The 71,920-nt window shown below is 38.5% G+C and overlaps 5 protein-coding genes across 6 annotated transcripts; 1 reads left to right on the plus strand and 4 right to left on the minus strand.

Moving 5' to 3' along the window:
• Nucleotides 1-514: 514 nt before the first annotated feature.
• Nucleotides 515-1,493, minus strand: LOC122003212 (germin-like protein 5-1). Its single transcript, XM_042558538.1, has 2 exons — nt 1,333-1,493; nt 515-1,222 (listed from the first exon to the last, which is right to left on the minus strand). The coding sequence occupies exons 1-2, from the start codon at nt 1,448-1,450 to the stop codon at nt 681-683; spliced, it is 660 nt and encodes a 219-aa protein (XP_042414472.1). The 5' UTR covers nt 1,451-1,493; the 3' UTR covers nt 515-680.
• Nucleotides 1,494-9,780: 8,287 nt separating this feature from the next.
• On the minus strand, nt 9,781-10,760 carry LOC122003373 (germin-like protein 5-1). The gene is made up of 2 exons (XM_042558546.1): nt 10,601-10,760; nt 9,781-10,488 (listed from the first exon to the last, which is right to left on the minus strand). The coding sequence occupies exons 1-2, from the start codon at nt 10,716-10,718 to the stop codon at nt 9,947-9,949; spliced, it is 660 nt and encodes a 219-aa protein (XP_042414480.1). The 5' UTR covers nt 10,719-10,760; the 3' UTR covers nt 9,781-9,946.
• A 7,538-nt stretch (nt 10,761-18,298) lies between these two features.
• LOC121982029 (polygalacturonate 4-alpha-galacturonosyltransferase-like) lies at nt 18,299-23,578 on the minus strand. 2 transcript variants are annotated; one of them, XM_042534891.1, is made up of 10 exons: nt 23,287-23,578; nt 22,306-22,331; nt 22,154-22,213; nt 21,660-21,797; nt 21,457-21,565; nt 21,326-21,369; nt 20,707-21,041; nt 20,283-20,640; nt 19,613-20,200; nt 18,299-18,809 (listed from the first exon to the last, which is right to left on the minus strand). In XM_042534891.1, the coding sequence occupies exons 1-10, from the start codon at nt 23,444-23,446 to the stop codon at nt 18,534-18,536; spliced, it is 2,094 nt and encodes a 697-aa protein (XP_042390825.1). In that variant the 5' UTR covers nt 23,447-23,578; the 3' UTR covers nt 18,299-18,533. The 2 variants fall into 2 exon arrangements, with proteins under 2 accessions (XP_042390825.1, XP_042390817.1); XM_042534883.1 differs by having other exon boundaries at nt 21,651-21,797.
• Nucleotides 23,579-39,689: 16,111 nt separating this feature from the next.
• LOC121982042 (cytokinin hydroxylase-like) lies at nt 39,690-41,767 on the plus strand. The gene is made up of 4 exons (XM_042534902.1): nt 39,690-39,984; nt 40,065-40,294; nt 40,519-41,133; nt 41,199-41,767. Exons 1-4 carry the CDS (start codon nt 39,717-39,719, stop codon nt 41,631-41,633), a joined length of 1,548 nt encoding a protein of 515 aa, XP_042390836.1. The 5' UTR covers nt 39,690-39,716; the 3' UTR covers nt 41,634-41,767.
• A 772-nt stretch (nt 41,768-42,539) lies between these two features.
• On the minus strand, nt 42,540-45,174 carry LOC121982051 (tubulin beta chain-like). Its single transcript, XM_042534914.1, has 3 exons — nt 44,660-45,174; nt 43,448-43,717; nt 42,540-43,368 (listed from the first exon to the last, which is right to left on the minus strand). The coding sequence occupies exons 1-3, from the start codon at nt 45,051-45,053 to the stop codon at nt 42,692-42,694; spliced, it is 1,341 nt and encodes a 446-aa protein (XP_042390848.1). The 5' UTR covers nt 45,054-45,174; the 3' UTR covers nt 42,540-42,691.
• Nucleotides 45,175-71,920: the final 26,746 nt, after the last annotated feature.

Below are 71,920 nucleotides of genomic sequence, written 5' to 3' on the forward strand. Positions count from 1 at the left end.
ATAAAATATGTACAGTATTCCACCCCCACCCTTAGGCAGAGGAAGAATCAATTGTGTGTATATGCCAGAATAAGAGAATATTCTATGATAAATAATTGTTATTCTATGAGAAGTTATTACGATTTCCTGATAATATACTGTCTCTTAGAAGAGATCTAGCTGGCTCTAGGTCCGGACGGATGCATGCTGAGAGACTTGCACGAGAGAAGTGGAGGGCTAAGCCTCGTATGCCTGACCGACCATACGGCCGTCCTAGTGTATACTGAGAGACTTGCACAAGAAAAGTGGAGCTGAATCCTGTATGTCGATCAGTTATAGGATCTAACCGACTATATGCTGAGAGACTTATAAGGAAAAATGGAGAGCTAAGTCTTATATATCTGATCGACTTTAAGACCCGATCGACTATATATCAATAAATTTGCGTAGGAAAAATAATTTTGATTATCACCTCAGTGTAATTTTGATCATGATATTATATCGACTATCAATCCTATATTACCTTTAAAGCACCTCACAGTAAATTTGTCGTATCTTAATCATTCAAGTACCAATTGATCGATCATTCACATTCGCTGTCATTATTTGTTTCGCACATCTTTACGTCACTCGAGTAAAGTAAAATATACATTAAATCAAGTTCGATTTTGTGATTAACGACCGAGCAAGCGTCGTTGGTTTCACTTGGGCACTAGCCGGCTCTTGATCTTCTCCACCTCCTTCGTCCCCACCTGGAAGGCCTTGGTGAGCACGTTGTCCGGCACTGTCGGGCTGGCCGCGAAGAGGGCGGCGGCGATCGACTGTGTCCCCGGGAGCTGGCTGCTGAAGGCGGAGATGGCGGCGGCTGGCTCCGCCCCGTTGTTCTTCTGGTAGTGGACCAGCCCCCTCGGGAAGACGAACACCTCGCCCTTGCCGATGGTCTTCGCCACTAACTTGTTGCCGGTGGTGATGAATCCAACGTCGAGGGCGCCGTCGAGGACGAACACGACCTCGGTGGCGCGCGGGTGCGTGTGCGGCGGATTCAGCCCGCCCGGTGCGAAGTCGAGGCGCGACAGGGACACGCCGAGCGTGTTGAGGCCGGGGATCTTCTCCACGTTGGCTCCCGTCACCAGCGACCCCATGGTGTTGTTTGTGGCGCCCGGCGTCGCCAGCCCCGCGAAGAAGAAGTCAGCCGCCGTCACGTTCGCAGGCGCCTTGCACGCAAACCCATTTAACTTCACACCTGCATGAAAACATGCATGCATGAGCTAGCAATTCGTAATTATAATATAATTATCTATCTAACCAATTAAATTAAGAAGCCCAAAAGAATATATTTTTACAAAAAATTACTTGAGTTTAGATCCGCGACGCAAAAATCCTGAAGAAGCTCAGGATCGGCAGCGATGGAGCAAGGAGGAGGGCCGACGAACAAGAGGAGGAAGCAGAAGAGCAGAGCAGATTTGGTCATGCTGCTTCTTGCTGTGCTCGATAACTTTGTATATGTGCGAGAACTTGTGATGGTGGTATTTATAGTGTTTCATTTATGGCTTCAAAGAAATGGCTAGAAGGATTTTTTTTTTTTTTTTTATTGATTGATTGGCCAACCTACTGCGTAGATGTTGATTGATTGGGTGGGAGTTGAAACTTGAAACGAGATCAAGTTCTTGGCTTGCAAGATGGGAGACAGATTATTGTTGCCGGATAAGAAACTTCATCTACTGCTGCTTTTTTTATATATACCCGACGCTAACTAATTGAGCAAGCGACATATAAATGCTCTTTAATTTATTTCTCTCTCTTTTTTTTAATCCTGCATTTACCATTTAATTTGCGAGTGTCTATATATATTAATTGAATACTAGGTCTCTTCAACAAATTATATATGTTTATAAATAATAATAACATTGCATATTGTTTATCAAGCATAGTAATGAAATGACCATAAATTTACCCAAGTAATGGGCGGGCTTTATTTTAATGATTTAAATATCACAATATCAATAGTTTAAAATTAAATATTATGCATACCCATCTTGAATTTCTTCTTTGCAATTTTTAATTTTAGGGTATTATCGTTATGATGGATCATGTTAACCAGCTCCGTCCAAGAAATAGACGACACCAAACGATGCATCTTATTTTGCATACTAAATGAATTAGTAAAGATATCTTTTAAAACTGAGAGAGAGAAAGAGAGAGAGAGAGAGAGAGAGAGAGAGAGAAGACTTCTCATACTCCCTCATTGCTTGCATGAGTTGCCATGTAATGCTCCTTCCGTTTGAAACCATCTCACTACTAATCAAAATAGAGTACGTTTTTTAAGTCCTCTCGGACGGTGGGATGATTAAAAAATGGGATATGTGATTTTTCATTAAATTTTGGGATTAAAATTCAGTTGGTCAAAATATATTTTTTCTTATACCTGTACTAATAATTAATAGTCATTTGTGATTTATCTCCTCCGTGTTAATTTAAGGACGGATTGACAGAGACGCTATGGACAAGTAAATCGCCTTTTTTTGCCACAAAATAGAGTACTTTTAAGTCTGAGATGTTGACATAGTTTGGTATCTATATAGATATTTATTATAATAAATTTTGAAATTAATTCTTAACATATGCAAAAATATCTCATTGGGTGTCCTCCATATAAAAGGTCACTGTGTTAGGATAAAATATCCCTGTATTTTATCCTTTTTCAGAATATATGAAACCTATCTGAAGGGATGTTAAGGTGACTACTTCACCTTTACGGTAAAATAGGGTACTTTTAGCATCCAAAAGTTTTCCAAGTATGATAGGGGACCAACATTTTGATGAGTGGCTTCCTAACTAGGCTTCTCTCTAAATGAGATTTTTTTTGTAATTCAAGCATTTAGTTTTTGACAATCTGATTTATCATAAAAATAATTGATCAGTCATCAAGTTAAATCAAAAAACACATCTGAATCTTTACGAATGGTCCAACATCACAAATCTTTCAAACTCCCTCAGGTATAATATAATGTGCTCCAGGTGAAATTTGAATCTCGTTATCTAAAAATTTCATCCCATTTATTACCATTGCACTATAGCTCCAAGGGCACTGAATGAGAGATCTTGCATCTTAACATGGAGCCTACTATATTTGAGAAAGTTCCTTTGAAGATATAATGTGCCGGGGCATTTGCGAGCAGATGGCTACATTGTTTTAGTGTTATTTTGATTTTGCATAGGAAAGATTGTGGGTAGATGTTCTACAAACATTGTACTTGAAGCTCTGTCTCGATCACACAAAGCAAGGAGGAAACTTGAGGACCTGCCAAGAAGGTGATGAAAAAATTGGACTATAAATAAGTAAATAGATTACTTGTATTATATCCACATTTCAAAGATACTACAACACTTTTAAGGATCACTCACAATGTTAGAGAGAAAGAAAAGGAAAATGAAGAACAATTTTCAATTTGAAGACTACACTTTTATTTTTCGTTGGATAATTGAACATGAATACAGGGAGAGTATTTATAGTACTCACCATGCAAGATATATAGTTATCAGAAAACTAAATTCTATCCATAAAGAAATTTTATCCCTATCTATGGGATGAGAGAAATACTCCCAACCATACATTCTAATTTCTATCTATTAAATTTTATCCTTTAAATGAGAAAATTACTCTCATCCATGTCTTTATTCTTATCCGTTAATGGATTGGTATTGATCTTCAACACACTCTCTCAACACCAACCCTTTGTATTGTCCTGAGTTGATAACGGAACATCTTAAATTTGTTGGCGTTTAATCCTTTTGTGAACACGTCCGCAACTTGATCATCTTGTACTGATTTGTCTTATCTCAATTTCTCCTTGCAGAACTTTTTCTCTGATAAAATGATAATGAACTTCAATATGCTTAGTTCTTGCATGAAAGATCGGATTTTCTGCCAAACAAATTGTTGATTGATAGATTGTCACAATATACTGGTACTGCATAATCTACTGGTTGATGTAGATTATTCATTAGTTGTATTATCCATGTGCTCTCTTGAGCTGCCATTGTTGTTGCTCGATACTCAACTTTAGTGGTTGGCAATGATACAGTTGGTTGTCTCTTGCTGCACCATGAGATCGTTCCAAAACTAAGCTTAAATACATAACCAGTAGTTGATCTTCTGGTGTCATAATCTCCTGCATAGTCAGCATCACAGTAACCAACTAACTTGCAGTCTTCATTTCTTTTGTACAAAAGACCATAATCAATTGTGCTCTTTACATATCTTAGTATTCGTCGATTTGCTTCCAAATGAGGCTTCTTTGGATTTTGCATGCATCGACTTATCACACTACTGTATAAGAAATATTAGGTCGAGTTAAGGTTAAGTAGATGAGGCGCCTACCAATTGTTGATACATAGTTGCATCTTCTAAGCTTTTCCCTTCGTGTGCACATATTCGACATTTGGTTCCATAGGTGTCGAGATCGGCTTATATTCGAGCATTCCAAACTTTTCAACAAGTCTTTGGAATATTTTTTGACAAAGAAATATTCCATTTTGTGTGTGATCAACTCTAAACCAAGAAAATGCTTAAGTTGCCCAAGTTCTTTCATTTGAAATCGAACTAATAAATTCTCCTTCATTTGAAGAATTTATGCTTTACCATCGCCTGTTATAACTAGGTCATCCACATATATTAGCACGATAGCTAATTTTCCTTTATTTGTTTTGATAAATAAGCTGAAATCTGTAGATGTTACTAAATAACTACTTTGAGTTAGAAATTCAGCAATCTTACCATATCATACCCTGAGTGCTTGTTTCAATCTGTAGAGCACTTTCCATAGCTTACACACATATTCAAGATGATGTTGGTTCTGAAAATCTATTGGTTGGATCATATAAATTTTCCGATCCAATTCTCCATGAAGAAAAACATTCTTCACGTCCATTTGCCATAGATTCCAATCTTTGTTGGCTGCAAGTGCAAGTAGGATTCGTACAGTTGTAAGTTTCATCATAGTCTAGTCCATACTGTTAAGAGAAACCACCAGCTATCAATCAAGCCTTGTACCTCTCGATCGACCCATCTGGACGACGCTTTATTTTGAAAACCCACTTGCAAGAAATGAGTTTTACATCTTTTGGTTTTGGTAGGAGATCCCAAGTTTGATTTTGCTACAGTACATCAATCTCTTCTTTCATAGCTATCACCCACTCAGAACTTTGCGACGCTTCTTTAAATGTGTCAGGCTCCGTTGCTTCTTCAACTATGGTTGCATTGGCATATTTTGAATTTGGCCTTTGTGTTCTTATTAACCTTCGGAGTTGAGATTGCAGAGTTAATTTTTCCATTTCACTAGGCCTCTCTTATTCATTTGGTTGTTGATATATGTCGGTTTGCCAAGGACTTTGAGCCACTCTTAGCTTTATTCAATATCATTGTCATTTGGATCTCCTGATTCATCTGAACTTCGTTGAAATTGAACAATATGTTCTCTCATCTTTTGTTGCACTTTGTCTTCAAGGTCTTTAGAATCTGATAACACCTCCTTAATTAGGTTCCACCAAGAAGATGCATACTTCATCGAACACTACATTTCGTGAAGTGTAACATCTTCCACTTGTTGGATTGCAATATTTCCACCCCTTTCTTTGACTATCATATCCCACAAAGATACATCTAATAGCTTTCTTGTCGAACTTGGTTCGTAAGTGATCATAAACAAATACATAGCATACACAACTAAATACTCAAAAGTAGCTAACTGTAGGTTTTATGTTCCATAACTTCTCAAAAGGTGAAATGAATTCTAACCTTGGTTGAGGAAGTTTGTTAATGACAAAAGTTGCAGTCCTCATTGCTTCAGTCCAAAATCGTCCAGGTACATTCTTGTCATGCAGCATACTCCGACAAATTTCTGCAATATGTCGATTCTTTCTTTCCACGACACCATTCTACTGTGGTGTGTTGGCACAAGTGTACTGATGATATTCGACTTTCTCTTAAGTATTGAGAGAACTCTCTTGAACTATATTCTCTCCGTTGTCTGTGCGTAAACAACATATCTTTGTTCCCAATTCTCCTTCGATTGTTGTTTGAACTCTTTAAACTTGGAAAATGTATCAGATTTTTCTTTCATAAATAAGATCCAGACATACCTTGAGAAGTCATCAATGAATGTCACCATGTACCGCATACCACCGATTGATGGTTGCTTAACGGGTCTGAATACATCAGAGTGGACTAACTCTAATAGTTCCTTTGCTTTAAACTTTGACTTTTGATATGGTAATTGGTGTGTTTTACCATATTGACATCCCGCACATACCGTGTCTGTTTGTATGCCTAGTTGAGGAAGCCCCTTAAGCATCAACTTCTTCATCATTATGTTTAACTTGAAATAATTAACATGACCTAATCTCATGTCATATCTCTGATGTTTCACTTTTCTTGTCGTGTCTATATATGCAGACTCTCCGACATCACGTATACCAACTCTAGTCGTTGCCTTCATTGTCGATGTTTCGATATTTTGAGATTTCGATATACCTTTACATTTTGAGGACCAAACAGAACATAATGACCTAATGATGTTAATTAAGCTACAGATAATAAATTTTTCTTCATTCCTGGGACATGATAGACATCTTGAAGTGACACCTTGTTTGAATTATATCGAGACATAATTATTGTCTTACCAATGTGAGCTATTGGCAACCTTGAGTTGTTGGTTGTCACCACCATACGAGCTCCCTTGTATTCGGACAAGTTTTGTAATTTTTCTTTATCACCGTCATGTGATTTGAGCAGCCTGAATCTACGATCCAATCATCTTTATAGTTAATCTTGTCTGGCATTGTTGTGAAAGCTGCTTCATTTTCCTCTGCAGCAAACAAGGCTTCGACATCCCAGTCATCTTCGCTATTCTCCTTAGAATTAGAGGTAGCAGTATTACTCTGAACAAACTTTTTCTTGGCTCAACAATCTTTTGCCATGTGGCCCACCTTCCTATAGTTGTAACACTCGCCAATAAACTTTTTATTATTGACATGATTCTTTGGGACTCTCCTTGGATGATGGACTTCATTTCCTTGATAACTCTTCACTTTGTCATCATCCTTTTTAGATGCATCACCAGCGTGCCGCTTGAAGCTGCCCTTACTTTTATTGGTGTAGAGCGCTTCCTCCTCACCCTTTAGTAAGACTTCTCCCATTTGCTTAGTCATAGCTTCTTGGCTTGCAAGTAAATTTTCAAACTTAAGAAGCGATGGTTGTGTTGGTCATCCTTGTATAGCAGCAACAAATCCTCGATATTCTGGTTGTAAACCATGGATAATTATTCTCTTTATCCTGGTTTCCTAATAGAAGTTGTTGGATCTAATTCTGAAATTTTGCGACATATCGACTTTACCTTGTGGAAGTATTGGGCAATTGTTTTGTCACGTTGTCCCATTGCTAGTAGCTCATTCTCCAAGAGTTGCAATCTTACATCATCCTTCTTTAAAAAAAGTGTAGCAAAGGTATCACATACTTCTTTTGGTGTTTTGGCATCTCAAATGTGCTCCAACATTTCTTCTTCAATTGTGATTTTTAAAGCAAACATTGCTTTACCCACTTTGATCCTCCATTTTCGCAAGATGCCATTGACATCTTCTGTCGGTTGCATGGCTTCACTACCACTAACAACCTCGTAGGTAGGACTCCATATATGTTGTCCACGTGTTGTAGTTTTTGTTGTTAAGCTTCTTGACTCCTACTACTTGAAGGTCGCCCATCGTGTCGGAAAGATTTTGATTATACCAAACAAGTTTGATTAACAACCTTGTACAATATAAACCTCCTCACGATTCAAGATAACTCCACCAAGAACAATCCCTGATCGTTCTGCTCGATATCAATTGATGAAAAATTGGACTATAAACAAGTAAATAAATTACTTGTATTATATTCACACTTCAAAGACACTACAACACTATGAGGAACCGAAAACGACAAGGTTAAAAATCCTGCGTGCTTGGATTGAGTCATTACGTAGGAAGAGGAAAATGATCAAACTTGAGATTGCAGCAATTAAAGTTGCAACATTATTGGATCGACAAAGTTTGGTTGGACCGCTGTCACTTTATTCGATCAAACTTGAATTTATTTGATGCCCTGAGCACAGCTAATTTTTATGCAGAATAAGGGGTGATATCTTCCATCTCTATCGATGAAATCTCATAATATTAGGAGTTTCATTGTCGGTAGGGGGGGAGGGGAGGTGATCACCAATGCCTCACCCTCTCCTCCCCCGCCACTGGATCCACCCTTGCCGCTCTCACTATCATTTCCATGGATAATTTAACTTTGTTTATTTTAACTATAATGAAAATCTAGATGATCATTGATTTAAAATTTATCTATTTACGGGTTGAGCGACTATTTAGAAATATCGATCGCCGAGTGGTCATTAATAGAAGAGTTTCCTATATGATAAGTATAAATTATAAAATTCAAGTATACCGACCGTCGAGTGGCCATTGATGGAAGAGTCTCCTATCGGATAAGTATAAACTCTAAAATTCAAGTTTTAAACTTTTCTGTCAAGATGACTTGAGCGGATAATCTCAAACTGTCAAGTAGAACGAAGAAGCTACTTAGGACGATTGAACTGTCATTTAGAGCTTGGATGAATATGCTCGGGTTTAAATTTAATTATGTCTTTGATAGGGATGGCCGATCAGATCAAATTATACTATGCTATGAAATATTTGTGTCGATTCCCAAATATTGACACCAAGAAATTTCGGTTCACCACTCCTACACTGTAGCGGCGATGCATTTGTCGAAGTCTTCCGGAGTCATGGCAATGTTGATTGTACCAGCTACGTCTATCTTTATGTTACAAAGCAGACAAAGATTTCCATAGATAACATCAAATTTGATCTTGTCTGAAAATTGAGTCAGATGGAGGGACTGGTGAGCTGGTTGGAATGTGGACCAAGTCGTTATGATCCGGAGGGGGGCTTCGAGCTGGGAGTTGCGGACCTGCGCACACCACAGGCAAAGCCAATGGAAACATTAGAACGAGAATAAGAGAGGAGATCTCTGACGCAAACATTCCGATGCTCCCATTTTTATAATGGAAAATAGTAGCCGAGCTAAAATAGAAAAGAAGATAAATAGTAGAATAATGGAATTTGAATGCCTTTGGATCCATTCATGTACCTAGCCAATGGAGAAGACTTCTATTTTTCTATCATCTCTCATAATCTCTGTAATAATGAAGAAGCAGAGAATGTCTGGTGTCAGAATATATCAGATGATAAAATATGTACAGTATTCCACCCCCACCCTTAGGCAGAGGAAGAATCAATTGTGTGTATATGCCAGAATAAGAGAATATTCTATGATAAATAATTGTTATTCTATGAGAAGTTATTACGATTTCCTGATAATATACTGTCTCTTAGAAGAGATCTAGCTGGCTCTAGGTCCGGACGGATGCATGCTGAGAGACTTGCACGAGAGAAGTGGAGGGCTAAGCCTCGTATGCCTGACCGACCATACGGCCGTCCTAGTGTATACTGAGAGACTTGCACAAGAAAAGTGGAGCTGAATCCTGTATGTCGATCAGTTATAGGATCTAACCGACTATATGCTGAGAGACTTATAAGGAAAAATGGAGAGCTAAGTCTTATATATCTGATCGACTTTAAGACCCGATCGACTATATATCAATAAATTTGCGTAGGAAAAATAATTTTGATTATCACCTCAGTGTAATTTTGATCATGATATTATATCGACTATCAATCCTATATTACCTTTAAAGCACCTCACAGTAAATTTGTCGTATCTTAATCATTCAAGTACCAATTGATCGATCATTCACATTCGCTGTCATTATTTGTTTCGCACATCTTTACGTCACTCGAGTAAAGTAAAATATACATTAAATCAAGTTCGATTTTGTGATTAACGACCGAGCAAGCGTCGTTGGTTTCACTTGGGCACTAGCCGGCTCTTGATCTTCTCCACCTCCTTCGTCCCCACCTGGAAGGCCTTGGTGAGCACGTTGTCCGGCACTGTCGGGCTGGCCGCGAAGAGGGCGGCGGCGATCGACTGTGTCCCCGGGAGCTGGCTGCTGAAGGCGGAGATGGCGGCGGCTGGCTCCGCCCCGTTGTTCTTCTGGTAGTGGACCAGCCCCCTCGGGAAGACGAACACCTCGCCCTTGCCGATGGTCTTCGCCACTAACTTGTTGCCGGTGGTGATGAATCCAACGTCGAGGGCGCCGTCGAGGACGAACACGACCTCGGTGGCGCGCGGGTGCGTGTGCGGCGGATTCAGCCCGCCCGGTGCGAAGTCGAGGCGCGACAGGGACACGCCGAGCGTGTTGAGGCCGGGGATCTTCTCCACGTTGGCTCCCGTCACCAGCGACCCCATGGTGTTGTTTGTGGCGCCCGGCGTCGCCAGCCCCGCGAAGAAGAAGTCAGCCGCCGTCACGTTCGCAGGCGCCTTGCACGCAAACCCATTTAACTTCACACCTGCATGAAAACATGCATGCATGAGCTAGCAATTCGTAATTATAATATAATTATCTATCTAACCAATTAAATTAAGAAGCCCAAAAAGAATATATTTTTACAAAAAAATTACTTGAGTTTAGATCCGCGACGCAAAAATCCTGAAGAAGCTCAGGATCGGCAGCGATGGAGCAAGGAGGAGGGCCGACGAACAAGAGGAGGAAGCAGAAGAGCAGAGCAGATTTGGTCATGCTGCTTCTTGCTGTGCTCGATAACTTTGTATATGTGCGAGAACTTGTGATGGTGGTATTTATAGTGTTTCATTTATGGCTTCAAAGAAATGGCTAGAAGGATTTTTTTTTTTTTTTTTATTGATTGATTGGCCAACCTACTGCGTAGATGTTGATTGATTGGGTGGGAGTTGAAACTTGAAACGAGATCAAGTTCTTGGCTTGCAAGATGGGAGACAGATTATTGTTGCCGGATAAGAAACTTCATCTACTGCTGCTTTTTTTATATATACCCGACGCTAACTAATTGAGCAAGCGACATATAAATGCTCTTTAATTTATTTCTCTCTCTTTTTTTTAATCCTGCATTTACCATTTAATTTGCGAGTGTCTATATATATTAATTGAATACTAGGTCTCTTCAACAAATTATATATGTTTATAAATAATAATAACATTGCATATTGTTTATCAAGCATAGTAATGAAATGACCATAAATTTACCCAAGTAATGGGCGGGCTTTATTTTAATGATTTAAATATCACAATATCAATAGTTTAAAATTAAATATTATGCATACCCATCTTGAATTTCTTCTTTGCAATTTTTAATTTTAGGGTATTATCGTTATGATGGATCATGTTAACCAGCTCCGTCCAAGAAATAGACGACACCAAACGATGCATCTTATTTTGCATACTAAATGAATTAGTAAAGATATCTTTTAAAACTGAGAGAGAGAAAGAGAGAGAGAGAGAGAGAGAGAGAGAGAGAAGACTTCTCATACTCCCTCATTGCTTGCATGAGTTGCCATGTAATGCTCCTTCCGTTTGAAACCATCTCACTACTAATCAAAATAGAGTACGTTTTTTAAGTCCTCTCGGACGGTGGGATGATTAAAAAATGGGATATGTGATTTTTCATTAAATTTTGGGATTAAAATTCAGTTGGTCAAAATATATTTTTTCTTATACCTGTACTAATAATTAATAGTCATTTGTGATTTATCTCCTCCGTGTTAATTTAAGGACGGATTGACAGAGACGCTATGGACAAGTAAATCGCCTTTTTTTGCCACAAAATAGAGTACTTTTAAGTCTGAGATGTTGACATAGTTTGGTATCTATATAGATATTTATTATAATAAATTTTGAAATTAATTCTTAACATATGCAAAAATATCTCATTGGGTGTCCTCCATATAAAAGGTCACTGTGTTAGGATAAAATATCCCTGTATTTTATCCTTTTTCAGAATATATGAAACCTATCTGAAGGGATGTTAAGGTGACTACTTCACCTTTACGGTAAAATAGGGTACTTTTAGCATCCAAAAGTTTTCCAAGTATGATAGGGGACCAACATTTTGATGAGTGGCTTCCTAACTAGGCTTCTCTCTAAATGAGATTTTTTTTGTAATTCAAGCATTTAGTTTTTGACAATCTGATTTATCATAAAAATAATTGATCAGTCATCAAGTTAAATCAAAAAACACATCTGAATCTTTACGAATGGTCCAACATCACAAATCTTTCAAACTCCCTCAGGTATAATATAATGTGCTCCAGGTGAAATTTGAATCTCGTTATCTAAAAATTTCATCCCATTTATTACCATTGCACTATAGCTCCAAGGGCACTGAATGAGAGATCTTGCATCTTAACATGGAGCCTACTATATTTGAGAAAGTTCCTTTGAAGATATAATGTGCCGGGGCATTTGCGAGCAGATGGCTACATTGTTTTAGTGTTATTTTGATTTTGCATAGGAAAGATTGTGGGTAGATGTTCTACAAACATTGTACTTGAAGCTCTGTCTCGATCACACAAAGCAAGGAGGAAACTTGAGGACCTGCCAAGAAGGTGATGAAAAAATTGGACTATAAATAAGTAAATAGATTACTTGTATTATATCCACATTTCAAAGATACTACAACACTTTTAAGGATCACTCACAATGTTAGAGAGAAAGAAAAGGAAAATGAAGAACAATTTTCAATTTGAAGACTACACTTTTATTTTTCGTTGGATAATTGAACATGAATACAGGGAGAGTATTTATAGTACTCACCATGCAAGATATATAGTTATCAGAAAACTAAATTCTATCCATAAAGAAATTTTATCCCTATCTATGGGATGAGAGAAATACTCCCAACCATACATTCTAATTTCTATCTATTAAATTTTATCCTTTAAATGAGAAAATTACTCTCATCCATGTCTTTATTCTTATCCGTTAATGGATTGGTATTGATCTTCAACACACTCTCTCAACACCAACCCTTTGTATTGTCCTGAGTTGATAACGGAACATCTTAAATTTGTTGGCGTTTAATCCTTTTGTGAACACGTCCGCAACTTGATCATCTTGTACTGATTTGTCTTATCTCAATTTCTCCTTGCAGAACTTTTTCTCTGATAAAATGATAATGAACTTCAATATGCTTAGTTCTTGCATGAAAGATCGGATTTTCTGCCAAACAAATTGTTGATTGATAGATTGTCACAATATACTGGTACTGCATAATCTACTGGTTGATGTAGATTATTCATTAGTTGTATTATCCATGTGCTCTCTTGAGCTGCCATTGTTGTTGCTCGATACTCAACTTTAGTGGTTGGCAATGATACAGTTGGTTGTCTCTTGCTGCACCATGAGATCGTTCCAAAACTAAGCTTAAATACATAACCAGTAGTTGATCTTCTGGTGTCATAATCTCCTGCATAGTCAGCATCACAGTAACCAACTAACTTGCAGTCTTCATTTCTTTTGTACAAAAGACCATAATCAATTGTGCTCTTTACATATCTTAGTATTCGTCGAGCTGCTTCCAAATGAGGCTTCTTTGGATTTTGCATGCATCGACTTATCACACTGACTGCATAAGAAATATTAGGTCGAGTTAAGGTTAAGTAGATGAGACTGCCTACCAATTGCTGATACATAGTTGCATCTTCTAAGCTTTTCCCTTCGTGTGCACATATTCTGACATTTGGTTCCATAGGTGTCGAGATCGGCTTATATTCGAGCATTCCAAACTTTTTCAACAAGTCTTTGGAATATTTTTTTTGACAAAGAAATATTCCATTTTGTGTGTGATCAACTCTAAACCAAGAAAATGCTTAAGTTGCCCAAGTTCTTTCATTTGAAATCGAACTAATAAATTCTCCTTCATTTGAAGAATTTATGCTTTACCATCGCCTGTTATAACTAGGTCATCCACATATATTAGCACGATAGCTAATTTTCCTTTATTTGTTTTGATAAATAAGCTGAAATCTGTAGATGTTACTAAATAACTACTTTGAGTTAGAAATTCAGCAATCTTACCATATCATACCCTGAGTGCTTGTTTCAATCTGTAGAGCACTTTCCATAGCTTACACACATATTCAAGATGATGTTGGTTCTGAAAATCTATTGGTTGGATCATATAAATTTTCCGATCCAATTCTCCATGAAGAAAAACATTCTTCACGTCCATTTGCCATAGATTCCAATCTTTGTTGGCTGCAAGTGCAAGTAGGATTCGTACAGTTGTAAGTTTCATCATAGTCTAGTCCATACTGTTAAGAGAAACCACCAGCTATCAATCAAGCCTTGTACCTCTCGATCGACCCATCTGGACGACGCTTTATTTTGAAAACCCACTTGCAAGAAATGAGTTTTACATCTTTTGGTTTTGGTAGGAGATCCCAAGTTTGATTTTGCTACAGTACATCAATCTCTTCTTTCATAGCTATCACCCACTCAGAACTTTGCGACGCTTCTTTAAATGTGTCAGGCTCCGTTGCTTCTTCAACTATGGTTGCATTGGCATATTTTGAATTTGGCCTTTGTGTTCTTATTAACCTTCGGAGTTGAGATTGCAGAGTTAATTTTTCCATTTCACTAGGCCTCTCTTATTCATTTGGTTGTTGATATATGTCGGTTTGCCAAGGACTTTGAGCCACTCTTAGCTTTATTCAATATCATTGTCATTTGGATCTCCTGATTCATCTGAACTTCGTTGAAATTGAACAATATGTTCTCTCATCTTTTGTTGCACTTTGTCTTCAAGGTCTTTAGAATCTGATAACACCTCCTTAATTAGGTTCCACCAAGAAGATGCATACTTCATCGAACACTACATTTCGTGAAGTGTAACATCTTCCACTTGTTGGATTGCAATATTTCCACCCCTTTCTTTGACTATCATATCCCACAAAGATACATCTAATAGCTTTCTTGTCGAACTTGGTTCGTAAGTGATCATAAACAAATACATAGCATACACAACTAAATACTCAAAAGTAGCTAACTGTAGGTTTTATGTTCCATAACTTCTCAAAAGGTGAAATGAATTCTAACCTTGGTTGAGGAAGTTTGTTAATGACAAAAGTTGCAGTCCTCATTGCTTCAGTCCAAAATCGTCCAGGTACATTCTTGTCATGCAGCATACTCCGACAAATTTCTGCAATATGTCGATTCTTTCTTTCCACGACACCATTCTACTGTGGTGTGTTGGCACAAGTGTACTGATGATATTCGACTTTCTCTTAAGTATTGAGAGAACTCTCTTGAACTATATTCTCTCCGTTGTCTGTGCGTAAACAACATATCTTTGTTCCCAATTCTCCTTCGATTGACTGTTTGAACTCTTTAAACTTGGAAAATGTATCAGATTTTTCTTTCATAAATAAGATCCAGACATACCTTGAGAAGTCATCAATGAATGTCACCATGTACCGCATACCACCGATTGATGGTTGCTTAACGGGTCTGAATACATCAGAGTGGACTAACTCTAATAGTTCCTTTGCTTTAAACTTTGACTTTTGATATGGTAATTGGTGTGTTTTACCATATTGACATCCCGCACATACCGTGTCTGTTTGTATGCCTAGTTGAGGAAGCCCCTTAAGCATCAACTTCTTCATCATTATGTTTAACTTGAAATAATTAACATGACCTAATCTCATGTCATATCTCTGATGTTTCACTTTTTCTTGTCGTGTCTATATATGCAGACTCTACTGACATCACGTATACCAACTCTAGTCGTTGCCCCTTCATTGTCGATGTTTCTGATATTTTGAGATTTCGATATACCTTTACATTTTGAGGACCAAACAGAACATAATGACCTAATGATGTTAATTAAGCTACAGATAATAAATTTTTCTTCATTCCTGGGACATGATAGACATCTTGAAGTGACACCTTGTTTGAATTATATCGAGACATAATTATTGTCTTACCAATGTGAGCTATTGGCAACCTTGAGTTGTTGGTTGTCACCACCATACGAGCTCCCTTGTATTCGGACAAGTTTTGTAATTTTTCTTTATCACCGTCATGTGATTTGAGCAGCCTGAATCTACGATCCAATCATCTTTATAGTTAATCTTGTCTGGCATTGTTGTGAAAGCTGCTTCATTTTCCTCTGCAGCAAACAAGGCTTCGACATCCCAGTCATCTTCGCTATTCTCCTTAGAATTAGAGGTAGCAGTATTACTCTGAACAAACTTTTTCTTGGCTCAACAATCTTTTGCCATGTGGCCCACCTTCCTATAGTTGTAACACTCGCCAATAAACTTTTTATTATTGACATGATTCTTTGGGACTCTCCTTGGATGATGGACTTCATTTCCTTGATAACTCTTCACTTTGTCATCATCCTTTTTAGATGCATCACCAGCGTGCCGCTTGAAGCTGCCCTTACTTTTATTGGTGTAGAGCGCTTCCTCCTCACCCTTTAGTAAGACTTCTCCCATTTGCTTAGTCATAGCTTCTTGGCTTGCAAGTAAATTTTCAAACTTAAGAAGCGATGGTTGTGTTGGTCATCCTTGTATAGCAGCAACAAATCCTCGATATTCTGGTTGTAAACCATGGATAATTATTCTCTTTATCCTGGTTTCCTAATAGAAGTTGTTGGATCTAATTCTGAAATTTTGCGACATATCGACTTTACCTTGTGGAAGTATTGGGCAATTGTTTTGTCACGTTGTCCCATTGCTAGTAGCTCATTCTCCAAGAGTTGCAATCTTACATCATCCTTCTTTAAAAAAAGTGTAGCAAAGGTATCACATACTTCTTTTGGTGTTTTGGCATCTCAAATGTGCTCCAACATTTCTTCTTCAATTGTGATTTTTAAAGCAAACATTGCTTTACCCACTTTGATCCTCCATTTTCGCAAGATGCCATTGACATCTTCTGTCGGTTGCATGGCTTCACTACCACTAACAACCTCGTAGGTAGGACTCCATATATGTTGTCCACGTGTTGTAGTTTTTGTTGTTAAGCTTCTTGACTCCTACTACTTGAAGGTCGCCCATCGTGTCGGAAAGATTTTGATTATACCAAACAAGTTTGATTAACAACCTTGTACAATATAAACCTCCTCACGATTCAAGATAACTCCACCAAGAACAATCCCTGATCGTTCTGCTCTGATATCAATTGATGAAAAAATTGGACTATAAACAAGTAAATAAATTACTTGTATTATATTCACACTTCAAAGACACTACAACACTTTTGAGGATCACAATGTTAGAGAGAAAAGAGAAAGAAGATGCAGAATAATTTTCAATTTGAAGATTACACTTTTATTTTTCGTTGTATGATTGAACATGAATGCAGGGATAATAGTTATCAGAAAACTAAATTCTATCCATAAAAAATTTTATCCCTATCTATTAGATGAGAGAAATACTCTCAACCATACATTTTAATTTCTGAGAAAATTACTCTCATCCATGTCTTTATTCTTATCGTTAACGGGTTGATATTGATCTTCACTATAAGGTAGCATCAATCCTTAGACAGATGAATAAGTAGCTTCAATTCTCGATTCTCAATTAACCAATTGCCTTCAATAAAGTCCCTTGAGATACTGAGATACTCATACAAAAGACGTCTTTATTTTGAAGAGTTTTGGTTGCCCAAAGAACACTAAACATGGGAGTGTTCTGTTTTCCTTCATCCACGCTGAGAAAGATTGTGCATTGAGGTCGATTTGAACAATATATTTAACAAGCTGTATCATACTTTTTCTTTCATTTTATACAGATTTTAGTTTGAGGTGTTTTGCCCATCTTTGGTAAACATCAGTTTTGGACGTTTTATATTAACCAGGAACGATGCAATTTCGGATGGAAAGAGAGAAGGAAAAAAAAAAATCTCTCTGAAGATCTCTGGACCAAAATAACTGGAGAGGAGGATTTAGCTCAAAGTTTGTAGGTTAATATAATGAAATCAAAAAAATTTGGTGAGATGGAATTATGTTATCCTTGTAAGTAAATCAAAGAGCTAGATTTCCTACGCAGACACGGAGCCCGCTAGGTGAGATTGGCTTGCACCTATGGTGTCTTAAGTAGTGACAAAGGATCAAAACTCAAAAGTACACAATCGCTAATAATTGAAAAATGATTTACTAGGATCAAAGCCCTTATTTTGGTTTGCATCTATGGTGTCTTAGCGCATCCATGGAAAAATGCACTACAACAAACGATCTTGGACTACAAGTGTCATGCAAACATAGCTCAAATTGCAGTCTGCACAATCGCTAATAATCTCCAAGGGAAAGATTATCACACAATCCATTGAAGAAATTCTAGATGAAAAAAGAGAATCAAAGAAATTGTGCTTTTCCTACTGTCAGCGTAGCTATACGTTCTCATACAAAAAAAAAAAAATTTTGAGCACATCAGAATCTCCAAACAGCTAAAAATAACATGCGGGCATTTACATTGGGAGGGGAATGTCACGTCTCGAGAATAAAGGAAAATTTTCATTCTCCAACTTAACATCCTCCCAGGCAAGACAGCATTTTTCATACTAAATTGTATTCTACTCTATCAATTTGCAGCCCTTAATATACGGGTGATCATATTTGATGTACTTGGTCCAGTATAGCCTGTATTTAGTCATTGCCAACTCCAACCAGGGTTTCATGTTCCCATTGTAATGGATAACAGCAGCATTGTGTATATCTGAGGGATCAATACTAGGGTTATAACCCAAGCCAAGTACATGCCATGATTTGTCCAGAGGATGCGTCAGCTTATAGAATGTCAAAAGTCCTGGAGGAAGTGTCCCAAGCTTCCACAAGACCCTGTCTTCATTCTAGACACCAGAAAGGTAGCAAATAAAAAAAGAGTTAAACCATAGTAACAGAGGAAGATTAAGTACAGTTGTCTTCTCGTGAAATAGTCAATGAGAAGACATGAATGTAGTAATCAATGATAGAAATGCAGCTGGAAATTGGGATTGTTTATATCAGCATAGTGGTTCTCATAGCCAGACTATAAAGTACAAGGTTTAAATTGCCAAGCACCATAAATGAACATCAACATTATACAAAATATTGAAAGGCAATAGAAGGTGACAGGACACGACTGAAACAGAATACCTCCTAAGCTCTAAATTTGATACAAATAAAATAATTGGTTCGGTAGGCTTTCTCTATAGGCTCAAAAACTTACATTTCAGTTTCATATTTTACCATTCCATTAGGAAGTAGGAACATGAGTGACCTTCATTGAGGTATGATTGATAAAGAGAACTATACATGTGATTTGAAAGAGAAGTGCATTAGCTATGGAAAATGAATGTAAAAAGAATTTTACAGAAAGACAACTTTTTTCAGCAAACAAAAGAAATCTTGTTGATGAAATCTTCAGAGTAAAAACACACCAAAAAGTTTTCTAAGAGTGCAGGCCTATAGTTGCAGTAATCAAGTAATCAAACACATGAATAATCATAAATACTATGCACAAACAAACTATGTCAGAATTTACATACATTATGATTCGTAGTATACATGTTAAACCAATGCAGAGTAAATTTATATGTAGCAATCATTTATCCTCCTCCATAACATCATATGAAGCTAAAAATAAACAATGAGAAACTTTCCTTTAACTTACCATATTTTGCCACTTGTGATATATACCAGTTATATCTTTCTTCTTCCACTCTTTAAGATCAAACACATTCATCCCATAAGCCCAACCACATGCATTGGGATCAAAGTTGCGAGCAAGATGAGGATTTGAGAAATTGAGATATTTGTCAAAGCGATGGAAACTCTCACCACATGTCTCCACTGCACCATTGACATTTCCTTTAAGGTCAACAGACCATAATGCAGTCAGATCCTTCTGGACAACAATGTCATCATCAAGAAACAGAATTTTATCCAACTTGGGATAAACCTCTGGAAGGTAGAACCGGAGATGGTTCAGCATAGACAGATACTTTGGGTTTCTGTACTTTAAATTGGAAGAACCTGCTGACAGAGTTGTTGGATGATCAGCCTTAAAATAGTACTCTTTCATGGCAGCAGATTCAAGCTGTCGCAAAACTGGACAATATGAAGAGTTCAGCCATTTGAAGTCGTCAACATTTTCTACATGAATAGTCGCATTGCCAGGAGGATTTAACAAAAACCACATGTTCATTGCTCCAAAGTTCAATTTATCAGTCACAAGATGAAATACATGTTTCTCTGGTTCCTGTAATTATAATAACCATATGTGCATGAAAATAGTGGATAATCAATTTAAAACATCAAATCAGGAAAGGAAATGATACTACCTTAGTGTTCATGATTGTTGAGTTTACAACTACAGATGCAGCTAAAACATTATCAGAGAAGAGAGCGTAATGGTAATGGTTTTGACTTTCCAGATTTTCACTCCGTGGAAACACCCTTTTCTCTGGAGGAAGGAGGTAGTAGTCTATAGTCAGGCGCATAGACAAGCAGTGAATGCCATTAGGTATTGTCTTCGCAGCCAACTGGCTAAGGAATGTGCTCTGCTTCTTCAAGCTCCTAACTTGGTCATCTGCAGATTGAAGCATCACTCTAAGCCTTTGAATCACTGCCTTACAGTCATACAATGCTTCTCTAGCTCTTGATAGTACTTGACCCATGGCTTTCATTTTCACAGGAGCACTGAACATTTTGCATGTTAAATTAGAAGAATTGTTATATATGGAAGAAACATGAAAAGCAACTCACCTATGATGGAGGTCAGCATCAGTATTGGCCTCACCAACTGCACGTTGACTTTCCTTAATGCTAGTCAGTAGTTCCTGATAAAGATCAAGCCTGTTCTTTGATTTAGCCAGTACTGTGTAGATTCTAGCCATGATTATTTGGTCACGCATCAACCTAACAGTCGAATCTGAATTTTCATTTTCACTGTCGCGCCTCCATATACTATATTTTCCCAGGATAGCAGAGTCCACTACTTTTGAACGTTCAATAGCAGCATTTTCAAGTCTAACCAATGCCTCATCATCCTGCTTAAGCAACTCTATTGCTCTCTTTTCCCGTCTCTTTTCTCGCATTTGCTAAAGTATAAGAACATAGCAAAAAAGAATAAAAAAGAGCTAAGAGGAATAAGAAAAAGCATTAAGCAATTATTGATCGTCAGAGTCCTAGCAAGTGCAACATTTTCTCCAAGCCAAATCATTTCTCTGTACATGATCAAATCTATAAATGGTCATTGATCTCTAAATTCCATTCCTCCAGGCAAGTGTAATATTGATTTTTAAAATGAATAATATTCCTTAAAAGTTATACAAAAAAATGCCAGAACCTAGCAAAGAAAAGTAGTAATTATCAAACAAGTTACCCTTCTAGCAATTTTCGCAGGTGAGTCAACATGTTCATGTCCATCTGCATTAATGGGAACTCATTTTCTCATTTGATAATGCAGGATATGATAAGAACTTAAGTAAATAGAAACAATGAAGTAATATTTACCCAAAGTATCTTTACTATCTTTATTCTTAGTCCCCATGGGACCAAGCCTGGTATCATCATCCGATTTTGCAGAATTTCGTTTTTCAACAGTTGATGCATTTTGAGGTATCTTCAAGATGAAGATAGAAAAAATCAGAATACACACTTAATAGCAGATTATATAAAACTTGATAATTTGTGAACAGAACCAATACCATATTCACCTCTGTCACAGTTGAATTATCAACATCAGCAATACCAGCTCCATCAATTTGCCATGAAGAAGATATATGGTGTGTTCTGAGATAATCAAGACTCCACTGTCCCATCTCACGCTGGCTTGCAGATATTAAATCCACCACCTGGAACAATGTAAACTTGAGAGTTCATATAGCCAGTGCTGCACTAGAGACTCATCTTTTAGTCAGGAAAACAAACTTGTATGTTGTTTAATCATATATATGGAACCCGAACTAGGTGAGTCAAACAGCCAAAGTTATCAACACTATAAATACAACAGATCCTATAAAAATCATGCACTATAAACTTGAACCAAATTAGAATAATCATAGAACAGAAAACAAAGAAATTTAAAACATTTGATATATCTCTTTACTTTCCAGTAAGAAATGCAATGTGCAGATTCCATAATAGCTAGCAAACTACATAAACGAGGCACCAAGTAAGCTAATTTCACCATCTCTTACAAGAAACTAACCTCTTTTGTCAGAATCGGTTTCAGGTGCTTGATTATCAACTGTTCTTTCCAATCCGGAGTCTGTATAATAGTCGGGGAGTATGGATATATTGAAAAAATAGAGCTGAGTGTCTTGACAAGTAAAACAATAAAAGAAAAAAATATCATTCTACCTTTCTTCCTAAGAATCCTGAAGTCCCTGTATCAAAATTAGAAAAATATAATTTAGAAGGTATCCAGAATTTCTGAGATATCATACTGAAAAGCATAAAAGGTGGGTTTTCTCTCAAGAGTATAATTTAGTAATATCTAGTGCATCTTCTTCATCTACCATTTAGTTTTTACCCTTCTGCATCGTATAATCTGAGTTGAGGTTTCCAACATAACCATAGTTACTGAAAAGGGATAACAAATAGATGACTGTGCTAAGTAATCCAGTGATTATTCATACTTAAGTTACGCGATCCATATATAATTTGACATGATCATTCAATACTTTTACACGAGAATGAACAGATGGCATGTTTATCAATTTAATGTATTTCCTAGTACAAGATGTTTTCTATCAGCTTATTAAATTTAAAGAAAATCATTCATTTGCAGTACAGTTGTCTAGTATTGAGGAACTAATAGCAATACTCTCCATACAGTTCTATTTGCAAGTAACCTATACAACTCAAAACATAAAACTCGAGTGAGCCTCAGTTCACCCCACAGTTAGTTTTTTATTAAAAAAAAAAGTGTACACCAGCTCTTTCTTTGTCTCCTGCTTTAGGTTTCATGTCCTTCGACATAATTGATTCATATTCAACAATACCAAATTAATAATGCCTGGTTTAGGTATACATTATTTGGAATTCTTTGAAAATGCACTAAGCATAAACGTCAGAATGCGGAAGCGACAATAAATAATCGGGGAAAAGGAGTAGACAAGCAATGTAAGCGAGAAAATAGTCGGATCTAAGCGGACAGAGGTCCATCATAATTTCAAGATCTCTAAAAAACAAAACCCTCAAAATAGCAACCGAGCAGACAGGTTCGATTCAGATCTGAGTGTTTCAGGTGTTATGATATTGAACCTCACTGAGGGCTGACTAAAGAAGATGAAAATCTTCAAAACACAAGAAAAATTAGGTGACAACTTGATGACTCACTGGAGGAGATGGGGATGCGAGTACTGCCGCGCGTCGCAAAGAAGAGCAAAGGAGCGAGAAGACAGAGGAAGAGCAACGGCACGACGGGAGGCCGGCAGCCTCCGCCGCTGTTTCGCCTCCCGCCGCCTCCCGCAGAGAGGAGCCGCTTGGACTGCGGCATCGCCAACGAATCCAACCCCCGCGGAGAGGGAAGGTTAGGGAAATGGATATGACGACTTCGTTTAACTGGAACACGATTGCTATTCAACTCCCGGCGAGATTGGGAATTGCTGGTTTTGGGTCTTGTCGAAGAAGCTTCAAGTCAAAGAACAGGCGGCCTGATAAATAGGGCTCCAGAAGTTCTCCGACGGGTCGGGTCGGGTCGGGTCGGGTCCACAACATGGTGGAATCCCGGGTTTGGCTGCTGATTTTTTTTTTTCTTCAAGACTCCCAAAATACGATCCCGGTGAATGAACTGAGTATTTTTGGGCAAAAATATTTTTTATGTTTTTTTATTATTATTTTACTGCTGATCGGTTCCTACGTCATCAGTGCTAACGTGTCAATAAGCTGAGCTGGATTGGCTTTAAAAAAATTGTGATTGGCTTACAAGAATCCGTCCTTCAAAACACCTATTAAGGCCTTCGTATATTATTATAAAGATTAATTGTTAAAAAAAAAAAGATTGGGAATGAGTATGCTAAAGGACAACCGTACACTAATAATAAATTAATAGAAATTTATTTCAAAAAACGTACACTAACAGAGCTAAACAACAACAAAAAAAAATATTAATACATTGTAAAGATAAAATGTAGGATTGCTAAGGTAATTAATATGTTATTGATCTAGCTGAATATGTGGAATTGACTTTTGTTGAAATGGAAGAGTCAAAGCTCATTCAATTGCATTACAAATTAAATTTTATTTTTTAAAAAAAAAATTTATGAGAGCCCTCGTACGCACAATGAGATGGATTTGAAGGTTCAGTTGGATCTAAAACAATAGCCTAACATAATAACTTTCTTTATCCGCTTTCAACATGTTATCGTTATATTTCTGGCGCGCCACGGTTTGTCGTTGAAGAGGACGACGAAATTTCCGCGAGAGCCGGCGGTTTAGAAGAAAGAGTTGCACAGATGGCGTCGATCGGAACCCCATGCAAACTGCTATTTCTTGTAAACCTTGCAGATAAATTCTCTTTTTCCGTTCTCCGAACTGTTGGAAAGCTGGCGAAGGATCCATGGAGTGGTAGGTGAGTAATGTCGACCTCCACCCTATTTAAACGTTTGCTTGTCGGCTTCCTTGTTTGAAGACGCACGATGGAAAACAGCTTCTCCTTCAGCTCGCATCCTCGCTTCCCGCCGACCACCGCGGCGGCTCCGCAGTATCCGACTTCATTCATCGACGAAGCCCTTCCCCAGATCTGCCTCTTGGCGCTCTCTTTCCTCATCGTCGGCGCGCTCCTGAGCGTCACCTTCGGCTCGGGCTTGGAGGAGGAGCAGGAGAATTTGGCGCGAAGGATGATGGAGAAGAAGAAGAAGCAGGGACTCAGCCCCGAGACCGTGACTTCGTTCCTGCTCGTGCCGTTCGGATCCGCGGGATGGGGGCGCGAGGAGGCAGGGGAGTGCGCCGTGTGCTTGGCAGAGTTCGGCGGCGACGACACCTTGAGGGTGCTGCCAAGGTGCGGCCACGGCTACCACGCTGAGTGCATCGACCCGTGGCTCCTCCGACATGCCACGTGCCCGCTGTGTCGGAATGACCTGGCGTCGCTGCCGGCCATCGCACCTGGCCGCCGCCATGTCATCGACGTTCCTCACGATCTGTAGAAATTAAAAAAAAAAAAAAAGGTTTCAGTGGTTTAGGAGACATTCTGATCATCTTATCGCTCGTTAGCTGTTCGAATGTAGCTTTTTTTATTCGTCCCATTCAATCTCATTCAGCAACACGCTGATTTGGATGATTAGAGGCCATGTTTATCGAGTATTTAATATTTACTTGCGCAATGTCGTGCTCTGTAAACTTGTATTTTCCTGTTTTCAGGAAACAACATTGGCAATTAATTAGTTGATCCAGTGTGCATTTGAGAGATTTATGCGAACTGATCCATGCATTGCCTGTACATCGGTTTCAAGTAATTCCTTTAATTTGGCAGTGGGGGTTTCAGAAACTAGTAAACACAAGCTGGAGTTTGCAAAGGATGTGTAGTAACGTCCAAAGGTTTATAACGAGATGTACCGTGAAGCAGAACTGCATTGCCATTGCAGAGATGCCGAACCAGCAACTTCTCCTCCTCTTCCTCCTCCCTCTTCTTCTTCTTCTTCTCCATCCAGGAAACGCCCAAAATCCCAACCCCAAACTCTGCTCGCCCGATGATCAACTTTCCCTCCTCAAATTCAAATCCGGCGTCTCTGACAACACCACCACCAAGGCCCTCTCCACATGGAGACCCGCCCGCGATTGTTGCTTCCACTGGAAGGGCGTTCGCTGTAACCTCACCACCGGCGCCGTCACCAGCTTGAAGCTACATTGTTCCCAGGGCTTGAAACTTCAAGGCGCCCTCTCCCCTGCCCTCGGCTTCCTTCCGTCCCTCCGAGTGCTCGAGCTTGTCGGCTGCAAGCACATCAATGGAACCATCCCCAGGAACCTCCAAAGGCTCACCCAACTCCAGCAGCTCGTCCTCGACGACAACAATCTCGAAGGTGAACTCCCTTCCCTCTTGCACAGACTCTCCTCCCTCAAGAACCTGTCCTTGTCCAACAACAGGCTCGCCGGAGAGATTCCCAGAAGCTTGGGAACGCTTCTCACTTTACAATCCCTCGACCTCAGCCACAACAACTTCTCCGGCTTCATCCCTAAATCCATAGCCAACCTTCCTGCCCTACAAAACCTGGATCTTTCCTTCAACGCGTTCACAGGCCACCTCCCTGTCAGCTTCAAGAAGGGCCTCCCCGCTCTCAATTCCATCGACCTCTCCTACAACAATCTCACCCTTAGAACCATCCCGAGTTGGATACTCCACCGGAAGAACCTGTCCGACGTCAACCTCGCCGGGCTCAACCTGACCGGTAACTTGCCGGAATTCCCGCCCAACTCTACCTTGCGATCGCTGAACGTATCAAACAACGAGATCCGCGGCGAGATCCCGCGCAACATCTCGAACCTGCAGGAGCTGGAGACGCTGGATCTGTCAAAGAACAAGATCGCCAGCAGGATCCCGTCGACTCTTCGCCTCGTGGAGGGGTTGCAGGTGCTGGACGTGTCCTACAACAGGCTGGTGGGGCCGATCCCGCGCAGGTTGGAGATGCTCAAGAGCTTGGCCCGCGTCAACTTCAGGAACAACAGGCTCTGCGGAAGAATTCCGCACGGAGAGTTCTTCAGCAAACGTTCCGCCAGGGTTTACGCCAACAATCTGTGCCTATGCGGTCTGCCTCTGAAACCTTGCAGCAATATCATTCCTTGATAACATCGATTAGGAAGTTGGATTTCTCGGCTCGATTGAAATAACTGATGTCGTGAATCGGAATACGTACGTCCCTTAAGCTTCTAGTTAGAGTTAAATTTGATAAATACAGTCGCCTCTGGTTTTTGTTTAAAGAACATAGAGAATTTATATTATATATATCTATATGATAATTATCGAGAATAAAATATATTCTGTTCGTCAGATTACATTGGAAGGTGTAGAACAAAACTAGTATATTTGGTAGTATTAAGAATAAGATTATGGCACTATTTGCTTAATTTGGTGTCGATATTAATCTTGCAATGGAGTGATAGTGGGTTAAATTTCATGTATACTATTAATATGAAATATGAAATGAGTTTCATTTAAAACACTGCAAAATATATAAATGAGAAATGATACGTAGAGGAAAAGAAAGGTATAAAATTGGTATGTTTGGTTGAGGATGTCTTTTATTATTCATTTAAAGTTATCAATAAAAATTTTGTTTGATTTAGTTAATTAATAATTCTTAAGTAATATTTCACGTCAGTAAAATGGACATGCAATCCGGAATCAAAAAACCTAAAAAAACTGAGGTTTTATTAATTCCGAAGTTAACGATTTTTTTTTTTCCAAAATACCTTCGAATAATAGAAAAATGAGATTAAAAAAAAGGAAAATGTAAAGAAAAAAATATAAAAAATAAAACAAAAAATTTTAAAAAAATGTAAAAAAAATTTAAAAATAGAAAAACCATAAAAATAAATAAAAAATGGGAAAACAGAAAAAAAAAAAAAAAAAAAAAAAAGTAAAAAAAAATAAAAAAAAAGCAAAAAAAAAAAAAATATATATATATAAAAATATAGAAAAAACATAAAAAAATTTTAAAACAAAAAAATAGAAAAAATAATAAAAAAAGTAAAAAAATGAAAAATACATAAAAAAAAAAAAATAAAGAAAAACGTGAAAAAGAAAAAAATAAGAAAAACATAGAGTTAAAAATAATAATAATATATGATTGATTTTGTAATTAAGGGTAATATAGTAAAATATTAAACTAGGTTATTTATTAAAATCTTCAAATAAATAAGTTTTTGTTTCATTACCTAATTTGAACCAAACAACATTTGGTTATGTTTTATTCCCTATAACTTTGGTTATGTGATTACCAATTAATCACATAACCAAGGTTATACATGATATCTTGAACCAAACGCATCGGGTACATTTGGTTGAGGGTTATCTTTGATAACCTTGGTTATCCATCCAAGGTTATCAACGAAAATCCTGTTTTGTTTAGGTAATCGATGATTCCCGAGTAATGTTCCATGCCCGATATATCAGCAAAAGGGCATGCAACCTAAAATCGGAAACATCGGAAAACTGAGGTTTTTCTTGATTCCGGGGTAACAAAAAATTTTTATCCAAAATACCCTCGAATAAAAGAAAAATGTGATAAAAAAAATGTAAAGAAAAAAAATAAAAACTTAAAAAAATAAAAAAAACATAAAAAAAAATTAAAAATAGAAAAAAAAACGTACAAATAATATAAAATAATAAAAAATGAGAAAAAAATAAAAAATAGAAAAATAGAAAAAACGTAAAAAATAGAAAAATAGAAAAAAAAACATAAAAAATAGAAAAAAACATAAAAAAAATTAAAACACATAAAAAAAATAAAAAAACGTAAAAAAAAAAGTAAAAAAGTAAAAAATTTAAAAAAAATAAAAAATAAAAAGATGAAAAAAATTTAAAAAAAATAAAAGCAATAAAAAAAATATATAAAAATAAATAAAATGTGAAAAAGGAAAAATATAAAAAATGTGGAGTTTAAAAGATATATATGGTTGATTTTTATAACTAAGGGTAATATAGTAAAATATTAAATTGGGTTATTCATTAAAACATTCAAACAAACAAGTTTTTGTTGCATTACTTAGATTGAATCAAACAATATTTGATTATGTTTTTTTCCATATAACCTTGGTTATGTGATTACTTGATAATTACATAAGTAAGGTTATACATGATAACTTGAATTAAACACACCCTAAGAGATACAATTAACGAATCTTATATGGAAAAAAATGAATAAAAAAAATAATAATATGTAGAGAAAAAAAATATCAAGGAAAAGTTTAGGATAGACACGATCTACTATTTTTATTTTTAATGAGCTCATCACTTTATATATTATATCCCTGAATTTTGTCTGATACTTTTTTCCTCTGCATATTATTTTTTGAATAAAAAATCAAAGAAACGGTGACAAATACGAACATAACTCCATCGCAACTCCCTTCTCCTCCATGCCCTAACGTCGCTTCTCCCTTCTTCTCTACCCACGACTGTCCCCTCCCCACTGACCCCCGTAGGCTCCAGTAGTCCTTCTACTTCGACTAGAGCACCCCCCCTTTCTACATCATGATCAGACGACAAGCTCCGCTTGCTGTAGCTCCCTCGTCCTTCCACCCCCGCGTCGATTTCCCGCCGACGAACCATATTGACGCCCTCCCCCTCTTCTTCTATGTCGTGATCCGTGATCTTTGGCAACAAGCAGCCCTTCGACTCCGACCTTGACCCTCTTCGATTACGCTGTCTGCCTCGTTGAGTTCTTGCCAGACGACAAGCTCCGTTTGTTGCAGCTCCGTGCGACCTGGCAGCGGTGTTCACTACCCACGGAGCAAGATCGGTACCTTCTCCCTTTCCCTTGATGGTATCTCCTTCTTCCTCATGCCCTTTCCATTCTTCTCGGGGTCACGAAGAGTGTTTCTTTTGCTGTTATAACTTACAAAGTTCGTGTGTTTCATTCTCTCTAATATCATTTATCATTTATTTTCTTATTTTACGTCCAGTGGCTCTATGTCAGTGTTATGCATAGTAATTCTCATCAAGTTTAACTTTCTGACTAAATTGTTAGGATTTCTCTTTTTTTTTTTAATGTTCTTCGATGTTGCTCTAGACAACCACCGTCTATGTGGTGCATCAAACTATTTTAGGCCCTATGTCAATATTAACTTGCTTGCAGCAATGAATGTGCTTGGTAAGTTTTATAGATAGAGTATGATGTTGAACTTGTATGGTCTGTTACTAGTGATGGTTATGTGTATTCATAATAGCAAAAGAAACATACTGAATTTATTTCCATCTTCAATTTTTTTTCTAATGATGTTCTTGTTGGAACCCCAAGGTTATTTTGATGTGAACAACAAATTAAGTTAGGTCCTGTGTGTTTTTAACCTTGTGTCTAAGTGTGCAGGAGCTTAGGAGCACATGTAATTGAGCGGAAGATGCAGCTAGAGAGAAAGACGACACGCGATGTATCCGAGGAACGAGGTGTTGCGGAAGAGTACACCGACGGACGAGAAGGAAGCGTATGGTGGTTCCGAGGGACGAGAAGCCGGAGTGAAAGACTGCTCGAGGAGCAAGAGACGCAGCTAGCGAGAAAGTCGGCATGGCATGCGACTGAGGGACGAAGACTGCGAATGAGTACGCTGGCGGACGAGAAGGAAGCACGCGGCGATTCCGAGGGACGAGAAACCAGAGCGGAAGTCTGCTCGAGAAGACCGGAAGTTGAGTTTCGGTGAGCCCTATTCCGGATGGTAGAGATCACCCAAGCGAGCGGAAGACTCGGTCTGAGGCAAACAGAGCCAGAACAAAAGACCCGGGCTGGAAAAAGTCAACGAGGTTGACTTTTTCCTCCGGGGCGCCCGGAAACCTTTCGGGCGCCCGGAGTTGACTTTTTGACCAGATCGCGCCAAACGTGATCTGAACGTTGAGGGATAAAGATTTATCCCCCCCAGGGCGCCCGGAATCCCTTCGGGGTGCCCCGTCCAGAAGCTTCAATCAATCAGAACTCAAGCAATTCTTTCAACACTTGTGTACTTCGTCTGTAGTTTAACTTCTTTTTCTGCGCTTCATCATTGTACGAGGCTTCTCCGCCTGAAGGAGTTTTTAGTGCGATCATCTTCCTTGGATTAACAACCTCCTCGGTTGTAACTAAGTCAATCCCGGTGTGCCTCATCTTTTTTTATTTACTTTCTGTTTAGCTATTTTATGCAAGTGTTAGTTTAAGAGTTCGAAAAGAGTTGTAGTTTTATTTTCAGGCTATTCAACCCCCCTTCTAGCTGGCCGCAACGATCCAACAAGTGGTATCAGAGCCGAGGCGCTTCAGGAGGACTAACAGCCGATCGAAGCAAAAGATAATGGCTAGACCAAGCATCTACCCACCGAAATTCAAAGGGGATTTCGCTACCTGGAAAAAGCGAATGCAGGTATTTTTTACAACTGATTTTGAGTTTATTTTAATAATGGGATTTGGTTTTGTAGCTCCAGAAGGTAAAGAAAAATATCAATGGATGAAAAAGGAGCAGGCCGACTACGTGGCGAACGGTAAAGCGGAGTACCATCTGCTAAGCTTTCTCCCGCCATAGGAAGTCAACTGGATCGGGAACTACAAATCCGCGAAGGAACTTTGGGAGAAGTTCCTCGAGCTGCATGAAGGGACGTCCGAAGTCAAGCTCGCTAGACGAGATCTACTTCGCAATCAGCTCACCAGCCTACGACTTGGGGAAGACGAGACAGTTGCACATCTGCACTCGAGAATTAAAGAAATCGTCACCGGACTGTCGAATCTCGGAGAAAAGGTAAGTAACCGAGATTCGCTAAGGTACGCGTTAAATTCATTTCTGAGAAATTCAAAATGGGCATCACTAGTAGATGCCATTTATATTTCAAAATATTTAGAAAAACTTTCATTAGAAGAACTCTTTTCTACATTTGAAGTGCACGAATCAAGATGTGCAGGTACGAAGGAGCCCAAGAACAACGTCGCCCTCAAAGCATCGAGAGACGAACCTGAGTCGAAGTCTTCTCTCGATGACAAGGAAATTGTAATGATGGTAAGACGGTTTAAGAATCTTTGTAAATCTAGGAAATCTAACCATTGCAGGGGAAAAAGAAAAGGATCATCCATTGCTACCACTACGACGAAGAAGGGTACGTCAAGGACAACTGCCCCAAGCTAAAGAACAAGGACAAGGATAAAGGTAAGAAGCCTGTCCAAAAGTGCAAGGCCCTAAAGGCGACGTGGGACGATACGTCGTCCGAATCGGAAGTCGAGGCGGTCTCCGGGCTTGCATTAATGGTAAGTCATCAAGACGACGACTGCGATTCAAGCTCTTCCGAGATGAGCATCGAGAGCATCGATGAAGGGGGAGCTACATCAGAAGAAAGCAGTAGTTCAGGGGGAGAAACGGACAACGAGATCGACAAGGTAAGTCAGGTACGATCTCTTCCTCCCAACAAACTTTTTAAATTCGTTAAATTATTAACAAAAGATTCCTGCAAATTAGAAAAAGAAAATAAAATTTAAAAGTAATACTAGTTAAATCTTGCCCTTTAGAAGATTTAGACAAATCAAAATTAGAAAATAAAAATTTTAAATCAGAAAATAAAAATATGAAAATTCAAGTAGATAACTTGAAAAATCGTGCATGCTCATCTAATACAAATTTTAGAAGATTTAATAATTTAAATTGGTATTTTCTATATCATAAGGGACAGATTAGAAATATCTCAAAAAAATATGTCCCTAAGAAATTTTTAGTCAATCTAGTAGGTTGGAACCTATATTGGGTTCCAAAGTCCTGTCTGACTTGAACTTGAACTAATTAGAGCTTTCAGCGAGAAAATTAGACATTAAAATTTCTTTATGAGACTTTGTCTAAGGAAGTGGTTGTTGCTCCAATAACCAAGAAGGCCTAGTGCCTCGCTATGACCTAGAAGCTAAAATATTGAAATAAATGTTTAATTAACTTTCTGATAGAAGCATTAAGGTGGAAATTTAATAATGTTTTAAAAAGATTTTTTAAACATTTTTTAAAAAATAAAATAATAAAAAAAAAAATTTAAAAAAAATTTTGCATAAAACTTTTACATAAAAGTTAAAAGTTTTTCTGAAATTTCTGCTTTACTTAGAAATATTTTCAAAAATTTTTACAAAATTTCTCAAGTCAAAAGTTTTTACTTAGAGCTTTACTTAGAAATTTTTTTTGAAAATTTTACTTACCTAAAACTTTTACTTAGAAATTATTTAACTTAGAGTATTTTTTGCTGAAAATTATTGAAAATTCTCTAAACTTAGAGTTTATTCAACTTAGAATTTTTTTAAGAAAGTCAGAAATTTTTTTTAACCCTTAGATTTTTTTCGGAACCCCATTCTTTTATGTGATCAAAGGGGGAGAAGGAAAAGTAAAAGTCTAGGGGGAGGTAGACAATTTTTTTTTTTATCATTTTGTACCTAATTGCAAAATTAGTTAGTTTATTATTATATCTATTTTTATCCTAACTTAACTTGGGTTGCTCACATCAAAAATGGGGAGATTGTTGGAACCTCAAAGTTATTTTGGTGTGAACAACAAGTTAAGTTAGGTCCTGTGTGTTTTTAACCTTGTGTCTAAGTGTGCAGGAGCTTAGGAGCACAGGTAGTCGAGCGGAAGACGCATCTAGCGAGAAGGACGACACACGGTGCACCTGAGGGACGAGGCGCTGCGGAAGAGTACACCGACGGATGAGAAGGAAGCGTGCGGTGGTTTCGAGGGACGAGAAGCCAGAGCGAAAGACTGCTCGAGGAGCAAGAGACGCAGCTAGAGAGAAGGTCGGCACGGGATGCGACCGAGGGACGAAGACTGCGGATGAGTACGCTGGCGGACGAGAAGGAAGCACGCGGCGATTCCGAGGGACGAGAAGCTGGAGCGGAAGCCTGCTCGAGAAAATCGAAAGTTGGGTTCAGGTAAGCCCTATTCCGGATGGCAGAGATCACCCAAGCGAGCGGAAGACTCGGTCTGAGACAAACGGAGCTGGAGCAGAAGACTCGGGCTGGAAAAAGTCAACAGGGTTGACTTTTCCCTCCGGGGCGCCCGGAACTGTCTGGGGTGCCTGGAACAGTCCAGGGCGCCCGTGTTGGATCGTGAAAGTCGATAAAGGGGGGGGGGGGTGAATATCGATTTAAAAAATTTCGAAGCGAGTTAAGCAGCAGAAAAAGAATAAGCAAGAAAAGAGCAAGGCTAACACAAGTGATTTTTACTTGATTCGGAGTCTGTGTCGACTCCTACTCCAAGGCCCGCACATGAGGGTGCTTTCGATGGGCAATTCACTAGCAATCCGAAGTATTTGTTTACAATTTAAAGTACAAGAAAGCTAATGAAAATAAGCAATATTGACAAGAAAAGTAAGACTAAAAAGTAGAGTGTTGTCAGCAGCGTCGTAGGGGCACCAGAGATCGAATCTTTTGTTGTTGTTGGAGCTTCAACCTTGACCCTCCTTATATATGAGGTTCGGGGCACTTGGAACCTTCAGGGCGCCTCGACCATGACGTAGTCGAGCCAACCAATGAACTCCACGTGGCACAGCGACGTTGGGGATAAAATTCCGCCTCAGGGCGCCCAGGTATCTCCCAAGCGCCCGGACCTCCGAGCGCCCGGGTATCTCCCGGGCGCCCGGACCCTGTTTTCCAGCAGATTCCTTTATGCAAGAAAAACGTTAGTCCGAGGCACTCATATCTCCTGCAAAACATATTATTAGCACAATTCATAATTCAAAATAGAAAGAGTATGACTTAGATTCCGTTTTTCCGAGATCGGAATCTAGTCACAATCTCGACTTAGAGTTCCGAAATGGTTCTAAGTCAGATCGGTGCCTAAGTTCCCTTCCCGGGAACGCGTCCTCACAGTCACTCCCCTCTAGTGACTTACCTTTACTCACCTGCCAGACGTCCAATCAGCCCTTCGACCCGTCTGGACTTCGTGCCAGCTATCCGGTCAGCCCGTCGACCTAGCTGGACTTCGTGCCAAACGTTCGGTCAGCCCGTCGACCCATTTGGACTTCGTACCAGCTCTCCGGTCGGCCCGTCGACCTAGCTGGGCTTCGTGCCAAACATCCGGTCAACCCGTCGACCTGTCTGGGTTTCTCCTGTACACTCGGTCAGAGTATTAGATCAACAACAAAACTAATTTAACATATTTTGTCATTCATCAAAACTTGGGTTAGACCGTTAGTGCTAACCGCACCAACATCTCGAATCCCTCCGGGGCGCCCGGAACCCTTCCGGGCGCCCGAAACCCTTCCGAGCGCTCGGAATTGACTTTTTGACCAAATCGCGTAAAACATGATCTGAACGTTGAGGGATAAAGTTTTATCCCCCCAGGGCGCCCGAAATCCCTTCGGGGCGCCCGGACCAAGGCTATAAATATAGCCTTGGTCAAGAAGCTTCAATCAATCAGAATTCAAGTAATTCTTTCAACACTTGTGTACTTCGTTTGTAGTTTAGCTTCTTTTTGTGCGCTTCATTATTGTACGAGGCTTCTCCGCCTGAAGGAGTTTTTAGTGCGATCATCTTCCTTGGATTAACAACCTCTCCGGTTGTAACCAAGTTAATCTCGATGTGCCTCGTCTTTTCTGATTTACTTTCTGTTTAGCTATTTTATGCAAGTGTTAGTTTAAGAGTTCGAGAAGGGTTGTAGTTTTATTTTCAGGCTATTCAACCCCCCTTCTAGCTGGCCGCAACGATCCAACAGTTCTTAAACATTTCTTTTTGCTATTGTTTATTTCTATCTTTAATTTTGTTTGAATTTAGGTTGTAAAATTGTTATGGAGCAAGAACTAGTAATTTAGGGTGATATAATGCAATTGATACTCCACAAGTTGGGATGTATTTTTTATCTGAAGAAGTTCGTGATTTTTACAAATCATATGCCCAAGGTCTTGATTTTGGTATTTTAAAGTTGGGTTCCAAAAAAGGAGATAATAGTCAGATGAAGTATTTTTTATTCAGATGCTCTAAAAATGATAAGATCGTTCCTAAAGTGAAAAATTCCTTTTATCCTAGAGCTTGTAGCAGAATAGATTGCAAAACAAAGATTAATATTACAGTTCAGAATGATGAATTATGTGTCATTATTAGTATTAATCTAGAACACAATTATGCATTAAGTCCAAGGAAATCAAGACATTTTAGATGTAATAAAATGTTAGATTCTCAAACTAAGAGAAAATTAGAGTTGAATGATCAACCAAGAATAACTTTAAGTAAGAGTTTTCAATCATTTGTTATTGAAGTTAGTGGCTGTGAAAATTTTCCATTTGATAAGAGAAAGTGTAGAAATTATGTAGTTGAAGTACAGAGATTAAGGCTTGGGAATGGTGATACAAAAACCTTTGAATAATTACTTTTGTCATATGCAAAGTAGAAATTCAAATTTCTTTTATGTGATTGACGTAGATGAAGATTCTCGCATAAGAAATATATTTTGGATTTATGCAAGATGTAGGGCTACATGTGATTCTTTTTCTAACGTCGTTGTATTTGATATTACATATCTTACCAATAGTTATCATATGACATTTGCTCTGTTTGTTGGAGTAAATCATCATGGTGAATCCATATTACTTGGCTATACTTTGATATCTAAAAAAGATTAAGAAACTTTCATTTGGTTATTTAAACCATGGTGACATGCATGAGAGAACGAGCTCCACGAGCTATTACTATAGATCACAACAAAGTCATGGAAATTGTAATTCTTGAGATATTTCCAGACTCTCATCATCGTTTATGTCTTTGACATATTATGAAAAAACTTCCAACCAAGTTTAGTAGTCATGCCAACTATAAGTTGATAAAGAGAACCTTAAAAATATTGTTTACAATTCTTTAACATCTACAAAATGTGATAGCAAATGGAAAAAATGATTGAAGAATTTAACTTGGAGAAAAATGATTGGTTGAATTCTTTATATGAAATTCGTCATTAGTAGATGCCTGTATATATGAAAGATAAATTTTGAACAGGGATGTCGACAAGTCAAAGAAGTGGGAGTATGAATGCATTTTTTGATGATTATGTTCATTCAAAAACAATTTTAAAGCAGTTTGTTGAATAATATGACAATATTTTGAAAAGCAAGATTGAAAAGGAAGATAACTCTGATTTTTTACATATTTCAATTCAATAATTCCTGTCTTTAGTGACAATCCAATTGAAAAGCAATTTCAAAATGTTTACACTAATAAGATGAAATTCTGGTCATCAGTGGCAATCCAATTGAAAAGTGGTTTCAAAGTGTTTACACTAATAAGATGTTAAAGTTGTTTCAAAATGAATTGCGAGGTTTGATGTTTTGTAATAGAGAGGTACTTTGTTTTAATATGGATCTTTAAAGAAGCAAAAAAAAAAAGGTTTATGGATATCAATATTGGTGATTCATTGGATAGTGATCAGGCAGCAACATAATACATGAGGAATCAAGGAATGAGAGCAAAAAATTTCACAATCCACTGAAAGTAAGGTCTCATGGACATCCACAGACGAAAAGAAAATAATCCAAAATTGAGCAAATTAAGAAAAGGGAAAAGGTAAAGTCTTAAAAAAAAAATGTTTGGTTTATATATTTCGTGCAATTTGCTACTTTAGTGTTATATTTTGTTGATAATTAATTTTACTTTTGTTAATTATTACAGGATTTTACAGTTGAGAGAAAGTAAGATGAGTTATCAAACATTGAACAAATTGATAAATTTTTAGATTTGATTATTGTTCAAGTACCATTGCTGTTCAAGTTTTCATTATTTTCCATTTTTTTGTCTTTTATTTTAGAAAAAAGAGATCCACTAGTGCTTCTTTTCTTGTGAAATTTTGTGATTAGTTTGTTTCTGCAAGCTTCAACAATGCAGGGTGAGGAAGGGAGCCTGTGATTGCTTGTTTTGTGACTAGCAATGAAGCTTCTTATATGGTGGCAAAAGGTGAATACGCTCGCCCCCAGCACCCCCGCCAACCTGTCCCAGAGCCAACACGGAGGAGACAAATCACGGGCAGTCACTAGCCTTTGGAATAGTTACTAGCACATAAGGGAGTCATTTACCTCGACTTTGCCGAGATTTGAACCACATACCTCATGGTGGCAACACCTCATACGCTAGTGGCAACACCTCATACGCTAGCTACTAGACCGTCCCGAAGGGACAAAAATGATTCTCATATGATGTAATAGCAGGATGCAAGTAATGATATTCTCAAACTGATGTAACTACAGTTATTGAAATTTCTAGTTCAATTGTCATTGAAATTTCTTGATATTTACTCATACTAATCTATTCTCAATATGATGTAACTGCAAGATGCAATCAAAAAGCTTCTCATATAGATAATGTGATTTTAGCATGAGTTTCCTGGAGTCTTAAGTTGTGTTTTGCTGGAAGATATTAGTTAATCCTCTTTTGTAGTCTTAAAAACTAAAACAACTTTGGTTATCGTTTCTCCCACTATGTAAGTATTGTAACTCAAGAGAAATTGGAGAATGAATTCAATTTCTTATATTGTATGCTTATATTGGTACTAAAGTGAAAGATGAATCTCTCCATTAATGAAGACTGTTCTTACATATTGAAGACCATTATTTGTATCTTGTTTAAATTCTATTTTTTCAACTACCATCAAAAGGGCTTTACGATGATGAAAGAACTTCGAAAGACCATAATGATGAAGTTCAAGAAACCAAATAAATTATTTTTTCATAAATCATATATCTATAAAAATCTAAGAACCAAATAAACTTCCAAAGCGTTATTTTTTTTAATATAACTTTTTAACAAAAGATTAATCTATTTACAAATAGAAAATATGAGTATCCATAAACTTTACAAAGAGAAAATATGAATATCCACAAATAAAAACTATGAGTATCCATAATCTTTTTTAAAATACAATTATTTAGAAAAGATACAACTTTATACAATTCAAATAAAAAATATATATACATAATTCACAAATTTTATATCCATGTTAAGTCGATACAAAACAAAAACTCTTCTTAGATTGTATGAAAGGAAATAAACTCATAGAATTGAAGTGGGTCATTCATAATAAAATCATCAACTAAGTTTTGCAAAATATCCTTCACTAACTGACTTATAACACCTTTCTTCGGGCCCAACTTCTCAAGCACTTTAAACTACAAAATTAAAATATAATGATAATTGAAATGAGTAATTCTGCGATAGTGTTAACAGACGAGCATATAAACAACAAACATTAACAACAGTAGCTTATTGGAATTGAAGATCTTTCTTTAGAGCCTTTGACTATCTCTCTCAGTATTAAATTTCATTACCTGTGGTTCTACCTGGATATATTGAATGAAGGCTGTCTGAATGAATAGCAGCACGAGCAGAATAAGGGATCTCAGCAAAGCATTGCCAATGCCTCAATAATAATCGACATGGGTGCAAATGCAAATGCAAAAGAAAAACTCTGCTTATCTCAGAAACTATTCATTCTTGGTAAAGCTCTGCTTATCAACAAGGACACTGAAAGAAGAATGCATGGATGCAGCATCTACTTCTACTTGGTAAAGCTGCATATCTCAGAAAAATATGTACACATATCTCATTTTTTGAAGACACAAAAAGATCTAAAGAGCAGAAAAGCTTCTTCTAAATTTGGTACCAACTCTTGCGTATAGTTAATTTATTATCTCTTATTTCAATACATTCTTTTTACTCTACTTGACCTTTTTTTATATTTTAATATTTTCTAAAAATTTAATTTAACATTTACTTTTTAACCTATATCATCTAAAAACACAATATCATTTTTTATTTTTACAGAATTTTTTTTTCCACAAGAAACAATTAACACAATGATTTTTGTTTTGTTTTTTTATCCACTGATCAATCACGGAATAAATTATACGTTATCTTGCACCACTAGCCGACCTCCATCCGCGGTTTCATAGACGCTCTCGTCTGAAGTTCATATCTTGGACAAATCTATACCTTACGAAATTAAAAAGCTGAACTTTTTTTCTTTTTTCTGTTCCTTCTTCTCTGATCACCCCTCAAACTCTGCAATCATTCCTCTCCTCTATAAAACGAACCCATCGTTCCTCCTCAGTCTCCTGCAAATTAATAAGACAGCAGATATTCAATAATTAATATACAGTATTCATGGGTAACTACTACGATATGTTCTTGTACTATGGCTGCCTTCTTCTCCTCCTCCTGCTACTTGCAGCCATCGCCAATGTCTTCTGGCTCTCTCCGGCAGCTACCTGGCGCAGGCTCCAAAGGAACGGCTTTTCTGGCCCTTCTCCATTTTTCCCCTTCGGAAATCTCATGGAAATGAGCAAGGAGAACACTGAAAGGCCCCCTAATATCCTGCACGATATACACTCCTCTGTCTTCCCCTATTTCTCCAGATGGAGCAAAGCTTACGGTGAGTAGTAATTCATGAGCTTTTCTACTTCCTTCTTGTCTTAAATCGAACTTTGCTTGAGTAATACTATGCATGTGCAGGAAAGGTTTTCATTTACTGGCTCGGCACGGAGCCTTTCTTGTATATCGCCGACCCCGAGTTCCTCAAACTCGCCACGGCTGGTGCGATGGGCAAGAAATGGGGCAAACCCAATGTGTTCAAGCTCGACAGAGAGCCCATGTTTGGACGCGGCCTTGTCATGCTCGAAGGCGAAGATTGGGCTCGCCACAAACAAATCATTGCCCCAGCATTTTCCGCCACCAATCTCAAGGTATGTGAGATAGTAAAAGATGATTACGCTCCTTATGTGAAGGGAGTAATCACACGAAGTCAACTAACTTATAATCGGGAATTAGATCGATCAATATATTATAATAAATCTGTGACACTCTAACCATCTGGTCACCCCATGGAACAGATCGGTCGGTATATTGATTAAGCGTTATGTGCGTGTACACTGTTTGATTTTTGTATGTTTATATGATTCGTTTGCAGAGAATGATAAGGGTGATGGAGGAGACGACGCAGAAGTTATTGGAGGACTGGAGCGACGAGGTGGCGGCTGGCCGGCATGAAATAGACGTGGAGAAAGGCATCGCCAAGAACGCGGCGGAGATCATAGCCAAGACCAGCTTCGGCGTCGGCCAAGAGAAAGGGAAGCGGGTGTTCCAGAAGCTGCAGCTGCTGCAGCAGATGCTGTTCCGGTCCGGCCGCCTCGTCGGAGTCCCATTAGGCCACATCCTGTGCGCCAAGAAGGCCTACGACGCCCGGAGGCTGGGGAAGGACGCCGATCGGCTTCTCCGCGACATCATCCATTCCCGACGACAGAAAAACAGTGATTCAATGCCGGAGCAGGGGCATGACCTGCTCGGAGGGCTCCTCGAGGCCGGGGATAGAGATGGGAGAGGGAGGAAGTTGACGGCCAGGGCGCTGACCGACGAGTGCAAGACCTTCTTCTTCGCTGGCCACGAGACCACCGCGCTGGCGCTGTCTTGGGCCCTGTTCTTGCTGGCTCTGCATCCAGAGTGGCAGAGCATTCTCAGGGAAGAGATCGCGCGAGTTTCCGGCGGGGGTCCTTTCGACTCCGACATGCTCTCCAAGCTAACAAAGGTAAATCAAATGAAAGTAATCCTTCAATATGGTGGGAATTAACACGAGAAGACTTGCAATTGCAGATGGGGTGGGTGTGGAACGAGGTGCTCAGGTTGTACTCGCCGGCGCCGAACGTTCAACGGCAAGCGAGGGAGGAGGTCCGCGTCCGCGACGTGGTGATACCCGTGGGGACGAACATGTGGGTCGACGTGGTGGGCATGCACCACGACCCAGAGCTGTGGGGCGATGACGTGAACGAGTTCAGGCCGGAAAGGTTCGAGGAGGACCGGATCTACGGTGGGTGCAACCACCGGATGGGGTACTTGCCGTTCGGGTTCGGGGGTAGGACCTGCGTGGGGCGCAACCTCGCCGCCATGGAGTTCAAGGTCGTGCTCAGCCTAGTCCTTCGCCGGTTTTTCCTGTCGGTTTCACCGGCGAACGATCACGCGCCGCGGATCATGCTGTCACTCCGGCCTTCTCGCGGAGTGCGTCTCATTCTTCACAACGCTGAAGACTAGCAAAGTTAGAATTATTTGCACTAGTTTTGAAACAGAGTCGTCATATTCAGATGGCATTATCCTTCAGCTGATGTGAAATTAATTGAAATTATTATAAAAATATAAAGAAAAGATAAAGTTTATATGTATACCGAAAAAATGTAAAATCTTAAAATCAATAATAACCTTGCGAGCACCTTACATCCTAAATAATCTAATTTTATATGACACTCAAAGTTCCTGGTTTCCTCTCAAATCACGCTTCTCTCTCTCCACACTGGACTTACTAGCCATGGAAAAAGGACCGGTTCTTCAGCACTCGATACAAGTTGACTTGTTGACCTTCTTAATGTTTGTGATTTGACCTTATTTATTTGAAACCTCCGTGTCTCAGTCGTGAGGTCGTGCATTTATTTTTGTCTATGCCCTAGTCTACAAGGAATGCATTAAATTTACTTTGACATTCTTATTGTTTTGACTCGTAACGTTTTGCAGTGAACACGCGCTGTCCAAAATCGATTGAGTCAATCTAGTCAATATCCATAGATGGATTTCACATCGGAAAGCATGGCAATTTAAAGGAGAGCAATTTGCATTATTTGGTGCGTGCGACGCGTACACATGAGCAGGTCAACCATGTATGCGTTCTGTGCATATCATAACTGAAACAATTATTAAGTAGTTAGGTCAATGTTCACATGTGTTCACATGGGCAGATGGTTAAGATTCTCCAATAAATTCCTCCAAACCCAAAACCAGAAGCAAATATATAACGTTACTCAAACTAATGTTAATCTTAACAATATCAACTATTGTTAATTTGAAAACATACTTGTCTTGCTTTTCACTACTGATAAAACTTGATATTCTCGTATCAATCTGTGTAATCTGGCATAGATAAGAGAAACTAGATAAAGGGGCAAGAGATAGCAAAACAGAAACATGAATTACGCATGGCAACTCAAAAGCAAAAGACAATGACTTCATAATTCCAACAATTTAAGTCATCAAAGACAGGATTCGGATCTGAATTGTAAAGTTCATGACACAACATTGAAGCATTCATGGTTGAAAGTTACCTAAGATTCCTCTTGATAATCACCTTCTTCCTCTTCGTATTCCGCATCATCAGCTGTTGCATCCTGATACTGTTGGTATTCAGCAACGAGATCATTCATGTTACTTTCAGCCTCAGTGAATTCCATCTCATCCATACCCTCTCCGGTGTACCAATGCAAGAACGCTTTCCTTCGGAACATGGCGGTAAACTGCTCACTAACCCGATGGAACATCTCTTGAATTGAAGTCGAGTTTCCAATGAATGTAGATGACATCTTCAATCCAGTTGGAGGTATATCACAAACAGTCGATTTGACATTGTTTGGAATCCACTCCACGAAGTAAGATGAGTTCTTGTTTTGAACATTAAGCATCTGCTCGTCAACTTCTTTGGTGCTCATTTTGCCACGAAACATAGCAGATGCAGTCAGATAACGGCCATGACGAGGATCAGCTGCACACATCATGTTCTTAGAATCCCACATCTGCTGCGTCAGCTCGGGAACAGTGAGAGCTCTGTACTGCTGAGATCCACGCGATGTAAGAGGAGCAAATCCAACCATGAAGAAGTGGAGTCGAGGGAAAGGAATGAGATTAACAGCTAGCTTTCTAAGGTCTGAGTTGAGTTGCCCAGGAAAGCGAAGACAGCAAGTAACCCCACTCATGGTGGCCGATATCAGATGGTTCAAGTCACCGACTGATTAAGTTCAACACAAAAAAAGTCTCAATTTTAATGAAATGGACAAAAAAAAAATATTAGTTCTGCAAATACTTACAGCTAGGAGTTGTGAGTTTTAGAGTACGAAAGCATATGTCATAGAGAGCTTCATTGTCCAACACCATGCATTCATCAGCATTCTCAACTAGCTGATGAACTGACAGAGTAGCATTGTAGGGCTCGACGACTGTATCAGATACTTTCGGGGATGGGAAGACAGAGAATGTCATCATCATGCGATCTGGGTACTCTTCCCTGATCTTGGATATTAGTAGCGTTCCCATGCCAGAACCAGTTCCACCTCCAAGTGAATGGCAAACCTGGAAACCTGATTAACGTGAAGAGGGAATCATATTAGTTTAGTTAATTCTGTGATATCAACCAAAGGCTCATTAATTGCAAACCGTCAAGTTAATAAAGAATATAAAATAGTAAATCCTATTGAATAAATAGAATGATTAAGAGAAAAACATTTTGCATTTTTTTTAAACTTCACTGCAATTTGAACAGAATAAAACAGAAATAATTGTGCTTTCTCGGCATTGCTTCTGTAAAAAAGCATAAGCTCTTCAACATAAACTACTAATTCCTATCAGAGATAATCATCTATTTACTAGTATTGAAAAAAAGACAACCAATAATCAGCCAAGATAAATGAGACCACCTGCATTTTGAAAGATCTATATGTATCGTGCAAAGTTTACATATTCAACATGTAGAATTTAACCCTGCATTTTGAAAGATCTATATGTATCGTGCAAAGTTTACATATTCAACATGTAGAATTTAACCCATATGCGCACACAAGTGACTAGAAAAAGAATATGGTTGCAACATGGAAAATAAACAGAAGTTAATAGAAAAATCGAGGGAAGTACCAAACATGGAAATGCACAAACAATTTATCTCATCTTTGCCGGTTTATATAACTTCAAATTCATCAAGGTTAATGTAAAGTAATTGAAATAGTGAAGAAACTCCTGCTATCCTGATAAACAATCTACTATATTTGATATCAGAAATTAAAGAAAATTAACACTCTGCTAAGAAATGAAACGTACCAACTAGACTACGACACCTTAGAAAACTATTTAGATCGTGTTTATCAATGTCAAATAAGCATAAACCCTAACAAATTCAACAAGGTATTAATAACGATGAAGGATCTACGACCTCACACATGAATGACAGCATTGAGCCCAGGAATGAGAACAAAATGACATCTTAATTGAAGAGTAGCAAACAAGGGTTAAAAGAATCGGGGTCGGACCCTGCAGGCAATCGCAGTTCTCAACCTCCTTCCTCACGACGTCGAGTACAGCATCTATGAGCTCGGCTCCCTCCGTGTAATGGCCCTTGGCCCAGTTATTGCCTGCGCCCGACTGACCGAAGACGAAGTTGTCGGGTCGGAAGATCTGGCCATACGGCCCGGAACGGATGCTGTCCATGGTTCCCGGCTCCAGATCCATGAGCACCGCACGCGGAACGTAACGACCTCCGCTTGCTTCGTTGTAGTACACATCCGCCCTCTCCAACTGGAGCTCCGAGTCTCCGCCATAGCGTCCCGTTGCGTCGATCCCATGCTCCACGCACACCACTTCCCAGAACTTAGCTCCGATCTGATTCCCGCATTGCCCTCCCTGGATGTGTAAGATTTCTCTCATGGCGGCGTCAACGATGGCAGCAGAGAGCAGAGATCAGAAACGGAAAAGAAGAGAGGAGCGTAGAAAGTAGCAGACGGTGAGGCGCAACGTTTATTTGGTTTCGTGAAATCGATCGCACGGGAAGATGACGGACGTTGGACCGAAACCGGAACCATCGCAGATAAGGAGACGGTAACATAGCGGACGTTAGCTTTTAGGCGGGAATTTTGAATTTTGAACGAAAATAATTTATGGGGTTCCGATAATCGTCATTTTAAAATTTTCGGTACCAGTGGTGTAATTACCAAGGATTAACTTTCTAACTTTAGCATCAAATTTAGTAAATGTAACTGAGACCTAAGTTTAGATAATTGATAAATGTGTGTGTCATTTCAAAATTACAACAAATTTGGCTACAAATTAATATCAGTTTACGCATAAATATCATTACGTAAAAGTATCTATCTTCTTCTTGTTCTATCTTGGAGAATTTTCAAAAAGGAAGGGAGTTATATGTAATTCTGCAAAAAAAATATTAGGTAAAAATTAAAACGACACTCCAAATTAAAAGCAAACGAATGGACATCCCATCAATCATTTAATCTCAAAAATACTCTTTATTCAACCATTATTACAGTATCTATAGAGTAAATGTTACCATGTATAGAAATTTTTAGGTAATTATTATAATGTTATTTTTTATTTTCAAAAAGGTAGATTCACTACCTTAACGATCCCCTAGTGCCGGTCCCATGGATATGGAGGGAAGTTCATGCAGGTACACCCACCGTCTGCGCTAAGTCCTGGAGGTTTATTTTTTATTTTCAAAATAATTATAATAGCTACCATTAAATGTTATGTGTAGAAGTTATTATATAGTTGTTATGTTATAATATGTAATATTTAATATAATATTATTAGTATTGTAGTAGCTAAATGATTTTAATAAAGTTTAAATTTTTTTAACTAAATTAATAAAAAAATTGATATAATATTGTTCAAAATTTTGAATTTAAAATTTCAAACTTTAGAGTTTAGGATTTAATTACAATGGAGTTTTGGATTTAATTACAATGTATAACAGCTATTTACATGAAAATTTTTCTATTTCATTTTAGTTAAATTAAATGATATATAAATAAATTGTAGCAACTATTGAATATCTTCTACCTATTATTTTAATTATCGAGTAATTTCTATACGTTATATCAGTTACTCAATAATATTAAAATTAAAGATATTTTTCAAGATAAAATCCAAGGAATGAGATGCCATTTTATTTTTATTTTATTTGAAAAAAGAACCATGATTTGTAAAATTTAGGTCCTTTCTAATTTTTGCCTACAAAAATTTGGATCCCAATTAGGAGGTAGGCAATCAAAGTAAAACGACTGATATATCTGTACTTCCTACAATAAAAAATATATTTTTCTTATATAATTTTACTTTTTTTTATTAGATAAATTTGTTTAATATAATTTTTAATGTATAATATATTCTCTTACCATCTTGTCCCTTCGTTTCTATCATTGATAATTGATCCTATTTGAGATTGCTGATGAACAACTCATTGATGAATGAGCATCGAGATTGACTAAGCCGTCAATCATCTAGCCACGAGGATTTGCAGAGCGCTCCGATGAAGCCTAGGAAGAAAGCACCAAAGAGAGTAGGTTAGAATGACGACTAAAGAGTTCCTCGGCGCAATCACTCTGATGCTCCAGTAAGTCTCAGATGGAGGAGAAAGATGTAGACGGTGATTTGTGAAGTTAGGGTTTGATGCATTTGTATGCGCTTACCTCTGCCCATAGGGATGAACTATAGAACTATTGTACAGAACAATAAAGACTTACAGTACTCTTTGGAGAAGAAACTTGGAGAAGACATTGGAGACGACGTTGCACTATAAAGATGCTCATGCCACCGAGAAGATCACCACCTTGGAACCTTCTCAGAAGTGTCGCAAACCAAATCCCTTCTGTTCATTGGTGTTCTCCTTCGCCTCACCTTGCACCCCCGTCACCTTTTGATTACTCTTTGTCGCAGAGATATATAGGAAGTTTACATCAATTTTTAACTGATACTTTAATAATATTTCATTGAGATTAAATGGAGGGAGATGAACCGATCACCTCCTTCACTTCCTCACATTGCAAATTTTGTAATATTTACAACGTCCAACATCTCTCACCCGTCCAAGTTAATGCATAAAAGTTATATGTCACAAAGCTCAGGTAAATCACATAGATCATATGATAATTAAGTCACAAAGACCAGAGAAAAAAATTAATTAATCACAAAGATCAAATAAGAACATTCAATCCATACCTTAGAGAAAATGATTCATGCGATAGCAAGCACATTGAGCAATTATTACTAAGAAGATTGTTACACCTAGCATAGCTCCAATATAGAATGAATCAAAGACATCAAAAACTTGCCTTTAACCCAGATTAAATCATTTACATCATTATGAACATCTCTAATTCCTCATAATGACTATTATGTCAAAAGCACGCTCAACATTTTCAATTCAATACAATTATTCATAATTATATTTTATGTACTGAACAAAAAATGTAATTGATACAAGTGAATAAATGTTAAAGATGTAGATCAATTTTAATCTTTATTTTTAGCTAGAATCTATTCATTCTAATTAGCCACTTTCCTAGTTATGCTCCATAGATTATATCACCCATAGCTAATATGAAACATGCTAAAGTAGCAGCCATTGATCAAAACTTCAAGTAGACAGCTAAATAGTCACTTAGGGTAAGATTAAGATTAACTTATAATTTCAAGGGTCTCACATAGTAGAGAAGTAGGGATCCATTCTCTTACTACCCTTCTTGTCGCCATAACACATGTGGTATGAAACACATGCTCCAATATTATTCTCTTTACTAAAAATAGCACATGTTTTTCTCTGAATCTAACATCATACATATTTCGATCTAAACATACCCAATGTCTAATCCTGAATTCAATATATGAATTCCTATATAGTTTTAAATAGATCTAGTAAATAGTTGGTTCATCTACTCCGATCATTACATAAATAATCTCATCTCGACACAATTATCAAGGCGACCTTAACTTATGAGCATGTCTCTATTCATAATTACATAAGTTGTCCCATAAGTAAGAGTGTTACCTCTATTTATACTTAACAAATAGAGATGATTATTTATGTGAGTTGATCAATCTCAACCTGCCAACATGCTTATCGAGACTTTATTCAAATGTTAAAGACTTATACAATAAATAGACCGTGACATTTTCATATATCTATTTGTCTTTATAATATGTTATATTCTTCGAAGTTCCAAAGACTTCAAATGTCCTTGAAATGACTCTTTATTCAATGGCTTAGTAAAGTGATCGACAATCATATTAAGTATAGAGATGTACTCAAGAACTATCTTTTTCTTGTCGACAATATCTCTTACAAAATTATACTTAATTTCTATATGCTTGCCTTTGCTGTGATATTTGAGATTTTTGGAAAATACTATTGCAACTTTACTATCACAATACACTGTAACAAGACTCCCATTGTCCTTAGAAATCTTCAGAGCTTCAGGAACCTTCTTAACCAGACAACCTCTTGCACAACCGCTGCACAAGTCACATACTCATCTTCCATTGTCGAAAGGGCTACATAAGCCTGCTTCTTGATGTTCCATGAGATGACGCCACCATTTAGCAAGAATATATAGCCTGATGTGAATTTTCTATCATCAAGGTCTCCTACCAATCTGCATCTGTGTAGCCACTCAGACTTATATTTGATCCTTAGAAACAGAGACAATAATCTGATATCCCTTTAAAATATATGAATATCCTCTTCATTGCTTTCCAGTGTCTCAATCATGGATTTGACTGGAAATGACTAACTAAGCTAACAACATAGCTTATATCAGGACGAGTACACAACATAGTGTATATTAAACTACCAATAGTATTGACATATGATTTTTTTTCTTCATTTCAGGTATCTCTTCAAGAGTCTTGGGATACATATTTTTACTCAGAATAGTACCTCTCGCCACAGGTGTCTGGTCAATGTTGCAATATGATATATTGAAGTGTTGTAGCATCTTGATATAAGCCTCTTGAGACAAATTCAAAAGTCTTTTCGATCGATCTCTAATAATCTTCACTCTTAATATGTACTCAGCTTTTCCCATGTTTATTATGTCAAATTGTGATGAAAGTCATAATTTGACTTCTATCACATACTCTATGTTACTTCCAACTATTATCATATCATCAACATATATATAATACTAAGATGACAAACTTTTCTCTTTTTTCTTTCTTAGGTAAACACAATGATCCTCATTGATCATTCTGAAATCATAAGATAAAATGACTTCAATAAATTTTATGTTCTATTATCTTAATGTTTGCTTTAGTCCATATATAAACTTCTTAAGTCTACATATTCTATTTTCTTAGCCTTTAGTAATGTAACCTTCTGATTGTGCCATATAGATTTCCTCATCAAGATTACCATTAAGGAAAGTCATTTTTACATCCATATGATGTAATTCCATATCAATTGTACTACTATAACTAGGATGACACGTATTGACACAAACTTCACTACTGGGGAGAATGCCTCTTCAAAATTAATACCCTCCATTTGGGTATATCCTTTTACAACTAAACGAGCTTTGTATCGATTAATCAATCCATCTGCTTTCCTCTTAATTTTAAAAATCTACTTTTTCCCAATAGCCCTTTAGCTCGGAGGAAGATCGACTAAATCTAAAATTTGATTCTTTCTCATAGACTCCATCTCCTCATCCATTGTAATTTTCTATTTTTCTCTTACTGAGCATCTCAAAGCTTCCTCAACTGTTCGAAGTTCCTCATCGTCAACTAAGAGAATCATTAATGCCTCATTCTCAATGTTAAATCTTCTTTGAGGACTAATTTGATGACTACTTTTTTTGTAGGTTAGACAGTTAAGAAATTGACTCATTCATCAGCAAATCACTCCCACTAGGTTGACTAGATTCAAGCATCTCTCGCGATACTTGATTTGTTGATAAAGAAACATTATCCTCCTCCTCTATCGCAAATAGAGGAATTGTTTTATCAACTTCATCTCTTGTTGGGAACTTAGTTTTGAGAAAAGTAGCATCTCTTGACTTTATTTCAAAGATAGTCTCATCTTGTTGCTCACCAATGAAGACATAACCCTTAAAAGTCTTAGAATACCTTATAAAGATACACTTTTACCTATGAGTCATAATTTTTCATATTTGTAAGTTTTATCATGAACGAAGGCAGCTGACCCCTAAGGTCTTAGATTACTCAAATCTGATTTTTTGTCTATCCAACGTTCATATGGAGTGAATGAAATAAATTTAGAAGATACTCGGTTAAGTATATAGGTTGCAACTAATAACGTATCTCTCCAATAGGAAATTGATAAATTAGCTTGAGTAATCATAGACCTAACTATATCTAGAAGAGTTTGATTTCTTCTTTCAACAACCCTATTTTATTGTAGAGTTCCAAGGATAGTAAGTTGTCTAATAATCCCTTTATCATTATATATTGTCTTGAACTAATCAGACAAATATTTACCTCCATAGTCAGTGCACAAGGTTTTAAAATTACGTTCCAATTGATTCTTAATTTCATTTAAGTAACGATTGAAGTGATCTAATGCTTCAGATTTGTCAAAAATCAAATACACTGAAGGCATTGAAATTCCGTTCTGTTTCAATTTCCTTGTACAAAAAATTATACAAGAACAGAACTTTTTCTAGCAACCCGCATGTTCGATCAATCATGTGTTTGATCAATTAAGCAAGTTCTTGAATGATCAAAGCACACCTTGATCAAAGTACAAGATCGCTGACCTCTTGTGTTGGTATTCCAAAAAATGATATAAAGAAAACTAATTAATTACGCAATGGAATTAAGAACTAATTGTACCTTTTCTTTGTAGCTAAAGATCTCTTGGTCTTCTGCCGTATTCCTCTCCTCTTCTTGGACGTAGTGTGGGTGATGATCTACCAAGACAACACCACCCTCCTTGTCTTCTCAGTTTCCAAACCGCCGACTACAAAAGGAGGATCTAGGATGGGGCACCTTCTAATCTTCTTCCTCTTCTTCAAACCGCCAGCCACCAATGGATTGCTAGGAAGGGGCGTCGACCCTAGCTAGGAGAGGAAAGGGGACACCAACCCTAAGCAAGGAGAGGAGGGGGGCCCTTGCAAGGTGAGGAACGACGCCGACCACAAGGAGAGAAGAGGATTGTGGAGAATTAGAAAATTAGATTTTAGGAGCCACCACCTACTCCTTTTTATAGGCTTGCCGTTGGTTACAAAGAAAGAAAAATAACAGAATTCTATTTAGAAAAAATCTCTCTTTCTATAACTGAATTCTGTTTAGAAAAAAACTTTCTTTCTATAACCAAGTTAAACCAAACCAAGTTAAGTTAAATCAAACCAAGTTAAGTTAAACTAAACCCAATTAAACCAAGCCAAGTTATGGATGGGTGGATGCGAGACTTTATATAGAGACTACAATAGGAACCTAGAGGAGGAATTGGTTTAGGCCTCCTGATGGGCTTGGGCTTCTTGTGTTTGGCCCGAACACCCAACCCAAGTCCATCAATAATAACTCATACCACTAAAAAGTTATTATTGAACTACCGCACCAATCTCATATTACAATATGGTCTTCTTCTTATCATGAGTGTGTTAATCTCCCTATGTTTAAGATATCGTATGCCCGTTAATTAAATGAATTACTGACAACTCAATTAATTAACATCTGATTCCAAGAGTAGTACCACTCAACTTTATTATCATGCCGGACTAACTCCACCTGCAATGTTTACATGATAATCCTTATGAGCTCCTCAAGGGGACATCATCAACCTAAATAATTAGGACACAGATTCCTTCTATAATCAACAACACACCATATAAATAATATTATCTCCCAACTCATCGGGCCTATTGATTTAACGAATAAATCTCACCCATTGATAAGTTAAAGGAATAAATACTAAGTATATATACTTGTTATTATATAGGGATTAAGAGGACGCACATCCATAATAATAGATGTTCTATTCTTTTATGCAGTCAGTACAAATCGAACAACCTCAAACGATCCTGCTCAATACACACATAGTGTACTACTATAATTTTATAGTCAAGACAGACTAATACCAAATTGTTGGTGCAGGAAGCATTCGACGATCGAACCTATGTTTTGATTATGTCAAAGGGTTCAAAGTTAAGGTATTTTATTATTTGATATGTTGAATGAGCTTTACAGCAAAGATCTAAGGTTTCTTAGGCAAAAGTCCTAGTTGCAGTTAGGCAAGGGGAAAACCCTAGGGGGCGGTACCCTAGGTCCTAGGGGGTGGTAACCCTAGGCGGAAAGTCTTGGCGGGTCGGAGCTTCGGATAAAAATTCTAGGGGGCGGTAACACTAGGCTGAAATCTTGGTGTTGCGAACCAGGTGGAAGTCTAGACGGGTCGTGGACCGGACGTCCAACATGAAGATCGGAAGCATTGGACGCTGAGAAAAAGTCTAGTCGGTATGGAAGACTAAATTGGCAAAAGGTAACTTCTCCTAAGTGGAGTAGGTGAGGATGCGCTCCCGGAAAAGGGAACAGTAGGCGTCGGTTCGACCTAGGGTTTCCGGTAAAAAATTTGAAGTCAGAACCGGACAGTCCGAAGACTGTCAAACTTACTTTTCTAATATATTATCTGTTATGTTCTTACACTATTTTGCAAGAGACTAACATTTTGTGCAGGGGTAGAACTGACCGGGATCGGTCGACCAAACGTTTGGATCGGTCGACCGAACCCCCAAGCAGTAGGATAGTTGTTCTAGTGAGTGGATCGGGCTCGATCAGGGTTTGGTCGACCGAATCTGGTTATCGGTCGACCGAACCGGAGATAGGAGTTGACCACATCGAAGCGGAGCGAGCGGATCAGATGAGGAGGAGATCTTCTGATCGATTGACCGAATGTGGGGATCGGTCGACCGATCCGGTTCTGTTCAAACCTGATCCTGAGTTTCAAGGATCTGGATCAGTCTTGCAGAGGCTATAAAAAGGAGCCTCAGGAAGTAGCTTCAGAGAAGAACTCGAAAAGAACAACATGTGGTCTTGTACGCTGCTCTGAACGCCTCAACTGCGCTTTGCTACTCCGACAACCGACAACCATTCTCTTCATCTTTGTATTATCGGTATAATAGTTCTTTACTTCAGCACTTGTATTTTAAAGGTGTAAAAGATTTACGGATTGATAGTGATTGTCCACTAAAAGCGATCAACGATCGCGAGTCTTGGAGTAGGAGTCGCCCAAGGCTCCGAACCAAGTAAATCTTGGTGTCTTTGTGTCTTGTTTATTTTCTTATTCCGCTGTACATTTACTCGTTACGAATCTGAAACGCGTGAAAGCCATGAATGCTATTCACCCCTCCCTTTAGCGCTTCTCGATCTAACAATTGGTATCAGAGTTGGGTCACTTCGATTTGGTGCAACCACCAGTCAAGAACATTTTTTGTGGTGTTTTTAAGTTTTTCGGAGTCGATCGGAATCAGTATTCTTGCCGTCTTCCGATCTAGTTTTTCGTAATCGAATTTTTTTTCGAAGTCGGTGCAACACCACTCGAGATCATAATTTACTTTTTATTCTTACTCCCACACTACTAATTCAAGACCAAGTCTTGGAACAATTTTTTGTTTTTGTGTGCGCGAGATATATGTTTTTTATTAATGGCCCATCAAGAAGGTTACATATCAGTCCACTCGTCGCTCTTTTCTGGCGAGGACTTTGGCTATTGGAAGAATTGGATGGAATACCACCTCAAGACACAAGTCAAGATGCGGATCATTATTGTTATGATTCCGCAAGTGCATGGATTCATCGTCGATTCATCGTCAGTAATAAAAATATCGATCTCACAGGGACTGGTTACAAGCACTAGCAGTTGTTCACTTAGGGTTAGCTAAGTTATCAATGACCTCGAATAATCTAAAGAGAGAGGTTGGGAAAAAGAATCGAAAACTGGAAAGTCAAAGTATTCACTTGGTTACGGGGTATTCTAGGAGGTCGGTTTCGTTGTGGTAGTATTGATGTGTCGCAATTTATCCTATCTTCGTTGTCCTTTACCATGCAGTTGCTGGAAACTAAAGCGGCTACACTTAAACACCAAGAGGAATAAGATTCCTAAGAAAGTCTGTTAAGGTTTACCCCTGTCACTAGGGCGCCTCAGTGAATCTAAAGGAAATGACTCTAATTGGCAGGTTAAGAATAGCGGTTGAGAGATGAATGCGGTCTCTCGTTTCCTTGAGGAGAATTTGCCTCTCCTTTCAGGGAAGTACCCTAAATATCCGTGAACGGGTTACCCCTGTCACTAGGGCCCCTCGGGTGTACAATCTAGAAACAATTCCTATGCGGGGTCGGCAAGTTCTACACAATCAAGCGATAAGCAGTTGAAACAAGACATGAAAGATCATCCAACGTGAATAGACAAACTGCGAGTTTTACATCAAACCAACCCTCAACTACTCCCTACTCCTAGAACAGAGGATCTACTCCATAAGTATCAGAGAAACGCTCAAAGACATAATGTAAATCGACATACAATCTTTAGATAGAGCGAGGAAGAGAGAGTATGCTTATTCCAATGACGACGAGTGACCTCCAAATCCGATTCTATGCTTCTGGAGTTGATGTGGTGGTGGAGGATCGTGGGACGGAGCTCCGAGACAACGTAGAATGGCTCCAAGACGAATTCTCCCCTGACGACTCGCCTCTCATGGTAGAAGGGTTAAAAACCCTTTATATACACTAGGGTTGGCCGCGGCGACACGACCGTGCCAAGATGGCACGACCTTGTTCTTCTCTCCCTCTGGCGGGGTTGCACGACCGTGTAGTCTCTGGCTCCTGTTCCCTGAGGCACGTCCGTGCAAGGATGCACGACCGGGCGTTCCTTCATCTCGGCCTGGGGGTGGCACGACCGTGCAATGATGCACGACCGTGTGCTGGTCTGCCTCTGCCATGGCTGCACGGCCGTGCAAGGGTGCACGACCGTGCACTGCTCCCCCCTGTGTAGTCACACAGTCGTGCATGGTCGTGTTCTTCGGCTAGTTTCGGTGCATAGATAATTGCCATTTTTTGCTCCGAAAGTCGTCCCTGTCAACACAAAATCAAACAAAGATCAGATATCCGAACAAAAGAACATATATAATGAATACAAGACAAAAGAGACAATCATGCAACGAATATATAAGCATAAAGTCTATGAATGTGCGCTCAAACATGCTTAAATGATCATAATATTTGCGCACATCAATTACCCAGACCGGTCTCGAGCTTCCACGTGACGACACTGGAGAATTAGTCTCATGCATCAACAGGAATGCTTGCATAATGAAAAAAGTTGAAGCTAATGTCAAAGCAATCTGTATGTTACAATGCGGGTTAACAAAAGAAGAACTAAACATAGTCGGACACCTCTCAAGTGCTAAAGAGTTGTGGAAAAAATTGATCAAGCTGCATGAGGGCACCTCCGACACTAAGGTAAGCAAGCGCGATTTAATTCTAAACAAAGTATATAACATAAAAATGCAGGAAGGAGAGACATCAAGCAAACTTCACGTGCACATCCAAGACCTACTGAACGGCCTTCACGCAATCAACCAGAGAATAGAAAATCACGACGTAATAAGGTACGCGCTTAATGTTTTTCCGAGGAACACTTGTGGGCATCCATGGTTGATGCTTACAAAGTTTCCAAGGATTTATCTTTAATTAAACTAGATGAACTTTTTTCAGAGTTCGAATTGCATAAACAGACTAATACACATCCAGCCGAGAAGGGTATTGTCTTGATTGCAGGTACAAGCGGAACCCGAGAACCTAAACAAAGCACAAAATCAAACTCGAGTCCAAAGATGAATCAGACTCAGAAGACGACGATGAGATTAGCTTCGAACTAATAAGGCTCGTACAAAAGATATGCAAAATAAAAAAGGTGACTCCAACGAACACGAAAGTCAAGCCTGGAGTCACCTGCTACGGCTGTAACCAGAAGGGGCACTACAAGCCAGATTGTCCAAATAAGAAGCAATGAAGAAAGAAAGTGTTGAAGGCAACTTGGTCCGAGTCATCAGATGAATCCGAGTCTGGCGAAGAAGAACCAGCAAGCTTCCTCGCTTTACTAGTGCAAGCATATGTTGCTGAAACCGAGTCTGATTCAGAATCCGAAAGCGAAGAAAAAACCAAGTCCGAGCGAAGCTATGGATTCGTATCCATTTCCGAAGGACCTAACCCCATTGTAAGTTCTCTACTCGCTGAGACTCAATTAGACGACTTACAAAACTTAGTTCCTTATTTGTTAAAGAAACTGGCTAAATCCAACGTCTGAGTCAAGTCACTCCAAAAGGAGGTAACAACCCTTAAGGAAGCGACTGACTCGAGTTCTTTGACTGAGCCGGTTCAAATTGGAAGTTCAACTCAAGTCCAACAGCTCGAGGAAGAAAATTCTAATTTGAAAACTCAAGTTAAAGAACTCAAGAACACGTTGGAACGGTTTACCCTGGGTTCCAAGAATCTTGATCTGATTCTTAGAAAATAGTGAGCCGTTTACAACAAATCCGGACTTGGATTTAAAACTAAAAGAATGTATAAATTATATTTATCCCTAGTTAATAGAAATAATAGAAAAATAGTTCAAGCATAGGTCCCAAAGTCAAACTTGGTTAATCAAGTTGGACTTGGACAATATTGGGTCAAGTACATTATCTTGATAGATCATATTAAGGCTATGATCCAGGGGGAGCCAATAGAAAAACTATCTTAATAAATGGATAAAATTATTTGATGCTTGTTTATTTTCTTTTCTTTGTAATATGCATGTTTAAATCAAGATAATATAAGGACCTAGGCGTAATTTACACTTGCCTAGTTAAACCGAGGGATTTCAAAAAGTAAATTAAATACATAATTTTTTTGACCAGCTCTGTCTAGGAAGTGGTGGATGATCGTATACCCAAGAAGGCCTAGTGCCTCGCTACAGCCTGGGAGTCGATCCTTGAAATGTGTATTTAATTGACTAATTGGAAAACCTAAGTCTAACTCAACTATAAATAAATCCTTAGATATAATCTAAATTAAATATAACCATATTACAAAACTACATAATGTTCCCTGATTGATAACTTAGAATCGAGTGAGATGGATCAATCTTTTAAAAATCTTTTAAAAATTATTTTAAAACCTTTTTAAAATCTTTTAAAAAATTATTTTAAAACCTTTTAAAAATCTTTTAAAAAATTATTTTAAAACCTTTTAAATCTTTTAAAAATTATTTTAAATCTTTTTAAAAATATTTTTTAAATTATTTTAAAAACCTTTTAAAACATTTTAAATCCTTTTAAATATCTTTTAAAAAATTATTTTAAAACCTTTTAAAAATCTTTTAAAAATTATTTTTAAACCTTTTAAAAATCTTTTAAAAATTATTTTAAAAACCTTTTAAAAAATCTTTTAAAAATTTTAAATCCTTTGAAAAATCTTTTAAATTATATCTCAAAATATCAAAAGATATTCAATAATAATTATTTTTAAATCATAGAGGCATTAAGGCATAGTGACGGGAGTCAAGCTAAGTTTTTTTTAAATTGTTTTTTTAATATTTCAAAAAATTCAATTTATTTTCAAAACAAAAAATTATTTATCAAACTATAATTTTCAAATCATAGTTAACATCATTATATAATTATAATTTACAAATCTTAAATTTTTAATTTTTAATAATTATATATTTTTTAATTATCTTCAAAATTTTGGCTAAAGTTTCCCTGAAAAATCAAGTTAAAATACTTTTGAAAATGTTATGTTATTTAAGCCAAGTTTTTTTTAAGTACTTAACTATGATTTTATGAAAAACCCAACTAAGCTAAGTACTTAACTAAGTTTTCTCAAAAATAATTATTTTCAAAACACAAAATTTAGCTAAGTGCTACCCTTCAGGGGAGAGCTTAGATTTAAATAAAATAGTTTTCTATTTTTTCTCTCTACTTATTCTTTTTGAGTTATGTTAAAGGAGGAGAGAAAAGTTAAAGTTAAGCTAAGAATTAAGAATTTAAACATAATGAAAGGGGGAGCATAAGGTTATGAAAGGGGGAGCATAAGATTATGAGAGGGGGAGCATAAGTTTGTTTTCAATTCAAATTATTTCATTTATGCTTATGTTTAAATTTTTGCATTTACTGTCATATTTTTATTTAACTTTGAACTGTGTTGCCATAATAAAAAAAGGGGAGATTGTTGGTACAGGAAGCATCCGACGATCGAACCTATATTTTGATTATGTCAAAGGGTTCAAAGTTAAGGTATTTTGTTATCTGATATGTTGAATGAGCTTTGTAGGAAAGACCTAGGTTTCTTAGGCAAAAGTCCTAGCTGCGGTTAGGCAAGGGGAAAAACCCTAGGGGGTGGTAACCCTAGGTCCTAGGGGGCAGTAACCCTAGGTGAAAAGTCTTGGTAGGTCGGAGCTTCGGGCAAAAATCCTAGGGGCGGTAACCCTAGGTTGAAATCCTGGTGTCGCGAACCAGGTGGAAGTCTGGACGGGTCGTGGACCGGACGTCCAGCATGAAGACCGGAAGCATCGGGCACTGAGCAAAAGTCCAGTCGGTCTGGAAGACCGAACTGGCAAAAGGTAACTTCTTCTGAGTGGAGTAGGTGATGACGCGTTCCCCGGAAAAGGGAACAGTAGGTGTCAGTGTTGGTTGCTACTCGGAAAACCCAATGGCTCCACTGTACAAAAATTTTGTACGTGATCTGAACCTTTCCTAGCTACCATGTGTTCTTTTAAGTTAAACTTGTATCTCCTGCGGAACTTAACACGTTTGATTCCAAGTTTAACTTATATGTTCTTTTAGGTTTAGATTTGGATCTCCTGCGGAACTTAACACGTTTGATCCAAATCACCTAGGTTATAAATTCAATTAAATATTAGTTTCCAAAATTGGCTTCCAGTGCTGCATGGCGAGACACTTGGCCTTCTTGGATATCGGAGCAACCACCACCGACTAGACAAAGCCTTTTAAGGAAAGTTAATATTTAATTTCCTTATATAACTCTAGGTTAACCAAAAGGAACAATCAAATCACAAGGAAAAAAGAAAAAGAACACAACATCGAAGTTAAATTCGAAAAATAAGAATCGAATGCCTCTTGTATTTGGTATTTATACAAAGAAACATTAACTAGTATGATGCGGAAATTAAATACTAGTTATACCTCTTCCTTGTATGCTAAAAACCTCGAGATCTTCTGTCGTATCCCTCGCCTCCCCTTAGACGTCGTGTGGGCGATGATCCTCCAAGATGAACATCACCCGGAAAGCTTCTCCTCCTTCTCTAGAATTCGGCCACCACCACCACAAAGGAGCAAAAAAGAGCAAAGGGAAGAGAGGGAGAGGGGCCGGCCACTTGATGATCTCCAACAACACAATATCAATTGTTATGTTTTTCAAGGCCTCCCCTTCCCCCCTTTTTATATTAGTTTCCCAACGAAAAATTATGGAAAGAGTTTTATAAAAAATTAGACTCATTCCTATTTCCTTTTAATTTTTTCTTTTTCTTTCCTTTTAATTAATCAATCCTAGATTGATTTATTAATTAAACAACTATTTGTTGATGTTTAATTATTTGACCGGCCCCTTGCTTGGGCACCAAGCAAGGTGGTCGGCCACTTATTAAAAGGGAAAGAAAGAATTTTTTTTTATAAAATTTAAAAGAAGAAAACTTCTAATAAAATTTTACAAACTCTTTTTTTTTCTAATGTGGATATTAAAAGGAAAGTTTTAAAATTTAAAACATCTCTAATAATATTTCTTTTTTTTTAAAAGAAAGTTTTATAAATTTCACAACTCTCTTTTAAAATCTTGTGGCCTAATTTAAATTAGGAAAATTTTATAAATTTTTAAAATCTCTCTTTTTACAAATTGTAAATATCTGAGAAAATTTAAAAATTCAAAAACAACCTTCCTAATTTAAATATTGCGGCTGACCCCCTTGCCCAAGGCAAGGGCCGACCACTTCTAGAGAATATGTGGTCGGTCATTGCTTGGTCACCAAGCAATGAACCGGCCCCTTCTTGGACACCAAAATAGGCTTTTCTTTGGATGGACTTGAGGCTTTATTGAGGCTACAACAGGGATCTAGAGGAGAAATTGGTTTTGGCCTTCCGATGAGCTTGAGTATCCCGTGCTCGCCCCGAACACACAACTCAAGTTCATCGATAATAACTCATTCCACTAGAGAGTTATTACCGCACTACCGCACCAATCCCAAATTACATTAAGAGCTCATTCTTATCATGAGTGTGTTAGTCTCCCTGTGTTTAAGATTACGAATGTCCACTAATTAAGTGAGTTACTGACAACTCATTTAATTAATATGTAGCTCCAAGAGTAGTACCACTCAACTTTATTGTCATGTTGGACTAGGTCCACCTGCAGGGTTTAACATGATAATCCTTATGAGCTCCTCTTAGGGACATTCTCAACCTAGATAACTAGGACACAGATTCCTTCTATAATCAACAACACATACTATAAGTAATATCATTTCCCAACTTATCGGACATATTGATTTATCGAGCTAAACCTCACCCTTTGATAAGTCAAAGAAATAAATATTAAATATACATGCTTGTTATTATATTAGGATTAAGAGCACACACTTCCATAATAACTAAGGTCTAGTTCTTTTACTAAGTCAATACAAAAAGAACTTACCTAAATGATCCTACTCAATACACTTAAAGTGTATCAGTGTAATTTATTAGTCAAGATAAACTAATACCTAATTACACTACGTCTATTCTGATGGTTTGTTCCTTTCCATCTTAGTCGTGAGCAACTGTTTATAATTTATAGAGAACCGACAACATGATCTTCTAAGTGTGACTCCACACTCCATGTTATCTACTATATAAATTAATTGAAGAATTACATTTTACAAATAAATGTAAACATTTAAACAATGTGATTCTTTATTTCAAAATAAATGTGTACAAAAGCTAAACTTTTAAGTATACACTCCAATAGTCGGTTCGACCTAGGGTTTCCGGTCGGAAATCCGAAGTCAGAATCGGACAATCCGAAGACTGTCAAACTTACTTTTCTAATATATTATCTGTTATGTTCTAACTTTATTTTGCAGGAGACTAACATTTTGTGCAGGGGTAGAACTGACAGGGATCGGTCGACCGAACGTTTGGGTCGGTCGACCGAACCCCCAAGCAGCAGGACAGTTGTTCCAGCAAGTGGACCGGGCTCGACCAGGGGTTCGGTCGACCGAACCAGAGATAGGAGTTGACTAGATTGAAGCAGAGCGAGCGGATTGGGCAGATCAGATGAGGAGGAGATCATCTGATCGGTCGACCGAACGTGGTGATCGGTCGACCGATCCGCTTCGGGTCAAACCTGATCCCGAGTTTCGAGGATCTGGATCAGTCTTGCAGAGGCTATAAAAAGGAGCCTCGGGGATCAGCTACGGAGAAGAACTCGAAAAGAACAACTTGTGGTCTTGTACACTGCTCTAAACGCCTCAACTGCGCTTTGCTACTCCGACAACTGACGACCATTCTCTTCATCTTTTGTATTATCGGTATAATAGTTCTTTACTTCAACACTTATATTTTAAAGGTGTAAAAGATTTACGGATTGATAGTGATTGCCCATCGAAAGCAATCAACGATCGCGAACCTTGGAGTAGGAGTCGCCCAAGGCTCTGAACCAAGTAAATCTTGGTGTCTTTGTGTCTTGTTTGTTTTCTTATTCCGCTGTGCATTTACTCGTTATGAATATTAAATGCGTGAAAGCCACGAGCACTATTCACCCCCCTCTAATATTTCTCGATCCAACACAAATTACACTACAACAATTCCAATGGGTTGTGTTGGATCGAGATGCACTAGAGGAGGGGGGTGGAATAGCGCTCGTGGCTTTCATAATTCGTATTCGAAAAATGTACGAGTAAAGCAGCGGAATAAGAAAATAACACACACAAAAAGACTCAAGTATTTACTTGGTTCGGAGCCTAGGGCGACTCCTACTCCAAGGCCCATGCTCGTTGAGCGTTTACTTTGGGCAATCACTATAATATCGCAAATACAGTAAAATTAATGATTACAAATAAATGTACTTATATCGGCAACAAGAAATCATAAAATCGCAGCTCCAGGTCGTTGGGGACTTGTTGTAGTTTGGACGGAACGTTTCTTGAGCAGCACACAGGTGAAAGATCACTTCAAAATTATTGATTGAAAGCTGCTGGTTGTGACCCCTTATAAAGCTTGTTGAGGGCGCCTTCAACCTCCTTGAAGGCGCCCTCATCCGCGTCGAGTTTGCCGCGCTGATGAACTCTGAAGTTGTCGTCGCTGATCCACTTGAAGGCACCTCCATACCTATTGAGGGCGCCCTCAAGCCTCCATGAGGGCGCCTCTAGCTTCGCAGCGCGCACACTCCAGCCTTTGCATCTAAGCCGCCTCCAAGCTCCATGAGGGCGTCTCGGGTACTATTTATCGGAGGCATAAAGTGCTATTTTATCCCTGCAAGATAGGTTAGTCCACAAGACAACAATATATCTTATAAAACAAAGTTAGCACATAATAAATGTAGCAACAGAAATATTTTGACAGTCTCTGGACTGTCTGATTCTGACTTCGGATTTTCGACCTAAAACCGTAGGTCGAACCGATGCCTATTGTTCTCTCTTCCGGGGAATGCATCCTCACCTACTCCACTCAGGAGAGCATACCTGATGCTAGTCCGGTCTTCCAGACCTACTGGACTTTTTGCCTAAGGTTACCACCCCCTAGGATCTAGGGTTACGACCCCCTAGGGTTTTCTGCCACCTAGGGTTACCACCCCCTAGGACCTAAGGTTACCCCCCTTAGGATTTTCACCATCTAGGGTTACCACCCCCTAGGACCTAAGGTTGTCGCCCCTTAGGGTTTTCCTCGACCTAACATTACCACCCCATAGGACCTAAGTGTTGGAGTGTATACTGAAAGCCTAAACTTTTGTAAACATTTATTTTGAATAAAGAATCACATTTGGTCAAATTGTCTACATTTAGTTGTAGTTGTTCAATTAATTTATATTGTAGATAACATAGTATGTGGTGCTACATATAGAAGATGATGTTATCAGTTGTAAAATACCGGAAATAGGCGAATATGATTAAGGGAATTTTTTGGAATTTTTGGAAAATTTTCGGGAATTTTTCGGAGCTCGTACGGATAAGTTCACGGGGATAAAAACGGGGCCTGGAAAAAAAACCTGTTTAGACTACCCTATTTAAATGAGGAAAAGTTTTATTTTTATTTTTCTTTTCCTTTTCTTTTTCTTTTTCCTTATTTTTATTCCTCCGTTTCTTTTTCCTCTTCCGCGAGCCCGAGTTCCCCCCCCCCCCCCCGATGCCGATTTCCCTCTCAGCCGACTCCTCCGAGCCCTAACCACCGGCCACTCGGCGGTTTCCTCCTCCTTTCCCTCTTCTCTACTTATCCCACTCCGAGTTTTCCTTCTTCCCCGAGTGCACCAAGCTCTGCCCCGACGCCGGCCTTCTCCACCCGACGCCTCCGCCAGCCACCGAGAGTCCTCCGACCGCCGCCGACTCTTGACCCGAGCACCACGGCAGGCTTTGTCTTCCTTTCTCGGAGTCGTCCTTTGCACAGAAGAAGCAAGCCCTAGTTGAGCCTTTGCCGATCGCCACTGTGCGTTGAGCACCGCTGTAGGTCCTTTCCGGCCCTCCTTCCTTCCGAGCAGTTCCGAGCTTGGATATTCTTCTCTGTTATAGATCAATCCTTCTTTGTGGTGGATCAACAAGCACAGCTACGAGATAGGTAAGGAAATTTAGGTATTTTTGGTTTGAGGCTCAGATTTACAGAGTTATGGGTGCTGCCCTAATTGATAGTATAGGGTATTTAATTGTTGTTGTGGATTTTATTTTGATCCTGGTAGTGTGGAGGATTTTTCAGCAGCAAGCAACCTTTCACCGCAGTCATTTGGATTGTGAACTGAGGTAAGGTTTAGGGTTTTACTTTGATCATGTTGTTGATGATTGATAGATAGGATTAGGTAGTTTGGAATTGATCTAATGGTGGATTGGGGATTAGGTAACTAACCCTAATTTATCGTTAGACTTTATTTAGATAAGTTGATGATTATTATTTAGGGTTTTGCCCTAAATGGTTTTAAGGATTTATTTAGCAATTCATTCGAATTTTAGCTAAATAAAAATGTATTTATTGGATACAGGATTTTGACGCGGGACGAGTATCTCGATGTCGGATTTGGACATTCCTATTGGAGGCGGGTACTTTTGACTTTTTTTGTCTTTGATATGCTTAGTAATGGAATTAACATGTTTCATTAATTATGTTTCTTATCTATTCCGGTTAATCACTACCCAAATCTTGGTATATGTTTGATTGATTGATTTGTTTTACATCCCATGTATACTTTACCTGTCTATACATGCTTATAGGGGGTAGTGATATGCCATGCTTGACCATGTTCAGGACCTAGGTTTTATACCTTCTGTATACCTTTGGATTGTTTTGGATTCGTTGACCTATGATGCACTTTTCTATATATATGGATTAGGTCAGGATGTTTATATAGTTATTGCCATGCATCATTTGCATGATTGCATGCTGTGCGATAGTCCGCTCCATTATTGCTGAGCACATCGCCAGTTACATGGATCTGCACACACCACCACTCATGGGTTAGTGGTCGATTCAGGCAGAGTGTGTTGCAGCAGGGACTCTGTTAGGCACCGTTGGTCCACTCATGGGTAGTGTGACACAACGTGTTATCCGGCAGGGATTCCTCCCCGTCATCGTGTACCGGGAGTTGAGAGCATTGTGCTCCCCCATCTATGATTTGGGGTAGGAGGATAGGTGTACTCCGACAGCATCCCGTCCACTCGGTCACTCATCAGGAGTAGTGACGACAGAGTGCACGGTTGTCACAGCCCTACCCACTCGGCCTCACTTTTGTATGAGATGATCGACTGGCGTCAGGGGTGACCAGGACGCATCATTGGCATCATATGCATGATGCATTTATTGCTTGTGTTTGTGGTTACTGCATTTATATGCTGCATATTGTTTGGATACCTATGTTTGACATCCAGGCGGAACCCGTATGTATCGAGACTTGAGGCGTTCCTATTGGTGGAACGGCATGAAGAAAGACATCGCGGATTTCGTAGCTAGGTGTCTTGTTTGTCAGCAGGTGAAGGCTGAGCACCAGAGACCTGCAGAGTTACTTCAGCGGATTCCTATTCCTGAGTGGAAGTGGGATCACATTACCATGGACTTTGTGGTAGGGTTGCCGAGGACACGACGAGGCCATGACACGATTTGGGTAATCGTTGATCGATTAACCAAATCCGTGCACTTTTTAGCGATTCGGAGGACTGATCCCCTGGATCGATTAGCAGATTTGTATTGTCGAGAGATTATCAGACTACATGGTGTTCCGTTGAGTATCATTTCGGATAGAGATCCACGGTTTACGTCTCGTTTCTGGCAGAGTCTGCAGCAGGCCTTGGGCACACAGCTCCGTTTCAGTACAGCCTTCCATCCACAGACAGATGGACAGTCAGAGCGGACCATTTAGACTTTAGAGGACCTGCTGAGGTCATGTGTTATGGATTTCAGAGGCAGTTGGGAGGACCATCTGACGTTGGTAGAGTTTGCCTACAACAATAGCTTTCATTCGGCTATCCAGATGACACCGTTTGAGGCGTTGTATGGTAGACCTTGTCGGACACCCGTCCCTTGGGATGAGGTTGGAGAGGCTCAGTTGTTGGGACCTCATAGAGTTCAGTAGGATGCAGAGTTGGTCCGTACTATCAGACGGAGGATGTCAGAGGCGCAGGATCGCCAGAAGAGTTATGCTGATCGGAGACGCAGACCACTAGAGTTCTCTGTGGGCCACCATGTATTTCTGCGAGTTTCACCCACGAAAGGGGTGAAGAGATTTGGCCTCAGAGGTAAGCTAGCTCCGCGGTATATTGGTCCTTTCGAGATCTTGGAGAGGATCGGAGCGGTAGCTTACCGATTGGCACTACCACCGTCCCTGTCAGGCGTTCACGATGTATTTCACGTATCGATGCTGAGGAGATACGTGCCTGATCCGACACATGTGCTGGCAGATATTCCAGTTCCAGTTCAGCCTGACATTACATATGAGGAGGTTCCGGTTCGGATTCTCGACCGGAAAGAGCGTCAGTTGCGGAACAAGACTATCCGGCTGGTTAAAGTCGGATGGCAGCATCATTCGGACGAGGAGGCTACTTGGGAGCTCGAGGATACGATCCGAGCTCGATATCCCCATCTTTTCACTTGAGGTATGTGAGCTTATTTACCGTTCAGCATTTATTATTATTATCTGTTATTAGTACTTGCTGATGGTAGATACTGAAATTTGGGGACCAAATTTTTATAAGTGGGGGAGAATGTAAAATACCGGAAATAGGCGAATATGATTAAGGGAATTTTTAGAAATTTTTCGGGAATTTTTCGGAGCTCGTACGGATAAGTTCACGGGGATAAAAATGGGGCCCGGAAAAAAACCTGTTTAGACTACCCTATTTAAATGAGGAAAAGTTTTATTTTTATTTTTATTTTCCTTTTCTTTTTCTTTTTCCTTATTTTTATTCCTCCGTTTCTTTTTCCTCTTCCGCGGGCCCGGGTTCCCCCCCCCCCCCCCCCCCCGACGCCGATTTCCCTCTCAGCCGACTCCTCCGAGCCCTAACCGCCGGCCACTCGGCGGTTTCCTCCTCCTTTCCCTCTTCTCTACTTATCCCACGCCGAGTTTTCCTTCTTCCCCGAGTGCACCAAGCTCTGCCCCGACGCCGGCCTTCTCCACCCGACGCCTCCGCCAGCCACCGAGAGTCCTCCGACCGCCGCCGACTCTTGACCCGAGCACCACGGCAGGCTTTGTCTTCCTTTCTCGGAGTCGTCCTTTGCACAGAAGAAGCAAGCCCTAGTTGAGCCTTTGCCGATCGCCACTGTGCGCTGTCTTGTTGACAGCCGCCGATTCTCTGATGCTGCCGGTGCCCTTTCCGGCGCCCTCCTTCCTTCCGAGCAGTGATCTTTAAGATCAGAGCTTGGATATTCTTCTCTGTTATAGATCAATCCTTCTTTGTGGTGGATCAACAAGCACAGCTACGAGATAGGTAAGGAAATTTAGGTATTTTTGGTTTGAGGCTCAGATTTACAGAGTTATGGGTGCTGCCCTAATTGATAGTATAGGGTATTTAATTATTGTTGTGGATTTTATTTTGATCCTGGTAGTGTGGAGGATTTTTCAGCAGCAAGCAACCTTTCACCGCAGTCATTTGGATTGTGAACTGAGGTAAGGTTTAGGGTTTTACTTTGATCATGTTGTTGATGATTGATAGATAGGATTAGGTAGTTTGGAATTGATCTAATGGTGGATTGGGGATTAGGTAACTAACCCTAATTTATCGTTAGACTTTATTTAGATAAGTTGATGATTATTATTTAGGGTTTTGCCCTAAATGGTTTTAAGGATTTATTTAGCAATTCATTCGAATTTTAGCTAAATAAAAATGTATTTATTGGATACAGGATTTTGACGCGAGACGAGTATCTCGATGTCGGATTTGGACATTCCTATTGGAGGCGGGTACTTTTGACTTTTGTTGTCTTTGATATGCTTAGTAATGGAATTAACATGTTTCATTAATTATGTTTCTTATCTATTCCGGTTAATCACTACCCAAATCTTGGTACATGTTTGATTGATTGATTTGTTTTACATCCCATGTATACTTTACCTGTCTATACATGCTTATAAGGGGTAGTGATATGCCATGCTTGACCATGTTCAGGACCTAGGTTTTATACCTTCTGTATACCTTTGGATTGTTTTGGATTCGTTGACCTATGATGCACTTTTCTATATATATGGATTAGGTCAGGATGTTTATATGGTTATTGCCATGCATCATTTGCATGATTGCATGCTGTGCGATAGTCCGCTCCATTATTGCTGAGCACATCGCCAGTTACATGGATCTGCACACACCACCACTCATGGTTTAGTGGTCGATTCAGGCAGAGTGTGTTGCAGCAGGGACTCTGTTAGGCACCGTTGGTCCACTCATGGGTAGTGTGACACAACGTGTTATCCGACAGGGATTCCTCCCCGTCATCGTGTACCGGGAGTTGAGAGCATTGTGCTCCCCCATCTATGATTTGGAGTAGGAGGATAGGTGTACTCCGACAGCATCCCGTCCACTCGGTCACTCATCAGGAGTAGTGACGACAGAGTGCACGGTTGTCACAGCCCTACCCACTCGGCCTCACTTTTGTATGAGATGATCGACTGGCGTCAGGGGTGACCAGGACGCATCATTGGCATCATATGCATGATGCATTTATTGCTTGTGTTTGTGGTTGCTGTATTTATATGCTGCATATTGTTTGGATACCTATGTTTGACATGCATACAGGATTCCTATACCACTCGGACTGTTTGACCTTATACTCAGGACCTGGTTAGTACAGCATTCTCCTGTTTATTTCAGATGCATATTTATATCTTTCTTATATCAGGAGACTGTACGCATGATTAGTGTTAGGTGTTATTTCTTTACTGTGCATATCAATTGTACCTGCTGAGTGTTGGACTCACCCCGCCTCCATTGTTGTTATTTTCAGGTTGATGCTGTCAGGAGGGAGTTCCAGTCGCTAGTCCCCACTGCACGTAGTGCTACTCCTCTGCTGGTTTTTGAGTTGTTGTTTCATTCTAGCTTTTCGCTATCAGACTTTGTGTTAGTTTTGTTTTGGACTTACATATGGATATTGTATGGAATCTTTCCGTTGGATGGACTTTTAGTATGATTTGGATTTACTCTACTACATGCCTGCCTGGACGGCAGAAGAGGTAAGAAAAAAATCGGATTTGGGCTTTACGAGTGTAGTTGAGTAGGGTTGATTTCGAGTCAGAGTATTACTATGTTGTTTATTTTTATTAACTGCGTGGTTGTGACAGCCAGAGGCTGAATACATATATAAACTGCGTGGTGATTGATTTTATTTACTGTTGTTATTCCAGCCGCCTGTGGCTGAGGTATTTGTGAGATGTAGAAAAGTTTCAGATTGTCCACCGTACAGGGGAGATGCTGCCGAAATTTTCTCGGACAGGGACTCCTCTGGGGTGTGACATCAGTACCTTATAAATTATAAACAGTAGCTCACGACCAAAATGGAAAGGAACAAACCATTGGAAGGTCGTAGTGTAATTAGGAATTAGTTTATCTTGACTATATAATTATACTAGTACACTTAGAGTGTATTGAGTAGAACCATTTGAGGTTGTTTCTTTTATACTGACTTTATAAAGGAACAAATACTTCAGTTATTATGGAAGTGTGTGCTCTTAATCATAATATAATAACAAGCACATATATTTAATATTTATTTCTTTAATTTATCAATGGGTGAGATTTAGTTCGATAAATCAATAAGCTCGATAAGTTGGGAAATGATATTACTTATAGTGTGTGTTGTTGATTATAGAAGGAAACTGTGTCCTAGAGATACTAGGTTGATAATGTCCCCAAGAGGAGCTCATAAGGATTGTCATGTTAAACCCTACAGGTGGACTTAGTCCGACATGACGATAAGGTTGAGTGATACTACTCTTGGACTAAGATATTAATTAGATGAGTTGTCAGTAACTCACTTAATTAGTGGGCATTCTATATCTTAAACACAGGGAGACTAACACACTCATAATAAGAAGGAGCCCAAAAATGTAATTTGGGATTGGTGTGGTAGTTCAATAATAGTTCTCTAGTGGAATGCATTATTATTGATAAAATTAAGTTGTGTGTTCGGGGCGAACACGGGATGCTTAATTTTATCGGGAGACCAAAACCAATTCCTCCTCTCGGTCCCTATCGTAGCCTCTTATTTATAGAGTACTATACCCACCTTCTATACCCACCTAAAGGGGGTCGGCCAAGCTAGCTTAGTGTTAGAGTGTATACTAAAAGCCTTGCTTTTGGTATAAACAAGAATCACATTGGTCAAATGTCTACATTTATGATAAATGTAGTTGTTCAATTAATTTATATTGTAGATAACATGGTGTGTGGTGTCACACACAGAGGATCATGTTATCAGTACCTTATAAATTATAAACAGTAGCTCACGACCATAATGGAAAGGAACAAACCATTGGAAGGTCGTAGTGTAATTAGGTATTAGTTTATCTTAATTATATAATTACACTAGTACACTTAGAGTGTATTGAGTAAGACCATTAGAGGTCGTTTCTTTTATACTGACTTTATAAAGAAACAAAGACCTCAGTTATTATGGAAGTGTGTGCTCTTAATCCTAATATAATAACAAGCACATATATTTGATATTTATTTCTTTAATTTATCAATAGGTGAGATTTAGTTCGATGAATCAATAAGCCCGATAAGTTGGGAAATGATATCACTTATAGTGTGTGTTGTTGATTATAAAAGGAAACTGTGTCCTAGTGATCTAGGTTGAGAATGTCCCCAAGAGGAGCTCATAAGGATTGTCATGTTAAACCCTGCAGGTGGACTTAGTCCGACATGACGATGAAGTTGAGTGGTACTACTCTTGGAGCTAGATATTAATTAAGTGAGTTGTCAGTAACTTACTTAATTAGTGGACATTTGTTATCTTAAACACAGGGAGACTAACACACTCATAATAAGAAGGAGCCCAAAATGTAATTTGGGATTGGTGCGGTAGTTCAATAATAGTTCTTTAGTTGAATGAATTATTATTGATGAAATTAAGTTGTGTGTTCGGGGCGAACACGGGATGCTTAATTTCATCGGGAGACCAAAACCAATTCCTCCTCTCGGTCCCTATCGTAGCCTCTAGTATATTGAGATTTATACCCACCGCATACCCACCTTCTTACCCATCCAATGGGGCCGACCAAGCTAGCTTGGAACCCAAGCTAGGGCCGGCCAAGTCCAAGTGGATGAGCCATGTAGGTGGCCGGCTAAAGCATGGGTCCCAAGCTTAGGTGGCCGACCACTAGAATATTAAAAAGGATTTTTATTAAAATTATTTCTTATGTGGATATCATGATTTTAAAAGAGAGTTTAAAAATTAAAAATTTCCTTTTATAGCTTTCTACAAAAAATTAAGAGAAGAGATTAATCTCTTTCCTTATTTGTAGTTTAAAAGGATGATTTTAATTTTTTGGTAAAAAACTTTCCTTATTTGTAAATCATCTACATGTTTAAAAGAGAGTTTAAAATTTGAAATCTTTCCTTATTTGTTGATTAAAGGAGGATTTTAAATTTTAAGAAAACTTTCCTTTTTAACCATGTTCATGATTTAAAAGAGAGTTTAAAATTAAATATTCTCTTTTATAAGTTTCTACAAAAGATTAAGAAAAGATTTGATATCTTTCCTTATTTGTAGATTAAAAGAGATTTTAATTTTTAGAGATAACTTTCTTTTTATCCACATGTTTAAAAGAATGATTTTAATTTATTAAATTTCCTTTTTATAAACCAATCATGAAGGGATAAAATTGTTGGAGAATTTTTTTATAAATTTCCGGAAGCAAATAAGGAAGTTTTAATTGGTGTTTAAAATTTTATTTGCTTGGAGAATTTATTTGTTGTGGCCGGCCATTAAAATTTGAAAAGAGAAAATTGTTTTAATTAAATAAATTTTCCTTTTCAATGGCAAAAGAATTAAGGAAGTTTTTATTAAATTTTCCTTATTTGCCAAGACCAAGGATTATAAAAGAGAGGGTAGAGGAGG

Source organism: Zingiber officinale, chromosome 1B, assembly GCF_018446385.1.
Source record: "Zingiber officinale cultivar Zhangliang chromosome 1B, Zo_v1.1, whole genome shotgun sequence".
Lineage (NCBI taxonomy): Eukaryota > Viridiplantae > Streptophyta > Magnoliopsida > Zingiberales > Zingiberaceae > Zingiber > Zingiber officinale.

Coding starts and splice junctions, on each gene's coding strand:
- LOC122003212 (XM_042558538.1), bottom strand. CDS start 1,450: ATGACCAAATCTGCTCTGCTCTTCTGCTTCCTCCTCTTGTTCGTCGGC. Junction 1,223..1,332: donor CGTCGCGGATCTAAACTCAA/GTAATTTTTTGT, acceptor GTTTTCATGCAG/GTGTGAAGTTAAATGGGTTT.
- LOC122003373 (XM_042558546.1), bottom strand. CDS start 10,718: ATGACCAAATCTGCTCTGCTCTTCTGCTTCCTCCTCTTGTTCGTCGGC. Junction 10,489..10,600: donor CGTCGCGGATCTAAACTCAA/GTAATTTTTTTG, acceptor GTTTTCATGCAG/GTGTGAAGTTAAATGGGTTT.
- LOC121982029 (XM_042534883.1), bottom strand. CDS start 23,446: ATGCCGCAGTCCAAGCGGCTCCTCTCTGCGGGAGGCGGCGGGAGGCGA. Junction 21,042..21,325: donor CTGCGAAAATTGCTAGAAGG/GTAACTTGTTTG, acceptor CTTATACTTTAG/CAAATGCGAGAAAAGAGACG. Junction 20,201..20,282: donor CAACAATCATGAACACTAAG/GTAGTATCATTT, acceptor TTATAATTACAG/GAACCAGAGAAACATGTATT.
- LOC121982042 (XM_042534902.1), top strand. CDS start 39,717: ATGGGTAACTACTACGATATGTTCTTGTACTATGGCTGCCTTCTTCTC. Junction 39,985..40,064: donor CAGATGGAGCAAAGCTTACG/GTGAGTAGTAAT, acceptor ATGCATGTGCAG/GAAAGGTTTTCATTTACTGG. Junction 41,134..41,198: donor TGCTCTCCAAGCTAACAAAG/GTAAATCAAATG, acceptor TTGCAATTGCAG/ATGGGGTGGGTGTGGAACGA.
- LOC121982051 (XM_042534914.1), bottom strand. CDS start 45,053: ATGAGAGAAATCTTACACATCCAGGGAGGGCAATGCGGGAATCAGATC. Junction 43,718..44,659: donor GAACTGCGATTGCCTGCAGG/GTCCGACCCCGA, acceptor CACGTTAATCAG/GTTTCCAGGTTTGCCATTCA. Junction 43,369..43,447: donor AAAACTCACAACTCCTAGCT/GTAAGTATTTGC, acceptor GAACTTAATCAG/TCGGTGACTTGAACCATCTG.